We start from the raw sequence: 71,293 nt of genomic DNA, 5'->3' as shown, positions 1-71,293 counted from the left end.
AAGGTTAAGAGCTCTTGCCTAGATGGCACAGGTTCAGTAACATATAATACATTCATTATAACCACCAAAATAATGTGTTTTTAAAAATGCAAGCCAAGTACATGTGTACTAAAGTTCAATCTCCATCACATCTTCAACCCACTTGCCTAATTCTATGGGGTGGTGGATTCTTGTGCACAGTGGACCCAAGTCTGTCTGCTTTTGTTCCCAGAACTGCACTCCTACCCCACTCCCCGCATTCCAGTGCCTGGCAGAGCCTGGGCCCAGAAGGAATGTTCATTCAGCATTTGTTGACAATCTACTTGTGATAACTCTTTGATCGCCAACTTTTTAAGATTCCGAAGTTCTTATTATCAATCCTGACAATCATTGAACCCCTTAGTTCTCTTAATACAACATTTGTCATTTGCAGATGAACCACTAGATGGGAGCAGTGTCCCACAGAATGTCGTTTTCTAGGCCTTAGTATCCCATCCAGGGTTTTTACGTGTCACTTCTATTTCATTCCTGTAAAATCCAGGAATGACTGCTCTTCACCTCTCCCTGTATCAAATGGCCACCAGAAAAGCTCCACAACACACACACACACACACACACACACACACACACACACACACCCCAAAATCACTCGAAAATGAATAAGAATGTGAAAAGAATCAAAACGCTCACACTGACCTGCTTTGGGGAAAGGAATTATTAGCCTTTCCCCAAACAGAAGTGATGGCCAGAAATGGGAGAGGTGACGGTGGCGCTGTGGACCCTGTAAACCCTGAGCTGTCCAAGGCAGTTTGCGCCTAGACCTCGAAGAGGGAATCCACGTCCTGTCAGCTCCCAAGCCACTGTGCTTTCTTGCACCAATGCAAATGCTTCCTGAAAAATTCCAAACTGGTAACAGCTGAGCAGATGGGAAAAGGCATTTTCCCCACCCTTTCATGAGGATGGCTACCCAGGGGAGACGGCCACCCCAGGCGCTGCAGTGAGTGTGGGGATGAGCAGACAAGCGACATGGGATTCAATGGCACGCAAGCTGAATTTGGACAACTGGGTAGATTGAAAGGGCCAGACCCTGAGGGAGAGGGAGTGAGGCTCTGACTGCTTTGCTCCCTGGGGCTTCCATGGGAACACGAATCCTTAAGTTTTAGTTTCAGCAAGTCCTCCAGAAGTTACCAAAGTCGAGAAAACCCTCCTGCTACCATTCCTCTTCAAAAAGTCTGAGAAAGCTAAAAGTCCAACGGAGGTGAGAAAATAAGGTAACTTTGCTTTTTAAAATGTTAGCCATCCTCTTGCAACACAAGCACCAAAGAGAAATCAAACAGATTTATTTATTGTCAAGCCTTGAGAAACAGACTAAGATAGTAGTGCTGTACAATTCTATTTTGTGAACTTTTTTTTTTTTTTTTTTTGAGACGGAGTCTCACTCTGTCACCCAGGCTATAGTGCAGTGGTCTCAGGTCACTGTAGCTTTGACCTCCTGGGCTCAGGTGATTCTTCCACCTCAGCCTCTCAAGTAGCTGGGACTACAGGTGCATGCTACCATGCCTGGCTAAATTTGGTAATTTTTCTAGAGATGGGGTTTCACTATATTGCCCAGGCTGGTCTCGAACTCCTAGGCTCAAGCGATCCACCTGTCTTGGCCTCCCAAAGTGCCAAAATTATAGGCAGGAGCCACTGCACCTGGCCTGGTGAAAATATTTTAATATCTCCAAGGATCTCTCCATATTGTGAATGGTATCAAGAGCTTCCGACTTGGGATTCAAGTCCCAGGCAGGGTTCTTACTAGTTGCATGGCCTCTCTAAGCCCCAGTTACCTTTTCTGTAAAGCGGAGAAAGTCTGGCACTTACTTCATCGGATTGTTATGGAAATTAAATAGAAAGTGCTTGGTGCAAAACCTGGGGAATTTACTGATGACTAACTAATAAATTGTCTATTTTTATATTTTGCTAGGCGTGTATTCATTCAACCAAGCCTGCTGGATCTCTGAGGACATAAATTAAAATGAGTAAGACCCAACTTCAGCTTTCAAAGAATAGAGTATTTACTGTGCTATTATAAAACTGGGAGATAAAGGAGTGTATATACACCCACTGATATCATATTTCATGATTCTGAGATGTACTTTTTCATAGTTTAACATCTTTGACAACAGTTTTTAATTCTTGGTGGTAAAAAAAATAATAGTGTGACTTACAATCAGCGGAATCTTAGATTTGGTGAAAAGCAGCATAAGCGTAAAGAGAGTTTAATGATAGGAACAGAACAATCAGCTTACCACCATAATTCAGGCCATAGGCACCCAATCAGAATTCCAGTACAGGGGACAGCTACAGAATGCTGTCTTCTGTCTCCTGGGACATGTCTGCTCCTCCCTCCACTGCTTTTGGGAGACAGGAGTAGGAGAGGCCTTTGATCTCGGTGCTGAGGGCTGGGTGGTACCCAAATTACAGTGCATGTATAGGTCTTTTTCTAGAATGCAGATCCTCAGCCTCTGCCTCAAAGGATCTGGTTAGGTTGGTCTGAGGGTGGAGGCCTAAGTGATCCAACCAGCTCTGGGTCCTTCCAGGTGTGAGGGGATTCTTTGCTTGGGGAGGAGTGTCGCTGCCCTGGGCTTAGGAAATTATCTTTACCCAAAATCAGGAAACCTGAGCTTGCATTCAAATGCTGCTCCTCCAGTAGTGCCCGGAGGCTGGCTCATACCCGTGTGCCTGAAATCAGCCACAGTGGGAGCATTTACACCACAGTAATTGGCAAACTTTTTTTTCCTGTCTCTTTCTTTAGAGTCAGTTTACCAGCACAGAACTGCAACTTTTCTTCAGTTGGGTAACCTTGAAGATACTACTGAAAATCACTCCAAGCCTGTGTCTTTCCATCTGAAAGGGGATTATTATATTTCTCACCTCCTAGAGCTGTGGAATAAATGAGTCTTCAAGTATGAGAAAGCATCTAGCCCGGTGCTAGGCTCTAGTGATTAGCAGTTTATTCTTTTGCTCTAGAAGTTTCCTATAATGTTTTCTCCTTGGGAACTTACCGGGGAGAGAATGAAATGAAATGAACATCCTTCATGATGAAATTCAAATCTCAGTGTGGATGATTAGCATTTAGCAGGAAGGGTAATAGTAACTTTATGTAATCTTTTACAGTTTAACAAGCTGTATTTCATGTGGCATAACCTTACACCACAGACATTTTCCAGATGAGGAAACCAAGGTTCCTAGAAGTTGACTTGCTTAGAGTCATGTGGTGTTTAAGTGAGGCAGGAACAGAAACTTTTGATGTACTGTTGTCCCTCAGTATCCATAGAAGATTGGTTCCAGGACCCACACCCACGAGGACACTGTGGATACCAAAATCCATGGATGCTCAAGTCCCTGATAAAAATATTGTATTATTTGCATATAATCAACACATATCCTCCCGTGTACTTTAAATCATGTCTAGATGACTTATAATACCCAATACAATGTAAATACGATGTAAATAGTTGCTATGTTGTATTGTTTAGAGAACAATGATGAGAAAAAAAGTCTGTGCCTGTTCAGTACAAACACAGCAATCCATTTTTCCCCTGAATACTTTTGATGTGTGGTTAGCTGAAATCCACGGATGTAGAAAACACAGATACCGAGGGCCAACTGTGCTTCCCACCATCCCATCCCATGACAGCAGAGCCTGTGTACAGAGACCTGGGTGGATAGGTGGTGTTAAAACAAACCTAATACCCAAACCAACAAAATTCCTAACCAAAGCTTAAAGTTTAGTTGGAAAGCTTAAATACCCACGTGGGAATCTCCTGAGGATGATGACCAAGTCAAGCCCTGGAGGGCTTCGCCATTGGCAGATGGGCTAGTGAATTCCCTTGCACAGACACATTGACGGCCATGCAGGATAGTCTCACATCCTTCATACGAACCACCCGCACAGGCACCGTCTTCCTCGACCGGATTCCTTGCCTGCATTATGGTTCTCTGATCGTCACCCCCATCTTTGTAGGAAAAGCAGCACTCGGGCTGAAGCAGCGTTTCTTCCTCATTCCCTTGGCTGCACTTAGCCTCTCAGTTTTCTCCAAGACAAACATAAAATTCCTGAGAGCTGAGACTGTCCACCCTGGGTGTGAATGCAAATGGCGATTTAGCTTTTGGTTTCTCAAAGTCTGAACTTTACTGCCCAAGCTGCTTATTGACTTATGAGCTGATTAAAAGAAAGGAAAAAAAAAAAAAAAAAAAAAAAAAAAAAAACCTCTCCCAGCTGAAAACACGCCCCGGACATTTCCAAAGTTTAAGTGAAGTTGAAATTCAGCAGCAGTTGGGCTGCAGTTGAGACAAGGGGCTTTGAGCCAGATCCAGCCTTCATAGTAAGAAGGTATTAAAGGGTCCAGCCTTGTAGCTCCAGGAAAGACAGTGTCTTCCCTTTAAGAGAGAAAAAGTTAGCTTTCAAAGTGGGTTCTCTCAACCTTGGGCTTTGTGGAAAAGGTAGAAGCAGCTACCTTTCCTTTCTTTCTTCTTCGTTTTTTTTTTTTTTTTTTTTTTTAGAGTCGGTGTCTTGCTCTGTGGCTCAGGCTGGAGTGCGGTGGCACCATCTAGGCTCACCGCAACCTCCGCCTTCCAGGTTCAAGCAATTCTCCTGCCTCAGCCTCCCAAGTAGCTGGGACTACAGGCGCCCGCCACCACGCCCGGCTAATTTTTGTAGTTTAGTAGAGACAGGGTTTCACTGTGTTGCCTAGGCTGGTCTCAAACTCCTGAGCTCAGGCAGTCCACCCGCCTCAGCCTCCCAAAGTGCTGGGATTACAGGTGTGAGCCACCGTGCCCGGCCCCTGTCCTTTCTTAAAGGAGCATGCCACTACAATTCAAAGTTGCCACCATTTCCCAATTTTTCCTGCCACTTCACTCATCTGTAGAATAGACACCCATTAAAAAGTCTTTCAGCTTAAGATTCCATGATTAAGAGATTTAGGATTCATCCACATTTTGAAATACTAAAATCATTTTGTTAAAAAATGCTTGCTGATGTGGGAAAATGCTCACAATATAATGCTGTATACAGGGCTGGTACTGGAAAGTCATGCACTAAAATGTGAACCATGGTCATCTCTGGGCTTTGAGATCACCAGTGACTTGCGTTGTTTTCACTGTCTGCATTGCATGTCATTATAATGATTAGTTTCTCTCTGACACTCTACTCTCGGGGGGACTGTAAGCTCTCTGAGTACAGGGTCTTTGACTAATGTATTTCTTGATATATCCACATCCCTAAGAACCAGAAGGCACTTGATACATATTTATTGAATGAATGACTGAATGAAAGGCTTCTTGAATTCAATAAATCACGGCACAATGAGCATATATAACTGTTGAAGGGCAAGGGAAGCAGTAGATGCAAATATTAATTTAAAAAATTAGTGTGTTCTGATGAAAATTCATACCCTTAAATGCTTTTATTAGAAAACAACATCAGAAACGAAAACCCGCAGAAGTTTGAATATTGTGTAATTAACCAATTGTTAAACAGAGCTTATCCTGTCACGTCAGTTTCTAGGAGAAGTCGTCAAGTCAAGTCCAGGAAACTGTAGGCTGGCGTCTCCAGCCATTGGGAGTCTCCCAAGAACACACAGAATCTTTCCAAGGAGTCAGTGCTGAACACACCTGAGAATCCAGAGCACAAGCAGTTTAGGAGCCAACTCAGGCCTGATCGGGTGAGATTTGATCGGGTGAGTTTACATTGGGTGAGAGTTTGAGCCTTTGATATGAAATTGAACTAGACTTTTTTATTATAGAACTTGGAGGCTGGGTGCAGTGGCACACGCCTGTAATCTCAGTACTATGGGAGACTGAGGCAGAAGAATCACTTGAGGCCAGGGTTTAAGAGCAGTCTGAGCAACACAGTGAGACTCTGTCTCTACAAAAGCAACATATATATTTATATATGTATATATAAATTTTAGTATATACATATGTAAATATATATGTGTTTCTATATGTGTATATGAAATACATATATATATAGCTGGGCATGGTGGTGTGCCTGTAGTCCCAGCTACTAGGGAGGCTGAGTGTAGAGGATTGCTTGAGCACAGGAGGTCCAGGCTGCAGTGAGCTGTGAGGATGCCACTGTACTCTGGCCTGGATGACACAGGGAGACCCTGCCTCTTCCTGCATCCTCCCGTTCATCAAATGAATGGATTCGCCCCGTCATGTGATGAGAGTCACTGTGGCCTTGAGGGCACAGGCACAGCCTCCTTTACCTCTGTGTCACTAGCTCACATGGGCAGCACACTGCCCAGCACCATCCTGGTGCTCCTCACATGCCTGAGGTGGTCTGCGAATGTTTGTAAATGGAATGAATGGGGATTCTCAGGCAGGTGGGTCTGCTGCCTTTGGATATTTGATGAAAGGCAGAGGAAAAAGAGAGCAGGACCAAGAGGACGTGTGCACATGTGACGATGGCATTGAGGGGCAACGGTTGTGTGCAATGGTGGGAGCCCCCAAACAGATCCAAGTTCTATGAAGAAAAATAGAATTGGCGAATGAGGCCCAGCAAGAAACAAGTGAATGAGAAATGAATGCATATGAAACAGGCAAGGACAAAAGCTGGTTTGCTGGGCCAACAGGTATTGCCTCAATTTCCAAAGCTGAGAGTGGTGAGCAGAAAACTAGCACGATCCCCACGTGGCTCCCAAGTGCCCTCTGGGCCTCTGGGCTTGGATTGGATACAGCTGCTGCTCCCTAAGGTGCTATGTATGCCCTGCACTCTGGCCTCCTCCCAGGGTCTCTGTTGCCCATGGGGGCTGGGAGTCAGCAATCTGGCATCATGTACACAAGCCGCATGGTCAGCTTCTCCTGGGTAGAAACTCTGTCCTATTTCTGATTCCCTCCCCAGTTTGCTCTTGCTAGAAGCTTGCTGCTTGGTTGATTGGCCACATAGGGTAAGGTCCATTTAGCTTTCAACCTCAGCTGTGCATGAGAATCACCTGGGCAGCTTTTAAAGTCCAGGGCTCATGCTCCACCCAGAACAATGACATCAGACTCTCTGGGGTTGGGACCTGGGCAACAGGATGTTTGAAAGCCCTTCTGCCACCCTTTCCTTCAGTTGCTGCCAATGAGCAGCTGAGGTTGAGAGCCAGGGGTTTACCTGAACTTGGCTCTTTATGCTGCCTGCCCTGGCCTAATCCTGCTCTGGCCAACCCGGGGTGCTCCCTCCAAAGGCTTTCCTGGCAGTTGGGAGCTGGGGTGACCCTGCCGGCTGTCCAGGGCAGGCTGCCTCTGGCTGTAGAAGAGGTAACCATGGTCACCAGCCTGTGTGCACTGATTTCTCACAAGTGCAATTTATCAGGCAAAAATTTCTCTCTATATAGAAAAGTCCCATGCTTTGGTCATGAAGGGTAATTGAGGCTTTTAGCTTCTGTGTCACGGTCATTATCCATTTTCTCATGAGCCTAGTGACTATTGCCCACAGGGATTTAAGTTATATTCTCGGTCAATGAGTAACAGAGAGGATATGAAATGGGCATCCAGGCCAGGTGACTCAGCCAGGATCCCAGAGGCCCTGGCAAGCATCTCTTCCTAGACCCAACCCCTTGGTTGAAGTTTAGAATGGGCCTCTGCATCCTTGTTTGTAAAAGGGGGTGAGCGTTCACTTTTTGAGGTTGTGATGAGGGTTAAGTGAAGTAATAAACGGGTAAGTCTGGTGCATAGTGAGAGATGGCTCGTTTTAGCCACCTGACCACTGCTTTCCATTCCATTGCCTCCCCCATACTCCACGGGGCCCAAACACATGCACCAGCACACAGTTCATTTGCAGCAACGGCAGAGTAAATGTTTGGGAACCGAATTCCAAACAGCTGTGAGTTAGGGTTGGTGTTGCAGGACTTCCAGCCCATGCCCTGGTCCTGCCAAGGCTCCCTGTCCACCTGTCAGCATCAGCACACAGTCCAGACAAGGCCTGCCCCTCCTCCCACCTGAGGCTGAATGGCCCACAACTCCCAGCCTGCCTCCTCACCTCATCTGCAACCCTGTGTGGGGTTGAACCTGGGAATAAAATGTGTATTATTCTTCGTACTGACAGATAAGGAAACATGCATCAGCGGAAGTCAGCTATTTGGCCAGGTCACAGAGTCAGTTTCTCTTTTCCAAATGTTTTTCCAGGGCTGTCTGCACTCAGGAGCAGGGCGTCCCCTGGAGGATACTCCCCCTTTTCCCTGGGGGAATGGAGCCTGGGAGGGAGAGAGCTGGTGCTGGGTCAGGGTAGCAGCTGGAGATGGGGCGGCAGGGCACATGCGGAGACAGCGTGGTGCACGTACGAGCATCTGGAGTTGGTCCAGGCCAGGTCTACTGCTCCAATGCAGCACACCTACTCACCCAGAAAAAATGGTCAATTGCTGACAAATGAGTGGGGTTTGTTCCTGGAAAGAGCCCTAGAGTGGAACCAGAGACACCTGCATTATGATTTCAGGGCTGCTCCTGGCAATCTCAGGACACTGAAACAGTCATGTTTGGGAGAGAGCATGGGACAGGCATGGCAGGGGCGAGAGGTTGGACTAGGCACAGGTGGGAAGGGTTTCTAAACCTGGCTCTACCAGTTACCAGCTGAGCGATCTTGGGCAGAGTTAGCTAACTCTCTGTGCCTCAGTGTTCCCATCTGGAAAGTGACTATCTCTGGAAAGTGACAAATTTCCATCTAGAAATTGACTATCTCTGTCAATGAGTTGTTATGAGGATTAACTGAGTTAATACATAAAAAGCACTTGCAAAGTCCCTGGCCCAGAGCAAACCTCTGTAAACTTTTACTATCATTCTAATGTCCATGAAGGTGCTGGCACATAGAAGGTTCTTGTTTCTCAGTGATTCTGAATTCACTGGTTCTTTTCCAGGGAGCAGGAGACAGCAAAGCCCTCTGTCTCCAGTTGCCCCATCCCATGGCCCCATGGTCCATGTCCACGACCCAGTTCTGCCTGGTCAAGGTGGGCAACAAGGTTCAGGCAGCCCAACCTGGTTTCAGGTTTCAAGCATAGAGGACGTTCTCTGTGTGCTTTTTGTGTTTGTTTGTTTTGTGTTGTCTGGGTGAAATTATAATTTGTTATAATTTGCATTTTCCTGAATACCAGTTCTAACCCTCCCCCACTCCACCACTTTATTTATTGGGTTGCCTTCTAATTTCAACCCAGAGACATATGTAATTTTGCATAGCATGTGACTTGAACTTTACAGTTTACGAAGCACCCTCATACATAAGAGCTAACCCAGTCCTCACAACCAGGAGATGGAGGTTTTCTTATTGTTCCCATTTCACAGAGATGTGGAAAGCAAGGCTAAGACATTACAATGACTTGTCTGAGATGCAAGTGGCCTTAATACAGTTCTTCTAATATCCAAGCCTGTAGTATCCCCTGGTCTACCAAAATACCTGTCTCCTGGTTTTCTGCATAGCTCTACACACTTATGCATTTTAAACTCTTTTCTTACCTAATATTATTTTCAGAAATGTGGTTATCTTTGTCTATGCTACCACTCTAGTCATCATCTGAATGGCTGCACAATTTAACATTTTAACTTAATTTACTCAGCAGCCCAGGTCATGGCTCAGGCCACTCTGATTTTGCTGTATTAGAAGCAGTGCTACTGCAAACTTTTGGGACCAGAACAATTTTCTTCTCCTGAATAATTAAAAAATGACATTAAGGATTCAACAAGTATGAATTTATGCCTCTTGATTCACCTTAGTGTTACTGGCCTAAATAAAAAACCCTGGGCCTATTTACTGTTACCCTTACCCATAAATGCATGCATTCATTACTTCACTTAGCCATCCATCCATCCACCCATCCATCCATCCATCCACCCACTCACCCACCTACCCACCCACCTACCCAACCATATATCCATCCATCCACTCACCTACTCATCCACCCATCCATCCATCCATCCATCCATCCATCCATCCATCCATCCACCCACCCACCATCCATCCATTCATCTACCTACACATCCATCCATCCATCCATCCATCCATCCATCCATCCATCCATCCACCTACCTACTCACCCATCCATATATCCATCCATATATCCATCCATCCACCCATCCATCCATCTATCCACCCACCCATCTATTCATCCATCCATCCTTCCACCCATCCACCCACCCGCCCACCCACCTACCCGCCCACCCACCTACCCACCCATCTATCCATCCATCTACATATCCTCCCAATATATGCCAAATTTCCTCTAAGCCTTAAATATATTGCGGAAGTTCCAAAAAAGTGTACATTCTGGCATATGTGTGTGGATGTGGGATTACTGGGGGAGTTCCCTGCCCTCCATCCTATTCCCCAATGTCTACCCTTTGGCTGAGGGACTTTTCTTAGAGTAGCCCTGTCACTGCCCTGGCAACTCCTGCCAGCAACATGTTCCCAGGCTCTGCCTCCACCTCACTGCCCTCAGCAGACTCCCTCATTGATGCTGGCAGTCCTGGTTCCCTTGACTTTCCTTTGCTTATTTTGGAAGTCCTGGTCATTTAGCAGCAGGCACTGCAGTCATTTGGTTCCAGTTGTTTCCCTCAGGCCTGGCTGGTGGATGGTCTGTGCTGAAGACGGCTGGCCTGAGTTGGGGGAAGTCGGGGCCCTGCGGGTCAGAGACCAGCAGAACTCTGGGACATGCTCGAAGGCCAGTGGCCTGTTGTGGGAGAATTGACTGGGGTGGGCTTGGCTCCAGCTACCGCTTGTGGCCTTTGAGGGTCACAAGATATTTCTGAGGCGCTCTTTCTCCTGCCTATAGTCTGTAGCCCACCCAGCCCAGGCGGACACTGTGTGTGTGTGTGTGGTGTGGTGTGTGTGTATGTGTGTGGTGTGTATGTATATGTATGTGTGTGTGTGTATGTATGTGAATGTGTGTATGTGTGTATGTGTGGTGTGTGTGTGCTATGTGTATGTGTGTGGTGTGTATGTGTGTGTGGTGTGTCTGAGTGGTGTGTATTTGTGGTGTGTGTATATGTATGTGGTGTATGTGTGTGATGTGTGTGTGGTGTGTATGTGTGTGTGGTGTATGTGTGAGTGTGTGTATGTATGTGTGGTGTATACGTGTGTGGTGTGTGGTGTATGTGTGGTGTGTATGTGTGTGGTATGTGTGGTGTGTATGGCGTGTGGTGTGTATGGGTGTGGTGAGTATGGGTGTGGTGTGTATGTATGGTGTGTGTATGTGTGTGTGGGTGTGGTGTTGGCACAGGCGTGTGAATGTATGTGTGGTATGTCTGTGTATGTGTGTGTCTGTGAGTGTGTGTGTGTTGTGTGTGTGGCATGTGTATGTGTGTGGTGTGTATGTATGTAGTGTGTCTGTGTATGTGTGTGTGAGTGTGTATGTGGTGTGTATGTGGGTGGTGTCTATGTATGGTGTATGGTGTGTGGTGTGTATGTGTGTGTGCATGTGGTGTTGGCACAGGTGTGTGAATGTGTGTATGTGTGGTGTGTCTGTGTATGTGTGTGTCTGTGTGTGTGTGTGGCATGTGTATTGTGTGGCATGTGTATGTGTGTGGTGTGTATGTGTATGTGGTGAGTATGATGTATATATGTGTGTGGTGTGTGTGTGATGCACGTGGAGTGTGTGTGGTGTGTGTGTATGTGTGTGGTGTGTGTATATCTGTGTGATGTGTGTGTGTGTGTGCATCTATATGTGTATGTGTGTGGTGTATATGTGGTATGTGTGTGGTGGGTGTGGTGTATGTGTATGTGTATATGTATGTGGTGTGTGTGGTGTGTCTGGTATGTGTGTGATGTGTATGTGTGTATGCATGTAGTGTATGTGTGGTGTGTGTGGTGTGTGTGTAGTGTGTGTGGTGTGTGCATGTGTGTGGGTGCAGTGTGTGTGTACAGGTATGTGGTGTGTGTGTGGTGTGTGTGTAGTGTGTATGTGTATGTGTGGTGCGTGTGTGTGAGTGCTTGTGGTGTGTATGTGTTTGTGTCTGTGTGTGTGTGGTGTGGATGTGTGTGAGTGGGTGTGTGTGTGCGAGTGTGTGTGTGCGCGTGTCTGGGGGATATCAGGAAGCTCTCCAGGAGACTCTTTTCTCCAAGAGAATCTTGGCAATGGGTTTTTCTTTTTTAATTTAAAAAACCCTCCATTTGTTTATTAAATAGGTAAAATATTGCCGTGGTAGAAAATACTGATAAGGAATCTTTTAAAATCTCTCTGATTCTACCATCTAGCAGTGCCCGGGCTAACACAGGGCACAACCTCCTCTAAGGCATTAGTGTGGCTACCGCTTGGGGACTTGGCTGGGTGGAGGAAGGAGTGAGGCTAGAAGACGGGGGCTGGGGCCAGATGGTTCTGTGTCATAGATGGAGAGACAGAAGCCACATGGAGAAAGAGCATGAACCTTGTCTTCAGACGAGGTCACAGCCTGACTCTGGCCACTCCTTAGCTCTGTGACCTTGGACAAATTACCCAACCTCTCTAAGCGTTCACTCGCTCATCTTAATGAGAACAATCATGTCTACCTTGTAGGACTGAATGAGAGCAGACCTATCTTGTGCCTGACATGCGGTAGAATCTATTCAATAGCTTTCAGTCCCTCCCCAGGGAGTTCGGATTTTCTCCTGCGAAGCTGTATTTTAAGCAGCAGAGGGCAATGTTTATTTCTTATGACGGATGAACTGACTCCTTTAAAAGTATTTGTAGGATCATAGAGGCCAGTGTTGGTGAAGGTGTGAGGGAATGTGCACTTTCATAGGCTGCTGGAGAGGGAGCAGTTTCACTGGTACAGTCTTTTCTTGCAGAGTGGTTGGGTATTGTCAAATACATTTAGAAGAGCTCATTGGTTAGGACTGAGCTCCTGTGCTAGCATCGGACAGACCAAACCAAAATGGAGTCGCTGGTGCTGAAGCTCCACCCCAGAAAGCCGAAAATAAATTGTTTATCTGACCTTCCCAGAAATCAGGAGAGTGAGAGATAGTAGCCAGATTCCCAAACAAGCCAGTTCTAGCAGGCAGAATAAGGAAATCCCCTCTGTTTTAACCCTATAAGGAGAGTAACTTTAAAATGACCGATCCACTTTTTGTTCACTGTTCCTTTCCTCAGCCCTTTTCTGTCTATAAAGCCAGCCTCCTCTGTTCAGCTATTTTGAACACTCGTTCCAAAAGAGGTGTTGCCCGATTCATGATTGCAAATAAAAAACAATGAAATTCTTTAAACTAGATTTGGTGTAATTTTATCTTTTATTATTATTATTATTATTATTATTATTATTATTATTATTTATTTTGAGACAGAGTCTCACAGTGTCACCCAGGCTGGAGTTTAGTAGCATGTTCTAGGCTCACTGCAACCTCTGCCTCCCCAGTTCAAGTGATTCTCATGCTTCAGCCTCCTGAGTAGCTGAGATTACAGGGTCACACCACAGTGCCTGGCTAATTTTTAGTAGAGATGGGGTTTCACCATGTGGGCCAGGCTTGTCTCAAACTCCTGGCCTCGAGTAATCTGCCTGCCTTGGCCTCCCAAAGGGCTGGGATCACAGGCATGAGCCTCTGCACCTGGCCTAGTTTTGTCTTTTGACAGTGTTATGCATCAAAAAACTTTTTTAAAAAAGGTCTACCTTTTAGTCCAGCAATGCTACTGTAAATAACTTATCCAGTAGAGATGATCAGTCCAGATGCACTTACAACACTATTCATTCACAGCGTTTTTTCAATGTAAAAATAACAAATAAGATAAATATCCAACAACAGGGCACATGCATCCAGCTCTGACACAACCTTACCATGGAAACACAACCGGTCATAAATGTCTATGTACCAGTAACTAGTATATATCAGTAATGTACAGCTAGGTTTATTAACATGAAAAATGTAAAATGTTATTGAATGAAAATAGGTCACAAAAGAAAGGATGTACAGTATGATTTCATATTTGTAAAAAGTTGTATGTACCCGCATTGTATAAAAAATTTTTGGAAGGTTTCTAAGGCCCTCATCCCTGGTTTAAGAGACACCCTCGATTCCTTAAACTAAAGAATGTCAGCCATAGGGGACTTTAGTCACTGGTAGTCAAACGCATCACAAGCAATTCAGAAACTAGCCCCTCTGCCTGCAGCATTCGAGTTCTCCAGAAGGCACCCCTGGCAGCCACATCGTTAGAGTAGAAAGCAGATGCCTTCTGCCTCAGTTTCTCCAGGATAGGGTCAGGAAAGCATGTGAAGGAGACCAGCTATTCTTTACGTCATTAACTGAGGGGAATTCAGGCTTCCACAGAGACAGGAGAGACCAAGATTAAGCCTGGCTCTTTCCTCCTAAAAAGAACAGAAAGAGACAAGGTCAAAACTGGCTATAGGACACAGCAGTTTGGATTCATCAGTCCCAAGGCATTTATGAGCACCATTATGTGCGATGCATTTTGCTAAGTGTAGAAAGGTCACAGAGCCAGAGTTCTTGTTCTTAGGGAGCTCATTCTAGGGGGAAACAAAAATAACCTTGATGTGACTGGCAAGAAGAGAGGGAGGTGACCCAGAGGGGGAAGAGGTGTCCTGCATGGGGAAATAGAGAAAGGCCTCACTGAGGAGGTAAACCCTGAGCTGATCTTGAAGGATGCAGACAGGACAGGGGATTGATGTTAAAACAGGACAAGTGGCAAGGACAGAGGAAGAGGCTGCCCGCGCAGTTTCTCTGGGTGTCTGGGCATCTAGGCATTCATTGTCTCTCACAACAGCACCTCTCTGCTTCCAGATTGCAGAGTGGGGAAAACAGCCAACCAGAGCCCTCAATTTACATGGCTTCTGGCCAGTGCAGTTGGGCCAAAGCTGGAATTGTAGTCCCAATTCCAATTTTCCATGTCTAATGCCCACTCCTGGCCTTGTAAATTGTGTCCAGGTGAGGGGGACATTGTACGGACAAGATCCAGAAGTCTCTGTAGCTGTAACCAAGAGAACTGGTGGGTGGAGGGCATTTCCCAGGGAAGAGGAGTGGGGTGGGATGCTGAGTAGACAGCCCCTAAACCTCCATGTAACCTCAGAGGGATGATTCCAACCAGAAACTGATGCCCATACAGCCCACGTGCCCTGTTATCTTTGAGACACAAGCTTCTGATTGAAGGACAGTGATTGTTACCCCAAATGTGTTAGGAAATAGTAATCTCCCAGATATAAGCTGTCCCGTGCACTTTGGGCTGGGGGCCCAAGCACATGGGTGTATGTACACACACATATACACACACATACGTGCATACACATGTGCATGCACCAGTCCACACACCCAGAGCAAGAGGAGGAACTCAACTCCTCCTGCAGTCTGCCTGCATCTGCAAAGGATCACCAACACAAACAATGCAGGGTGACTCATCACCTGTGACTAATAGGCCTGCGGGTCTTAAGGTCCTCACGGCAAATTTCTCATTATTGTCCTTTCAAACCTTCCGTGATGGGGGTCTCCCTAACCTGGCCTCCACCTCCAACCCAGAGGAGCCTGGAGGGAGAGATCTCGTTCAGTTAGGAGGGGAGGGGAGAGCCTAGAGGAATTCACCAGATCTGTGCGAGGGGGTGCTGGTGGGGGTGTTACTTCATGAGATGATTTACTGAAGATGTGCTTCAACACAGTACTCTGCACTGGAAATTCAGAACAAGGGATAATTTCCCCGTAATCGATTTCATGGCATCTTTTCAGAAATCCACGGATGGTGCAAAGTGAGATTGGAGTGTTGAGCATGAGAAATGTCTCAGGGGGACCAGAAATTGCCAGTTTGAAAGCCATCATCAGCTGACGGCTGTAATACCGGCACTTTGTAATCCCAAAACCACTGCCCTGCCTGTGGTTTTGGTTAGCACGTCCACCAGCAGATGGGCCCGTCCAGGGTCCCGGTTGTGGAGTTGGGAAAGCATCTATTTATTCAACAAAGGAGGAACAGGAAGACCAATGTAACCGAGGATAAGAAGGAGGAATGGGAGACAGATTCAAATGATCCATGGAAGCCATCCTAGAGGTCTGCTATAGTTGGGATGTGATTTGTGCTCACCAAATCTTGTGTTGAAATTTGATCCCCAGTGTGGTGTTGGGAGGTAGGGCCTAGTGGGAGATGTTTGGGTCTTGAGGGTAGATCTCTCATGAATGGTTTGGTGCTGTTACCAAGGTAATAACTGAGTTCTCACTCTAGTGAGAGTAGATTGGTTCCTGCAAGAGTGGGCTATTATAAAACCAAGATGCCCCTTGGGCTTTGCCTTTTCAGATATGTCCACCTCCCCTTTGACCTTCCACCATGTGTGATGCAGGACAAATGCCCTCACAAGGACCTGAGCAGATGCTAGCACCATGCTTCTCAAACTTCCCAGCCTGCAGAACCAAGAGCCAAATAAACCTCTTTTCTTTGTAAATTATCCAGCCTCAGGTATTCCTTTATAGTAACACTAAGCAGTCCGGGAATGATTAGGAGTGAGAACTCCAGGAGAAAGACTACTTCCTACCAGTCTTAGCAGGTTGGGATCAAAAGCTTTTCTAATTTGAATGAAAATTAGGAGAAAATATGAACTTCTTCTGAACTTCAAGCTTGTCAAGGGACATCCTGATTGCTCACATAATGCATCACATAGGATAGGCCAGGTTATGCTAAGTCACAAACAGCTTTAGAAAATCTTAGTGATTCAAAACAACAAAGGTTTCTTTTTTGCTCACAATGACATGTTCACCACAGATCTTCAGGTGCTCAGCCTGTCCTAGTCAGCCAGAGGGCCAAGCAGCTATTATTTGGCACTTGGACAATTGTCATGGAAAAGAGTATGCTGACTTTAAAAGTTTCCACCTGAAAGCAACACTTATCCTTTCTGCTCATGTGGCAAGTCACATGGCGCCGCCTAACTTCAAGTGGACCGGGAGTAACCCCTTCCAAGAGTCCAGAGGAGGGAGGGCTGGAGTATTTGTGAACAGCCCTAATAACTTGCATGCTCAACCAGAGGACATGGCATGCAGTTTCCCGGTACAGACTCTATTGGCCTCAGGAATTCCAAGAAGGGAGACAGCATCATGGCTAGATTCAGGGAAATCTTCCTGGAGGAGGTGAAGTCTGAGGTTAACTTTGAAGGACAGTTCAGCTTTAGACCTATTAGATAAGGAAGATGGACCAGAGAGAATAGCCTGAGACTGTAGATTTGGAAGGTGACCAGGTCTGGAGGCCATAGTAGTTCTGTATTTACATCTTCTCCGAACCCTGGTCTCTTTCAAGCTCCAGAACGCATGCTGGGGAGGGCAGAAGGAAATGATTGGGCCGAGGCCAAGCAGAGATGAAAGTTCTAGTGGTTGTTTTCAAGGGTTAACCTGATCAGGAGAGGATAGTTGGTGGAGACCCCTCAACATCCTCGGCCGCAGGCCCTTCACACCCATACTCATCTCCAGAGGAGTTCCAGTTGAGAGAGGCAGGCTCTAGCCAGACTGGCAGCTGTGCTCTCTGTCCCTCACTGACTCTTTCCTCCAGCAGATGGGCCCCAGGGCCCCACTGTCAGGCTATCTCCAGAACGAAATAAAAGCATTTTTATGAAAGAAAGAGACAGAGGGGGAAGTGAGTCCTAGGTTGCACCGCTGGTCACTCACCCAGAAAAAGCACCAACTGAGGGTCTTCATATAGTCCTGTGGACTGAGTACCGTAGAGAGAAGGAAAGACAGGACCTTGCTTGGGGCTGTCCTGGTGTGGAGGAGATGTGGTCCTTCCTTTTGAGATATCCTCAGGAAATGCCTTCAGGGTATTCCTGGTCTTAAAGGGAAGATAGAACTTCTCTGCGTCCTGTTTCTCATCCTTCATAGCAATTAATTGAAATTGGCAACAGGAACCCAAGATGGTCTGGGAGCAGGTGTTGGGAGGACTTCACACTCCTCCCAGCTGGGGCTGCTCACAAGAGAAGACTTAGACTTGGCCTATCTAACTGCTGGGTTATTGCAAGGAGTAAATGAGCCCTTTGATAAGAGAGTGCTAAACAACAAAAACAACATTAGGAACAGATCATTCAAAAGCCAGGGCCTGCAGATTGGATGGCTTGATGTCAAGGCTCTGAGGATGGTTAAGGACTAGACTCCTCACTTTCCCTATAAGTGACTGCCCAATAGTGCCCTAGTGATGGGTAGTCTTCTGTGGGGCCAGCTCCTGGGGGATAAAACAGGAACCACAGGACAGGGGTGAGGAAAAAAGAATGGAGTGGGATGGCTGAGGTGGGCAGGATGGGGATGGGTAGGAAGCACAGAAACTGGAAGAGAATAGGGCAAAGTGCCTCCTGGGGTTGAGCATGGGAGAGGGCCCCACAGTTGGTTCTAGGGTGGGTAGGGGATGAATCACAGTTCTGGGATGAGGGGGTAGAAGCCTGGTATATTGACCAGGGGGGAGGACTTGTGGCAGGAGATGGAAATTGTGGTGAGCTGTGTGAGTTTCAGATACACAGGGACAGCCAAAGGCAAGAGTGAAGACGGTCACAGCCTGGAGCAGAAGGCTGGCCTTCCCCAGGCTCGGATTCTGATGCCCTCACGCCTCTGGCTCCGAGTCAGGCTCACAAGCCCTGTGGGAATGTATGGATGCTTCTGAGGCACCAGAGGGGCTGGGTACTGCTGAGGAGGGGAAGGTGGGGCTGGGGAGCAGACAGGGGCTTAGAGCAGGAACAGAGATGGGCTCCAGGGACTGGGCAGTGAGCTCCATGGTCTCTTTGTGGACCAATATCAGGGCCAGGTTTTCACCCTCCCTAGAGCTACGTGTCCAGGAGCAAAGAGCTGCTTGGATCTTCCTCGGAGCACTGCATACGCTAAGAGGAGGAATAGAATGGCGTCTGCCATCAAAACTGTCCCCCTTCATTCTCTCATTCAGTCAGCACTGGATGCACCATGGGTGGAGGCGTTTGGGGTGCTCACCTAGGATCCAGTCAGGAGATGGGGTGGTCTTCACCCCTGCACAGACCGCTAGGTGGCCAAAGATCGGGACTCTAGTGCTCAGACTTCAAAAGTGAGCACAAAGGCACATAATAACAAGAACAATAATAATAATAATAATAATAATAATAATAATAGCAACACATTCTTATCTTGTGCTTGGCACTGCTCAAAGGACTTTACAGCTGGAACCCCTACCATAACCCTGCTATTGGCACCCACGTTTTACGGATGGGGAACTGGGCACAGAGAGGTGAAGGAATTGCCCCAGGTCCCAGGGCAGGAAGGGGAGCAGTTGGATTCCAGTCCAGACAGCCCAGCTTGTGGGCCTGTGCTCCCACTGGACAGGTACTGATCTGCTGGAGGGTTTCTGTTACAGCCAGCAAGTCCTTCACTCAGAAGATCCTGCCAAACTCAGGGCTGGGCGCTGCTGGGGCTCTGGGATCAGTGCCCTGGAGTCCTGGGCTTAGGAGTTGGGTGAGGCCTGCCAGGCAAAGGGGCCCTGGGGGTCCGAGGCAGGCAGGTCAGCTGAGCAGGGCTTCAGGGTGCAGAGGGAGGGGCAAGACACGGGCCCAGGCAGGGAGTGGGGGCAAGAAAAGAGTAGGAGGGAAGAAAGGCGGGGGACTCTCCAGACAGCAGAGGAGTGAGTTGGGAGAGCTGGGAGTGAGGGTTAAAATGACAGCAAATGCAGGCCTCATCTGGTCTATAAACAAATAAAATTGGAGCCACAGGGGGACCCAAACAATGTCCTGGAGACAGAACAAGTTGCCACACGCCCTGAGTGAGGCTGGACGAGGGTGGGCTTGAGAGCTGCTCCTATTAGACGCCTCACTGGGCCACAGTGTCAGAGACTCAGAACATGTGGTCAGTTCAAAACTCATGGGCTGCCTGGAGTTAGGGATGCTGGAAACGGGAGATAAGGACCTCCTCAAACTTGGGCAGTCTCTGACCTTCAGTGAGGACTCGGGAGTCTGCGGGGACTCTGTCCAGGAGGCACACAGGGAGCTTGGCCTAGAAGGCCAGAAATGGGGGCTCCAAGTCTGGCCCTGCTCCTGCCCGTGAGGGACCTTGGGTAGTTCACAGCCTGTCTAAGCCTCATTGGTGACATGCGCACTATAACTATTGCTATTATCAGAATTATTCTCATCAGTGGAGAGCCTTCTGGGGAGCCCTGCTCAGGCATCTGGGCTCCTCCTGGCTTCTGTGGGCAGGACCACCCCTGACACCCCTGCCTACAGCAGGGCTTCTCAGCCTTGGCACTGGTGACATTTTGAGCTAGAGGCTTCTTTGTTTTGGAGGCTGTCCTGTGCATTTCAGGAAGCAGAATCCCCAGCTTCTACCCATTAGATGCCAGTAGCACCCCATCATGACAACCAAAATCCTCTCAAGACTTTGCCAAAGGTGCCCCTTGTTGAGAGCCATGGGTCTAAAGGGAAGACAGGTGAAGATGAGCCACAGGACAGATGAGCCAAGGGGCTGCACTGGCAGATCCTGGGGTGGGTCCCTTCATCTCTCCCAGGTCCTGTTTCCTGCTTCTTATCATGGGAAACAGAACTCTGAGCCTCCAAGACAGAAGGAGAGCTGCTGTTTGGAACCTGGAAGCTGTTTTAAGTCGGGTTGGGTGGGCTGGGGAAACACTGACTATCCCATCAGGAGAGCACTAGGAGGGAGGCGTGTGATCAGGGACACCTGCGTGCTTTGCCCCTACACGTAGCTCCACCTCATCCCTGGTGCTCCTCTCGTCTTCATTTCAGTTCAGATCCTTGCAGTTTTCCTCTGTACTATGCTGTTTCATAATGACATGCCTTTGTACATTCTATTTCCTCTGCCTAGAGAAATTTACGTGCCTTGTCAATCTGTTGATCTCTTACTCATTCTTCAAAATCCAACCTAGGAACCATCTCCTCTGTGAAACCATCCCTCACCTCCCTGATTGGGTGAATTGTTCCCTTCATGGACCTTGTCTCTTGCCCTTCTCTCTAGAACGCCTGGCCTCAAGCAATCTTCCCGCCTCAGTGTCTCAAAGTGCTGGAATTACAGGCATGAGCCATCATGCCCAGCCCTGCCCTTCTCTCAGTAAGGTTTTATTGCCTGTCTATTCTACTAGACTCAGAATTCCTGGAGGGAAGTTCCTTGAGTTCAGTGACACTTAGCACAGAGCCAGGCATGCCAATCGGCCCAATCAATATTTGTCGAGTTGAACATAATTCAGAGGCAGAAGGAGATTCAGCCCATTAGGAAGGCCAACGCCTCTGCCAAGGTAGGCTCTGAATGCCCTTTCTCACCGCAGGAACTTGTAGGACACCCCAATATAAACTAACGTAGAAACCACAACAAGCTGTTCATGGGGCACCAGCTGGTCCCAAAAGTGGAATTCTAGAACCTTAAAATTGCAAGGGGGCTCTGAGAGCCAACCTTCTTTACAGGCAAGGAATCTGAGGCCCAAAGAAGTGACAGACTCTGCTCTAGCACACCCAGGTAGTTAGTGACTCAACTGGAACAAGAACGTAGGTCCCTGCAATCCCAGCTTGGGGCTTAGGCTGCCTCAGAAAGCAAGCTGGGCCAGGAGCCGTGGCTCATGCGTGTAATCCCAGCACTTTGGGAGGCCGAGGTGGGTGGATCACCTGAGGTCAGGAATTCGAGATCAGCCTGGCCAACATAGTGAAACCCCATCTATACTAAAAATACAAAAATCAGCTAGGCATGGTGGTGGGCACCTGTAATCCCAGTTACTTGGGAGGCTGAGGTAGGAGAATCTCTGGAACCCGGGAGGTAGAGGTTGCAGTGAGCCAAGATCACGCCATTGCACTCCAGCCTGGGTGACAAGAGCAAAATTCCGTCTCAAAAACACAAAAAACAAAAAACAAAACAAAAAAACCCCTGACCCCTCCAAGGTGTAGCCCTGACTCTGAGGAGCTACGAGGTAGGAATCAGCCTCACACATGTGCACAGTGGGAACAACAGCACCTGCTTTGAAGGAGTCGGTAAATGTTACGAGGCACAATGGCAGCACACAGTAGGTCTTCATTAAGGCGAGGGCCCCCCGCCACCCCCAATTCCTGCTCCTCCTGGGAAGGTGCCAGCACTGAGGGCCGTTGTACAGTTCAGAATCAGGAAGTTTGTCACAGGCGAGGAGCCAGGGTTTACAACAGGAACTGCTGTTTCCTGAGAACTCAGTGTTCCCAGAGGCCAGCCCTCCCCTCCTCTCTCTGCTTAGAGCCCATCCACCCCCACTCCATCCCTACACAGAGTCACCCATTACTGTATGTTCAATGTGTGCTTTCAAATTTGCAGCCACAGCCGCAACTTCCCTCCCGAGGACCCGGCCCACATTCCTCCCGGCCAGCTGGACTTTGGCCTTGGCTACCACATCCTCACCCTAAAGACCGAAGGCCTGAAACCAGGCTCTGGTCTGCTATGGGACACATAGGCGGTTTGTCAGGAGCTGCTTCTAGCCCTTCCTTGCTACCCTGGGATCACTAGACTTGTCTATAGAACATGAAAGGATTGGATCTGAGTCTAGGGGTTTTGTTAGCTCCATGGGGCACAAGACGTAGCTGTCTCTCTGTGCTCCTCCTCCCCATAATCTGCCCTCCGACCTCCAGCTTCTTGTCTTTCTTGGACTTGTCACCCTTACAAAATTAAATGCTTTTAGGGTCAGTGACCACATGCCAGGGAAGTGGGTCTTTCAACTGCAAACTCCCAAGGGCCAAAGACACAACCTTTTTATCTCCAAAGGCTCAAGGACACCGCCCACTCTCCTGTTTCTTTCTTTCTCTTCTTTTAAAATTTCTTTTCTTTTTTCAGTCGCTGCCACTGTCCACTCCAGGGGTCATGGTGAGATGGAGATGGCTTTAGATGCATATTCCATCAGAGGACTCGGAAGAACTCAAATCTTTCCTAACCTCTCAATCCTTCACAGAAAAATGTAAAGCAAAGTAATAGGATACCCTGTTGCCAGCTGGGGCTTTGACCCCCCTGCCCCAACCTAGGAAGCAATGCTGGGGCCACCTTTCTCCTCAGCCTGTCAGGCCCCATAGCCTTGCACCAAAGAACCTCTTTCTCCTACGGCCACACCTGAGTCTTAGGTGAGCAAAGGCTAGCACCAAGAAGCAGCAGGTGCCTCGATGTGTGGGCCTTTGTGGTCCAGGTGGCCTGCCAGGGAACAGACTTAGGATCACACTGTCTGAATGGGAGTGGACTTGCAGCAAGCAAAGAGGAAGGTGCAAGGAAGAGATGTCTCGGGCTACTTGGAAGCAGGTGGGGGAGGAACTTCGACAGAGAAACACATGCTGTAAGGGAGAGCAGCCCCTGGGCTTTCCCTCCCTGCACTCTGCAAAGTGGATGAGGGCTGGGGAACCAGCCCCAGGCTCAGCAGTGCCCTGGCAGAGCCAGAAAGGGGCCATGCCCATGTACACTGGGGTTCTTAAACAGGCACAGTGACCCCACCCACTAGTGCAGTGACCCAGTTGACATCTGAGTTGGCCCAGGAAGACAGTGAGAAGGTACAGAGAGACATTTTTTTTTCCTGCAGAAGGCCACAGCAGTACTCCCTGCCCCAATGGGCCTGGCTTGCTTCCATGGGGTGGCTTTGAAGGCTGTTCTCCTTTACCAGGTTCCCCCAAATCTTGATGGAGAATCAGGTAGCAGACAAAATATGTCACAGATTAGGAGGTTGGGGGTTCTGCAGACCCCACCTTCTTTCCTTAGAGAAGGCCCAGGATGCCTGGTGACCTCTGAATCCTGGCATTGTGTCCTAATTTGTGATGCCCCCTTCCCACACCTCAGAGTATTCCTGATTCCCACAAATTCCTCAAAAAAATGACTTACATAAAACAAATTTGCAAGCAGTTGGCATAGTGAAAAAGTGTGGACTCTGGATTCAGATCTGGGTTGCAGTTTCCACTTTCCTGATATGTAGCAGTGAGACCCTGGACAGGTTCCTAGCTCCCACAGCCTGCGTTTGCTCATCCCAGGGGATGGGGATGTTATCTTCCTGGGGGTGTAAGGATCACTGTGGAGACAACCTGTAGAGTGTCCAGGTTGCTCTGTGAGATGCTCCGTAAGTGGTAATGAGCAGTTACTTCAGACTTAAAAAGGAACTCAGATAGTAGTAATAAAAACCAGCGCAGGGAAAGTACACATTTTATGCCAGACACTAAGCTAAGGACTTAAATCTAATCTTATTTAACACTCAGAATAGCTCTATGGGGTAGATACTATCTATTATGAACTGAGTGTTTCTGTTCCTGAAAATTCATGTTGAAGCCCTAACCCCCAACGTGGTGGTATGGGAGGCGGGGCCTCGGAAGGTGATTGGGTCATGAAGGTGGAGCCCTCGTGAACGGGATTAGTGCCCTTATAAATGGAGGCCAGAGGTCTAGCTAGTTCTTTTTCCACTGTGTGAAGACACAGAGAAGTTGGCAGTCTGCAACCTGGAAGAGGCCCTCGCCAGAACCTGCCCATGCATGAAACACCCTGATCTCGAACTTCTAGCCTCCTGAACTGTGAACAATAAATGCTTCTTGTATAAACCACCCAGCCGATGGTAGTCTGTTATGGCAACCTGAAATACTATTTCCATTTTACAAAAGGAATTTGGGACACAGAGAGGTAAGGAACTGGTTCAAGAGCAGAACCAAGACTTGAACCCAGAGATACTGACTCCAGAGTGGCCATTTTAGGAAGAGGTAGCAAGAAGGGGCAGAAATGAAGTTGGAGAACTAATCAAACATGGCCCAGAAGTTTGTCTGTTCTTAAGGATGGGATCCCCACTGAAACATCTGGTACAGATCTCATTTGGGAGGAAGCTCCAGGCAGGTAGCCCACCCCTATCCCCCGTGTTTGCAGACCTTGGTCTCTGAGCCATCCCAGGTGGGTTTTGGGTGGAGGGAGTGGTCTCTCCTGTCTTTTGGGGTCTCTGTTGAAAGAGATCATTAACCTCTCACCCAACTCTGATATATCCCAGGCAGCTCAGACCCAGCTAGTGTGGGAGGGGGTGTGGGCAGGGCCTGGCATCCCTCAGAATGTGGAAGGAAAGGTCTTCAGTAGCACACATGCTGGGAGTTTGAGCCAGCAGCTGTGATGGCAGCACTGCTGACTTGCAAAAGACATCTGTTGGCATGCAGGCGTTGTGAAGGAAAGCTTGTAATTGCAGCTATAAATCAAGTGCGGACAGAAGAAAAACTGTCAACCCCCTTGGAGTTATTTTGTAGAGAAGAGTAGAAAAATGCAGCTGTGATGTGATAGCTGGGCTGGCTGGATGTTGGCAGAGGAAGGACTCCTGGGGCCGTGGTGGAGGAGGGGGTCCCCTACCTCAGAAAGCATTGCTGTGCCCTTCACTTTCAGGATGACAAAGCAGCTGGACTCCCAGAGGAAGAGGCCTCTTCACCATGGGGGCTGTCCTGGGAACAGCTGTGAACTCAGCCCAGTTTATCTTTAGCATCCTTGTTCTCTTTCTGGATTTGAGTTCTGGCTCTGTCACTTATAGCTCTGTGCCCTTTGGCAAGTCACTTAAAGAAAATAACTCTATGTATTGAGTTCCTGCTATCTGTTAGCTCCTGGGGTTGGTCTTCTCAGCTGGAGTTTACCTTCTTCCTCACTAACAGAGACTGATTTTATTCGGGCTTCCACCTTCTCCCAGCCAGCCTCGGGCTTTAGCCCAGCTGGGGCCATCTCTAGCCCCTGAAGGTGGATCCCAATTGGTTCGAGCCAGTGAGAACCGTTCCACTTTTCTTACCTGTGACTGACTTAGGCATGGGCTTGTGACCCAATCCTGGCCAGTGAGAAGTCTGTAAGGGGTACTTTGGGAAGGTTTCTCATTTTATTCTCCTGAGATGCCCTGGATATTGTGCATGGAACCACTATAGGCATCCCGCCGCCAGCCTGAAGCTCACAGCAGCACTGAGGATAGCACCTGGGGCCTTGATGACGCCACTGAGCTTGCTCCTTTTCTGGAGCAAGGCTACCTGTGGTTTCTTGTTATAGGAGATAATAAATTTCTTATTGGTTAAGCCTCTTTGAGTTGGGTTTTCTGTTGATGGCAGTTAAAAACATCCCTACTGCTTCTTGCCTCACTGAAAAAGGGGCAGGAAAAACATGTTCTCTCTCCCACATTAGAAGATCCCATAGCTGGGTGGCTTGGTTTCTGAGGTGTCATTCTCTTATAGCTTTCACATAGCAAGCTGTCCCTGCCACCACTCAGGGTGCAAACACATCCCTTTGATGGCAAGATGGGTGGGCTCATGTAACAGCCATTTTGCCCTCCCAACACGCAGCCTGTTTTGCTGGGTAAGGCCCATTGTGGCAGGTCTGTTCTCTCAGGCAGATGAAATGATCTGAGGAAGTGTTTGTCGCATAAATGTCTCTCACTGCTTGTTTTATGAGTTACTGGGTATGATGAGATATGTTACATGCAAGCTTGTGTTGGACAACATCGATGAATTATTAAGTATCCACTATCTAGTTTTGCCTTGGAATGTCTTGTGCTCCCTGAATATAAGATGAGGACTACAAACTCCACTGATCCCTGCCGGATATCTCTGACTTACTCATAATGAATGATGGGGACACTGCCCCATCTGGGACTCTCCCAGCTCAGCTTTTGCCTGAGGGAGGAGCTGATTAATACGGGACTGATTAATGTGGGATACTTTCTGGTGTCAAAAAGAGGAAGATTAAAGGTCTATACCTTCTCCCTCTCCCCTCCACCCACTTCCAAGCCAGACAGCTGAGACCACTGAGATGCTTGTCCCATGTCCACCTCTGAGATGCTGAGTGGGAGGAGTGCAGCTGTGGTCAGAAAAAGTCCATTTCTGCCTAAGAGGACTCACAGCTTGCATCCCTTATTTGATAAACGCATCCTAAACAAGTAGGCTTTTGTTAAAACCCTGGAGGTCAAAGAATTCAAGCCAACAGCTCCCAGAGAGGATTAGGAAGACTGAAAATGGCCTGTCCCCACTGCTGTCCACAATTAATTCCTTCTAGGGAGCTCTATAAGTCCTAGGCTGAATATGGGAGTTGTGGATGCCCTGGGGAGGTCAGGGCTACAGGAGCTCTGAGTCCAGCTAAGCCCCAGTGGGGTAAGAAAAATCTGCTCACTTCAGGGCCAGCCTCATCAGCTTGCAGACAGAAGTGGACCTCAGCCAGGAGAAGTCAGGGAGCTCTTTTGGACTTCACATGACCAGTCCTGTCGTCCTCATGAGGGCTTCATGTTGCTTAAGAAAATCGATCTTGTTTTCCTACAGGCAGTAGGTTCTTTCCCTGCTACCTTTAGCTAGAAGGAAACTCAGACCAGCAACTCAGACAGCAGCCTCTGGAATCCGCCTAGGTTCAAATCCTGGCTGCACCGTGACTATCTGCGTGTCCCTGGACTTTATGTGGCCACTCTGCAACTCGGCTTCTTGTCTGTGCGATGTGGAGATCACAGCATCCCTCATGGAGTGGCCAGGAGGGTGAAAGAAGGTGGCACAGAAGCCCATTCGGATCTGGCGCATAGTTGTGAGCTCCCATGTGGGTCTCACAAAGCTGGGCTGTCTCCCAGGGCTTGGTGACCTAGTTGCTTTGAGGTTTATCTGCCCCCACCCCATCTGTGAAACACACCTGCGTGCCTTGTGCTCGGAGCCCATTCCTGACTCTCATTCCGCCCTCATATGGGCTTTGTGAGAGGGTGGTCCTGTGTTAATGTTTCCATTTGAGCAATTTCCAGAGGTTAAGAAGGTTTGGGAGCAGCTGAGCATGTGTCCCCATAGCAACCCTGTGAAAGGGGGATGGGTATGTATTTAGAACCCCCCATGTGGTCCTGCCTGCAGTCCCCATGAGAATAGAGAACAGGCAGCACCTCCTAGTCTGCAAAACTAAGGTGTGGAGGGCCAGGGGCTGAGCAGGGAGGGGCCGACAGGGAGGATGAGCTGGTGGACAGTCCTGGGGCACCAGAGCAAGGGCTCCAGCCACAGACAGGGAGAGGGAGAAGGACTGGGGCAGGCAGCTCACAGCCTCACCTGTCTCATCCAGTAGAGAGGAAACTCACATACCTGTGAACCTAAGGCAAGAATACCGGGCAACAGATGTCACAAATGATGTCTCCCCAGGACTCTGGAGAAGAAGCGAGGGGTGAGGGATATTAGGACAGCTCCCCAAGCTTTTATTCTTCTCAGAGCTGGGCCCTGGGTGCTTGGACCCATGTTGAGACGGAGTCCGGAGCTGGAGGAAGCACCCATCATACCCAGAAGGTCACGCTCTTGGTCTATCGTTTATCATGAGAGAACCTAGGGGTGAAGGGCACAGGAGACCCGGATATCTCTTCTCTGATGGAGCTTCAGCAGTTCAAAGGTGCTGCCTGCCCCCGTCTACCACCAGTCTGCCCCAACAGCCTCCCTGCCCCCAAGCTAGAGTAAGCTGTTTCGTTTGAAAAGTCTGCCTCTGGACTGGCTCTTTTTAGTCTAAAACAACACGACCATATCTGAAATAAATAAATAAATAAATAAAATAAAAGCTTGGGGAAAACAAATCAGCTGCAGTCCTACCAACCCTTGTCCTTGTTCCCTTTTTCTCCCAATCTTGGTCCAGGTGCTGGCCTGCCTTCACCATGCTGTTCTATGTCCTATTTGTGTCAGGAGCCTGGGTCACCCATCTGAAGATACGTTACCTCGGCTCCACATCCCTCCCAGGTGTGCGAACACCCCTGTCTCTCCACGTTCGTCACCCTGCTCTGGACCTGGGAGGCTGGCCTGTCTTGAATGTACCCACTCACACCCCTGCCCTCTGGCCTTGGTGGGGTTTGGCCAGAGGGGAGCCCCAGCCAGAGACAATAAGGAGGAAGGAAGGAGGTTTGGGGATTCACTGTATCTGCTCGCTAGGGCTGCCATAACAGCATACCACAGGCTCAGGGGCTTAAACAACAGAAATGGATTCCTTTCGGTTCTGCCTTCTCCCTGTGTCCTCACACAGTCTCTCCTCTGTGTGTGTGTGTGTGACCCCGGTGTCTCTTAATATGTCTGGATTACCTCTTCTTCCAATGACACCAGTCAGATTGGATGAGGGCCTCAAATTTTAACTTAATCATTTCTGTCTAAGCTCATTTTCAAACATGGTCACATTGTAAATTACTGGGGGCTACGGCTTCCACATATGGATTTTGGGGGAACAATTCAGCATAACATCACCTCCCTCCTTCCTCTTTGTGCGGTCACTGAGGGCCGGCTGTGTCCCATGACAGAAGGTCACAGCTTTGTCAGGCAGCACCCCAGCTCCCTTAACCCCACTGCTTTCTCTCTTTCCCCACCTGCCCCCAGCCAGGTGGAATTAACGGTGCTGAGCTTTACCACCTCTGAGGACTGCATGACCGACCGCATCTGGTTTCCCCCAAGCCCGCCCACACCATTGTAAAATGGTCCCTCTGTAACCCTGCTCACTCATCCACTCTGAGTGGTGCTGTCTCCTGCTGGCCCTGCCTGACACCTGGGTATGTTAGCCCTCCAGGCTGCTCTGAGGATTTCCATGAGGTGGGGCTGGGGGCCACTCCCAGTTCAGCTCTCCCTCACTAGGAGATTCTGCCCTGGTCGCTTACTAAAGGCATGAGGATCAAGAGGGGCACGACCTTATGTGATAATAGAGCAAATGACTAAAACACAACGTCCCGCACCTCCAAGACTCTGGCGTGAGGAATCCTCTGTGCACAGACACCCGCTCAATGCCTGGATGTCCTACTGGGCAGCTCCTGTCTCCTCCAGCAGCCAGCCCCAACTCTCTCAAATTCCTGCTATTTCTTTTAATTTAATAGCCATCCCCCCACCGTCCCCTTCACATTTTGTGTTTCCTTTTATCCCGTCAGGGCCATTCCCTGGGGGCTTCACATTTCACACCAAAGAGGCCTCCTGGTACTGGGCCAAACAGATGCTCTCTATGGCAGACTCCACACCATCTTGTAAACCAACGATTCTCCTCCTTCCACATTACGGCCTCTTTTTACCTCATATTCTACCATGACCCTCTTTCCATGTGTTGTGTAGTCTATGACATTTGGAAGAGGTAGCCTGCCTTTGTTTATCTGATCAGGCACCCTGTTGTTGGATATCTATGGCATTTATACTTTGTTAAACACATTTTTAGATCCGATTCCTCCTTTCTTCATTTCCCAGTTCTCAGGCATCGTGTATGGTTAAAATTAGGAGATGCTCAAAGTATGATTTCACAAATCACATGGTTTATTGCCCTACAAAGATGATATTTGTCCTAGGTTCACAATGCTTAAGGAGGGGGAGAGCAACATGAACAAATCTCACAGGGAATGCTCTGGGTAGACGGGGTGTATTAGTCACAGAGTGACTGAGTTCCAAAGTTACTAAAGTCTACTTGCTCAATTAGGATGCAAGCAGGCCTTGGTGGAGAGCGAAGGCTCATTAAAGTGTGGCGTGTCTCTTTTATAAGAGCAGCTCTTGGGAGAGAAGCCGTCCAACACAACGGAGATTCACAAAGACACATACGGTCTGTCAATGCTAGAGGGCGGCACCAGTGTTGGCAGGCGAGGCTTCCAAGTTCAAAGGCTAGCAGGGTGGGGCCCTGTTGAAGAGAGGCTGACAGAGTGTAGCTTGCCACAGCCCAAGCTCTCAAAGTGTCTGTCAAACCCTTAGGTTTTCACATAGTTTGAAGTTCAGTGGTTGAGGTTGGTAGCTCATGCATACAATCTGATAAGGTGTGATGTCACATTCTTGATGGGGGAAGGATTACACTCCAAGTTCTTGTCATAGAAAAACATGTTACTCACGTAGCAAGCTATGTTTGCATTTGGAATCATTTCCAAGCTCCATAATGTCAAGAATGCTGCAGTGGTCTGTGTATGTGGTTTCAGTCACCTTCCACATAGAAAGCTTTGACTTCCCCTGAGTTAATTTGAGCTGATGGTTATAGGTGGTTCTTGCTCAGGACCGTCGTTCAGAGGGACTCATGGAGACCAGAGATGCTCTCTTAAGACCTTGGAGCTCATCCGAAAGGGAACACCTCATGGGCCTGCTGAATGTGAAGTCCATGCTGAAGGAACCACGACAGGAGGAGCTGCGTCCCCAAACATTCTGATAGCTGCTCCTTGCTTTCCAGGCATTTCTGGGTAACATCCTACAACGTATGCAACAAGAAAATGAGCAATGAGAAGCCTTGTTGTGTTGAGCCTGACAAAGACCGAATTCCCCAAAGTCTGGCACAAACACCAATCACGTGGCATCCTCTCAAAAAAAAGTGTTGAGTGGTCAAGGAAGTTTGGAAAACACTTTACCCACCATTAACGCATTTAGTAAAGTCTCAGAATCATGCATAAACTTTTTTTTTTGAGACAGAGTCTCACTCTGTCACCCAGGCTGGAGTACAATGGTGTGATCTCGGCTCACTGCAACCTCTGCCTCCTGTTCAACCAATTCTCCCACCTCAGGCTCCTGAGTAGCTGGGATTACAGGCATGTGCTACCACACTCAGCTAATTTTTGTTTTTGTTTTTGTTTTTGAGACAGAGTCTTGTTCTGTTGCCCAGGCTGGAGTGCAGTGGTGCAGTCTCGGCTCACTGCAACATCTTCCTCTTGGGTTCAAGCGATTCTCCTGCCTCAGCCTTCTGAGTAGCTGGGATTACAGGTGTGCACTACTATGCCCAGCTAATTTTTGTATTTTTAGTAGAGACGGGGTTTCACTACGTTTTCCAGGCTGGTCTTGAACTCCTGACCTCATGTGATTCGCCTGCCTCAGCCTCCCAAAGTGCTGGGATGATAGGCGTGAGCCACTGAGCCCGGCCAATTTTTGTATTTTTAATAGAGATGGGGTTTTGCCATGTTGGCGAAGCTGGTCTCGAACTCCTGGCCTCAAGTGATCTGCCTGTTTTGGCCTCCCAAAGTTAAATATATTCATTTTAAAAATCCAATATTTCCCAAACTTATTAGACTTTTTAATGTATATAAAACACCAATTAACACCTCACAAAGCTCAAGATTCATGGAATAGACTTTAGCAAACATTGCCTTAAGACCCTAGAAGGCTCTTCTGAATAAAAAGAGAAAAACACGATTATCAAAGATGGTCCTTGCTTTATAATAATCCTTTGAAAATTGTTGATACAGATATGAGAGTTAACTAGAGTGTTGGATTAATGAGGCCACCCTCATCCTTCAGTTGGGCTAATCAGTGGTAGCCCTGCAGTATAGAGTAACACAGGAGAAAATACTAATTAGGTCAAGGAAGGCTTAAAGTCTTGAGCAACAGGTTTCATTTTTACTGCTACACAAATAAAGACGACATTGGGAATATTTGGGACCTACTGTGACTCTTTTGAGAGAAAGTCAACAAGAAAGACTCGTAGTCTTCTCCAGACTTTTCCTTACCACCGTTTTTGAAGGCTGGCTCCTGAACTGGGGACAGGACAGGGGCTATGTTCTTAGATTCCCATCTAATAGGTCACCTGGCACTGTCATGCTTAGGCAGTGCAGAGGCAGCCTGGAGTGCAGGCTCACCTTTCCAATTCTATTTATTTTTTTGTTTGTTTATTTATTTATTTATTTATTTTTGAGACAGAGTCTGGCTCTGTTGCCCAGGCTGGAGTGCAGTGGCAAGATCTCAGTTCACTGCAACCTCCACCTCTTGGGTTCAACCGATTCTCCTGCCTCAGCCTCCCAAGTAGCAGCTGGGACTACAGGCACCCACCATCATACCCAACTAATTTTTTGTATTTTCAGTAGAGATGTAGTTTCACCATGTTGGCCAGGCTGATCTCGAACTCCTGACCTCAAGTGATATACGCGCCTCGGCCTCCCAAAGTGCTGGGATTACAGGGTGAACCACCGCGTCTGGCTCCAATTTTCTTTTATTCTTTTTTTTTTGAGGGGGGTGGTGGGGGGACGGAGTCTCGCTCTGTCGCCCAGGCTGGAGTGCAGTGGCGCGATCTCGGCTCGCTGCAAGCTCTGCCTCCTGGGTTCACGCCATTCTCCTGCCTCAGCCTCCCGTGTAGCTGGGACTACCGGCACCCGCCACCATGCCCGGCTAATTTTTTGTATTTTTAGTAGAGACGGGTTTCACTGTGTTAGCCAGGGTGGTCTCAATCTCCTGACCTCGTGATCCGCCCGCCTCAGCCTCCCAAAGTGCTGGGATTACAGGCGTGAGCCACTGCGCCTGGCCTGGTTCCAATTTTCTTCAGAATGAAGGTGTGTGAAGCAGATTGTCCCAACTCTGTGCTATTTTAGTGCCTGCATTGCTTGAGATGGTTTTCCCAGGTGTGAAACAGGACACAGCAGGGTCACAAGCGCTGCAACCTACCTCCTTCCCTACCCTCCTACTCCCACCCTCATCCCTAGTTCCAGCCTTTCCCCGAGGTCAGGACCCTGTGGAGAGAGGCTGGTGAGGGTATTCAAGCTGTAGCTCCTGGAGGCAGAGGCTCAGGAACCACTAACTTCCCATCAACCCTGGAGCTGCAGCCGGGAGGTATTGACTGCTGCTAACAAGGGACTCACCTTAGAGAGACGGAGAGAAAAGGGAGGGGAGTAGGTGAGATACGAGGTCTGAAACAAAAAGGTCAAGAACTGGGGGTGTGTGGCTGGCCCGGGCACCCTGTTCATGCATTTCCAGGAGAGACCGACCTGAGGCGAGCACAGAACTTTCCCCAGATTCCCACTGCAGCAATCCCTCAGTCACGGGTGGAAAGGCTGCCTGGCCGTGGGTGCTCAAGGATAGGCTTTTGAGTCACCTAGTAGGACTCCTCGCCCATGGGGCTGACCCTGTGCACACGGGCTTCCTTGTGAAGATGCTCGTTTAGCTGCAGGGAGTCGCACGGATGTGCAGGTGTCTCCCGTTCACAGCTGCAGAGTGAGAGGCAGGGGACAGCAGCAGCCCCAAGGAGGAGGGTTGCAAAGAAATCAGAGGAGGAGAGAAGGTGCTCACAGCCAACAGGGTCTACACAGAGAGATAATGCGGCTTTTGGAGAGGGGCAGGGAGAGGGCACAATACTCTCAAGCCCGGTGGCATTATTCGAAGGACCTCATAAGAATAACAATAAAAACAATAATAAGAACCATGACAATGATAATGAGAACAATAACAAAATAATCATAATAGCTTCTGCCTCATTCATTTATTCAAGTAATATTTGTGGAATCCCTACTGGGTGCCAGGCACATGCTGGGCACCCAGCATACAGGGAGGCAAGGTCCCTACCCTCCTGGCACTTACAGTCCAATGTGGAATCCAGTGAGCTTGCAAGGATTATACATAATCATGCACCATAATGGTGGTGACATTTATGAGACAGCCTCCCTGAAAGGACTGTGCTCTTCACCCGCGCTGCCTCGCTGAATCCCCACAACGAATCTCTGTGGCTAGTGCTTTTACAATTCTGTTTTGTAGTGGAAGAAGTGGAGGCTCAGGGACATGAAACCCCTTTCCTTCAGACATAAAGCCAGTATGTGACAGTGTGGACAGATATGGCCCGGAGTTACCAGCCCCCTTTCGGCAGCTCTTGGAGGGGAGGCTAAGTTCTCACACAGAGGTGAGGAGAGCAGAACATGCCTGTGGAGGTCGGCAGGTCATGGGACAGGTAGTGCCAGGCATCAAGCGGCCACACACAGAAGCCAGGCCCAGGCTCTAGGAATCTGGGGGTGAGGCTAAGACCATGGGGATGAATTGTGTCCAGGATGCTTTCGGCCTCCTTCTCTCACCTCCCCTTGGTGCTCAGGACCTGTTCTCTGCACCTCCACCCAAACTCCAGTAGATCCCCCCTGAACTGTGGACTGACACGAGGGTTTTCCTGCCAGGGGGATTTGCATTCCACAGGAGATGCCTGAAGACCTTGTACACTGGTAAGCCAGAGAATGTTGGGTGTGACTGAAGTCTGGAAGTTGGAACCTGCTGGGCATTTGGGGTGGGGGGAGGGCAACCTGGTGGGGCAGGGTCCATGTGCATTGGGGAGAGAGAGAGGAAGATTGAAGGAAGATTGGGAATAACCTTAAGTGCCAGCATGAAGCCCTTGACTTTATCCTTTTGCCAGCGGAGCCATGGATGGCGTAGGCTGGATGTCCTGACAGCAGATCACTGGTACAATCCAGCTGGAGGCCTTGGGCCTCTAGGCCGGGCATGGCGTGGGAGAGTTGGGTTGGTGTTGGAGGGCTCTGGGCTGCCTGTAGGTGAATCCAAGGGCCTTCTCCTTGGAGGGGCCCACTCGCTCCCAAAGCCTGGCCCACTTCCCAAGCTGCCCCCTTGTCAGCTCTGTGTAGCCGCCAGGCTTCCCTGCAGGGATTTGCTTTTCGCAAATAACAGAAAAGGGAGAAAAAAATCTCAAGCTCCCGGGACAGCGAGAACTGGTTGTATCTGAAATTCAAGGGATTGACTAATAGCCCTCTAAGGATCAGGGTGACGTCAACACCTTGAATTACTCACCTGGTGTAAAATGGCCCCAGTCTCTCCAGCCCAGCAGCTGCTCATCATTGCTGCACAGTGGATTCATCTGAGGAACCAAAATACGTAGATAGATGATAGATAGATAGATAGATAGATAGATAGATAGATGCCTGGGCCCCATCTCCAGAGATCTCGATTGATTGGTCTGGGGTGCAGCTGGGATTGGGGTTTTAGCCTGTGCACAGGGCTGAGGACCATGGCCTCGCAGACTTCTGCAGCGTGGTAGTCGGAGATGCCACCGAGGTTGGTCACAGTTCTTTCAAATCAAGGTACTTCCTGGAGGCCTCAGGGGCTGATTCTTGCTATATGAAGTGATTGTATTATTATGGTTCCTGAAATGCCCTGAGGTCCTGGGAGGAGAGTTCTGGATTCTCACCAGAACATTCTGAGACCTGACCTGAAAGGGCCCTGTCCTCAGCCTCCTGCCCTCTCCTCTCCATCATGACTATTCTTTCCTGCCCTGACGTGGGATCCTTACTCCGTTTTGCCTCCCAAACCATTTATTTTGGACAATCATTAAAGATAAATGTTTAAAAAGTCATCTAAGAAAACATGTGTATCCCACTGGAAATTTCAAGGCAGTGAGTCATCACCCTCCTGGTCCCCCTCAAATTCCCATCTCTTATGTAAGGCTGAGTCATTTTTCTGTGAGGTCCGTGCATTACAGAAAAAAATTGGAAGGCTCTCAAGATGAGTGAGTGTGTGTGTGTGCGCGGGGGGGGGGGGGGGGGGGGGGCGGGGGGGGGGCAGGATTGATTCATGTTATTTGCAGCTTTAAGGGACTGGTGGTATCCCTGAGTTAATATCAGAGATTCCTCATCCCCTGCACTCATTCTTTTTCTCTCTACTTCAATTTCCATCCAGTGATGTTTTTGCTCCAGAGTGCAAATGCAAGCCTTTGTCATCCTGCTGTCCCAGCTCAGGACCACTGTCTGTCATGGGGCCTGAGGACAGGCAGGCCCATTGAGAGGGTGCTCCACTCCCCAGCGTGCACACCCTGAGCAGGCCCCAGAGCCTGAGAGGTGGATGAACTATGTCTTCGGGTCTAGCTTCCAGGTCTGGGTTCTGGTTATTTCTGATTTTCTCAGAAAAACACAGAGGCTATAGAGCAGGGTCCAGGAGAATAAAGAATTGCAGGTATTTCAAGGGAGCAAACTGAGGGAGCCCATTCTCTAGAGGAATGAGGTTGCTCTTTGGGAGTTTGACCATAAAATTGACACATAGAAATCAAAGCAGACAGAGGCCAAGCCATGCTAAAAAGAGACAGAATGGGACCCAGGCCAGTGGGACCCACATATCTAAAGGAAAAGATGCTGGTCAGAAGGGGTCAGGTCTGCAGCAGAGAAGTAGAAAAGAGCCAGTCCTAGGCACACGGCCACATCCACATCCCACACTGCCTGGGGACAGGGAGTCCAGTGTCCCCATTGGCAATGGCATGTCTCTGTTGGGGGGGTGCATGCCTCCCACTTTTGTAGCCTGAGATTTTCAATCATTTGCACTCAGTAAGGAAAGGTCCTGGTTCTGAGCCCAGAAGTCCAGGCCTGGTTCCTTAAGCACTGTGCCTACAGGAAAGGGAGGGACTGAATGTAGGGACGAGAGAGAGCAGCCAGCTGCTTGCCTCTTTTCTTGTGAATGAACAAATCCACTGTATTAGTCCGTTTTCATGCTGCTGATAAAGATGTACCTGATAATGGGTATTCACAAAGGAAATTCACAAAGGAAAGAGGTTTAATGGACTTAACAGTTCCACATGGCTGGGGAAGCCTCACAATCATGGTGGAAGGCGAGGAGGAGCAAGTCACATCTTATGTGGATGGCAGCAGGCAAAGAGAGCTTGTGCAGGGAAACTCCCATTTTTAAAACCACCAGATCTCGTGAGATTCATTCACTATCATGAGAACAGTGCAGGAAAGAACTGCCCCCATAATTCAATCACCTCCCACCGGGTTCCTCCCACGACACATGGGAATTGTGGAAGTTACAATTAAAGATGAGATTTGGGTAAGGACACAGCCAAACCGTATCATCCTTCTGGTTTGATACCGTGTGAGCTGATGTTGCATGAATTTCTCCCTCCGTCACCATGAGATCACCTCTCATGGATGAAACATAATCAGGAGAGAACCTGGAGGGGGTGAGGCCATCAGGTGAATACCATTCCATGGGATCCACTGGCCTCCCCAGAGGTGTCCTTGGCTTCGCCAGAGGCCTCACCCCTTTCTTCTAACTTCCTGAGCTGTGCTGTCCAATATGGGGGTGGCCACTGGCCCCATGTGGTTGTCAAGCACTTGAAATGTGGTCAGTCTAAATTGGCATGTGGTACACAGGTCAAATACATATAGAATTCTGAAGACTTGGTGTAAAAAAAAATGAAGAATATCTCATTAATAATTATCTATACTGATTGTACATTGAAATAATATTGTGAATATACTGGGTCAAATAAACAATATTATTAAAATTAATCTCACCTGTTTCTTTTTACCTTTGATCCTACCCAAAGGCCTGCCAGAATGAAAATAAAGAACAAAGACAACAAAAAAACAGCCGACAGTGACAGGATCTTGTGAGCCTGATCAGGTGGGTGAGTGGTCACTGCACTCAACATTGTACTGGGCGAATAGTGTCCCTCTAAAACTCATGTCCACCTGGAACCTCAGCATGCAACTTTATTTGGAAATAGGGTCTTTGCAGACGTAATTAGATAAGATTTTACTGGGTTTGGCTGATTATAAATCCAATATCTGTTCTCCAAGGCCACATAAAGACACAGAGACACACGCGGGAGGAAGAAGGCCATGTGGTAATGAAGGCAGAGGTGGGAATGATGCAGCTACAAGCCAGGGAAAGCCAGGGATTGCCAGCACCAACCCAAGCTGGGAGGAGGCATGGAGGGGTGCTTCCTGTAAACAAAAAAGTATCTGAGTCAGATATCAATCAATCAATGTAGAGGTTTATTTTGCCAAGGTTAAGGGCACACGCCCAGGAGACAGGTCTGTGCCTTTCTCCAAGGATGATTCTGAGGACCTCAGAAAAGGAGGTCCTCAGAGAAAAGCAGGCTCGAGGGGAAAGAGGTCACATAACTGAATCCATATGTTGCAAGAGAAAAGTAGGTAGGGGAATGGCCAATTATGTATTCCTTTCGAGTTCACTGTAAGATAAGGTGAACATTCAGTAGCTACTGTGGAGGTATTTTACTTTTTATCTGTCGCTATCTGCTCAGGAAAAAAAAAAAAAAAAAAAAAAAAAGAAGGCAGCCTCTTCTATGACTCAGCTTTCAGCTTAATATGTTTTTCTTTTGGCAGGGTGAATTAGAGTCCCAAGTTCGTTCCTTCCTTCCTTCCTTCCTTCCTTCCTTCCTTCCTTCCTTCCTTCCTTCCTTTCTTTCGTTCTTTCTTTCTTTCTTTCTTTCTTTCTTTCTTTCTTTCTTTCTTTCTTTCTTTCTTTCTTTCTTTCTTTCTTTCTTTCTTTCTTTCTTTCTCTCTCTTTCTTTCTTTCTTTCTCTTTCTTTCTTTCTTTCTCTTTTCTTTCTTTCTTTCTTTCTTTCTTTCTTTCTTTCTTTCTTTCTTTCTTTCTTTCTTTCTTTCTTTCATTCTTGCTTGCTTCCTTTTTTTTTTTTTTTCTTTTTCAGGGTCTCACTCTGTCACCCAGGCTAGAGTGCAGTGGTGCAATCTCAGCTCACTGCAGTCTCAACCTTCTGGGCTCAAGTGATCCTCCCACCTCAGACTCCTAAGTAACCGGGATCACAGGTGCATACCACCACACCCAGCTAAGTTTTGTATTTTTCATAGAGACAGGGTTTTGCTATGTTCCCCAGGCTGGTCTTGAACTCTTGAGCTCAAGCGATCCCCCTGCCTCGGCCTCCCAGAGTGTTGGGATTACATGCATGAGCCACCATGCCCGGCCTGGGCTCCCAAGTTTTTACTTTGCTTTCACATTCCCTGGAGTCTTCAGAGGGAGCATGGCTCTGTTGACACCATGATTTCTGACTTTTGGCCTCCAGAACTGTGGGACAATACATATCTGTTGTTTAAAGCCACCCAGTTTGTGATAATTACAGCAGCCCTAGGAAGCAATACATTTAGTATGGAAAAACAATGTGAAATTTCTCATTAGTAACTTTTTATATGAATTAAATGATTGATTTGATAATATTCATTTGGGTTAATATAAATATATTGGGTTAAATAAAATATAGTATTAAAACGAATCTCACTTTTTTTTTACTTCTTACGAAATTATGGTGACTAAAAAACACTAGGTTGCGTGGGTGACTCATTTATGGCTTGCCGTATATTTCTATTAGACAACGCTGTTCTAGAGTGTACCAAACAAGGGACTCTGAGGTCCCTGTGTGTGAGACCCTGTGCCTCTTCCTCTGGAGAAGAGATAGTGGAGAAGCTTTTAAAACAGAAGCCCCGGCAAGGCACAGTGGCTCACACCTGTAATCCTAGTACCCAGGCCAAGGTGGGTGGATCACTTGAAGTCAGGAGTTCAAGACCAGCCTGGCCAACATGGTGAAACCTCATCTCTACTATAAATACAAAAATTAGCTGGGCATGGTGGCAGGCGCCTGTAATCCAAGCTACTCGGGAGGCTGAGGCAGGAGAATCGCTTGAACCCAAAGGCAGAGGCTGCAGTGAGCTGAGATCACGCCACTGCACTCCAGCTTGGGTGACAGAGTGAGACTCTGTTTCAAAATAAATAAATAAATACATAAAAACATAAACAAACAAAACAGAAGCCACACAAAGGCAGGAAAGGTTTCTCCACAAAGTCCAGCAGCAGTGTCCCCAAACACGAGGAAATATCAACATTTCAGCCTGAGGTGAGACCTGCAGGAGAATGGAAGTCCCTGGATAGGCTGGGACGAGGAGTCAGGAAAAGTCTTCCATTATGAGTGGGATAAGCCATTATGAGCCGCATTATGTGCAGCTCCTGGCCAGGGTGGGCTCTGCCTTTGAGGACAATCACAGTGCCCCAAAAGGGAACCCTGTGCAGAGAAGGCTAGGGTAGGTGGAAGGCCAGACGGCCACAGGGAATGCTCCTGTCTCCTTTGAGGAGGGCTGGAGCTAGAGCCCCACACCTGCTACACTTTCAAAGTCAGCAACCCACAGCCAGGCCAAGGTTCTAGAATCCTGCCGGCATGCCTTTGCTGGCCGTAGGCTGTGTGGGAGTGGGGTCTTGGGGTTACCCAAAGAACTCATTGGCTGTGGAGTTGGGGGTGTGGGGATGGAAGGTGGAGAGAGGGAAGCCACCTGGCTTAGCCAGACCTGACTCATGTTTTCCTTGGCTAGAGCTGGGATGCCTTTCAAGGTTTCTGTCCCAAGATAGCATGACTGAGCTGGGCAGCGGCTGGATGCTGTATTTCACTGCTTGTCCAGGCTGAGAGGGGAACCAAAGATGGTCCCAGAATGTGCGTGGCATGAAGGTCTCCCTTGGCGCTCGAGATCCCGGCAGGAGCTATTAGATTGCCTTTGGAGGTGGGAGTTCAATGGGATAGGAGTTGGATGGGGATCTGACCCAGGACCCCCAAACAGCCCTCACTTTTATGAGGGCCCTGGGATGCAGAGAAGCAGGCCAGTCTGGTTCTTTTTCAGGGATCGGAGGAAGCCTGGAAGTGACCTTGAGACCACTCTCAGGAGGCCCTGTCAGAAGAGCCCCTCCCTCTCTGCATAGAGGTAGCACTGGTTTTACTGTTGTGGTTACTGTTATATGGCTTCCCTGAAAACACCCAGACAGGTTTAAGAGCACAGCTCACCCCAATTCCCCCATGCAAGTCATCTGTACCTAACCGAGCCACTCTGTGTTTGCTTTGAGGGATACCTGGTTGCTTTTTCTGAAATCCCTTCTCCAGGAAACTGGTCCCAGCTCAAATGCCAGCTCGTTCCAGGAAGACTAATACAGCAAGTTATTTTTTTCTATAGATATTTACTGAGTGCCGCAAAGCCACGTGCCAGACCTCATCTAGGGACCAGGGCGTAGCAGTGAACAGCGCTTCATGAAACTCCATCCCATTCTCCCTTTCTGGGTATAAATAAAGGAGTCCTCAGGGGGTGGGGTGGTACCTGCAAGGAGGCTGCTCAGGGAGCACGTGTTCTGACCAGTGAACAACTGGCTGGACCAAGGGGTCAGGCTCTGGTGGTGGCGTTGGACCCTGACTCAGCACTGTGTCAAAGCAACGGCGAGAGGTCCCTGCCTGCGTGTTCATCGGCGGCAGGGTCTGGATGCCTCAGCCTGCTCTCAGCAAGGAGCCCGCTTCCCTCCCTGGGCTCAGCTCCAGTTCTCAGACTTTTTCCGTCTGCTTCTTATCTCTGTCTCCAGTGTTTAGAAAATGTCATCTTGAGCAGTCAGGGCTGTGAACAGCCGTGGAAACAAGGAGAGGCTTGCAGCAAGGGAACAGGGGTCCTACCAGGGCCTGGCTTAGAGCACAAAGCTGGTCAGAGCTGGAGGGGCCCTTGGAGACCAGCCTCTCCTGCCAGACACCTGCCTGTTCCCTCCCCGACCCCCACCTCACCTTGGGGAATTGGAGATTTGCAGTTTTGAAAGGTGGGGGAGAGAATGAAACTTTTTCTCCATCCCCAAACTTCCTCCCACCAGCACTAACTCAAGGGATATCCACTCTGTTTTACTTGATCAGAACAAGAAGACCGATTGGATCTGCTTAGGAAGACAAACCTCCCACGCTGTCCAGTCCACTCCTGCTGGGGACAGAAGACCTGCGGGCAGCCCTGGCTCTGAGACTTGCCCTTTCTCGGGGCAGCACAGGTTTCAAAGACGGGGTGCCCTGGGGTGAGGGACAGAGACCCCCAACCTGCTTTCCCTAACATTCCAGGAGAACCCAAATCACTGGCTCTTCCAGTCTCTTGGCCACTTTCCAGTTCCATGAGGATTAAAAGGAAGAAGTGGACTTTAACTCCAGCGATGGGACTGTGGATAGACTGAGGGTGGGAGTGCCCTGAGACCCACGGAGTCCGCCAGCCGGTTAGTCATAGACAAACACCTCCCCCTTGACTTAGGTGTGTACCTAGTGGGGGCAGAGCCGAGAGATAGATGTTTTCTCCAAATCTTTCCAGCCTTATGACTCTTATAATTAGACCTGGAAAAACATCTTTTCCTTTCTTCATTTTTTTTTTTTTTAAGACCAGATTGTCTCAAACACAAAGTGATCATTTGGGCCTTTGAAAAGCAAAAGAAAGAGAGAGATGACCTTTTGGAAACAATGCTTTATTTCCACATTCTGCTCCCCTACCCGCTGCCTTCATGCCCTTCTCCTCCTCTCCCCCACGGCCCCCGAAAATGCCCTGCTGCTGTGGCTCTGACTCAAGAGGAGATGGAAGATGACACCCCTGGGTTTCAAAGGCGTTTCCAACAAGGGCTCAGTTTCTTGCAAAGCCTCTGAGAAAACCTTGGCCAATCTCCTGGCTCCCTGCTGCTAGCCTCGAAACTGAGGCTGCTCTGCCTGTCAGGAAGCCTATAAATCCCCAAGTCCGCAGGAAGCTGCACTCTGGAGCTCTCCCCATTGCCATTGCTCAGATACCTGGCTGCAGGCCCTGGGCCGACTTCAACCAGTCTAGAAGCTGGTGTAAATAAGCACATTTATCTCAGACAGACCTCATTTTCTGACGAAGTGGATCCCCTCGGGGACACTAGCAATCAAAAAGTCAGTTGTTCCCTATGGGACCACAGCTCTTCCCCACTTGACAGCTGATATTTAATTGATGGCTGCTGTCCTCCATAAGAATATCACATGCTGTTCTTAGAGTTCCAGCAAAATGATAACTCCTTTGTCCCCAAGGCAGGGGAGCAGTGGCTCTCCTCATATCTATCTAACCTGGGGTAAATATATATTAGGGTAACTGCCTATGTATCATTGATCAAAAATTCCAATATGCTGCTGCCCTTCTTGAAACTAGAACCAAGCACAGTTTGCAGACAGGAGTTCCTGGGAGTTGAGCAATCTGGGAGAGTTGTATTACTCAGAAATGTTTCAAGTCTGGGAGAAAAAAACAGGAATCTTAGTCTTAGAGAGAAAGATCTGGAAAAACATCAGCCTGGAAGCCTCAAAGATGTGAGACGTCAGCATTAGAAGGACAGAAGTCAGCAGTCAGGGTGGAATTCAGAGCCTCACCAAGGCCATCATGCAGCAAGATGTGGGGCAGACAGAGCTAGGTAGCTCCTCGGACGCTGAGCAGAGTGGCAGGCAGAAGGGAGCAGGAACATCCTAGGAAGGCCCAGGCTGCTCTGGGGAGCTCTGACAGAGAGGGGCTGTCCGACAGCCTGGCTGCCCAGATGCCTATGTTTCAGCCTAGTCCCACTCCTCAGTGGCTATCTGACCTCAGGCGAGTCCCTTGGTCTCTGTGCTTACTTCCTTACCTGTGGCAGGAGATGGAGATGCTCAAGTAAATGACAGAAACACGAAGGTCATGAACAATACACAAGGCAGGAGCCAACCGAGAAGGGCCGGGACCACCAGCCAAGTCTCACCAGCTGAGTTCCATCTCAGGCCCTGGAGGCAGCAGAATTTACAACCACAAAGCAGCATAAATGTGGCCAGCCAGAGGCCTTCTGCCCCTGGGGTGGGTCTCAGGAGCTCTTGCTGTACTGATGTTGCCCTAAGAGATCCTGGCTGGGCCTCTCCCCCTCACCCCACTCCTTCCTGCTCGTGTGTTTGGGATTAACATTCATCCCTTGAACCTTTTCATTTTTCTACTGAGATGGAAACTTGGCCAGTGACCAGGCCTGGTTGTGCTCGCAGTACGGCTGGGCTCAAGCCAAACTCACAGTAATTGTAATCATATGCAAGGTGCCAGCTCACTGGGCGCCAGGGCTGGGGGAGGCGCAGGGTTGCCAGGCAGTGAGAAGGTGAGGGAAGGGCGCTGGGCTGGGCGCCAGGCCCTGAGCCAGTGTGCAGACGGTATGGCCTTGGACTCCTGCCCTCACCTCTGTGAGCCTTGATTTCCTTGTTAATAAAATAAAGGGATTGGCTTATAGGAACTCTAAGGCCCCTGTCCATGCTGTGGGAATTCAGGATATTGTGGGATTTGGACCAGATCTCATGTACTGCCTTTAATCCCTACAACTCCGGCCTGGCCTTTCCTATCCACATAGAGGGACTGTGACCAGAGTGTCACGTAGGAGGGTTCCAGGTTCCCACCCCTGCCCTCCCTCATCAACCTACCTGCTTTCTCACAGGACACAGAGCAAGGAGGGGCACTCCGAGTCACAGGAACTACAAGTGTCACTGTCCCAGGAAGGCAAGCACGGGAGTAGCAGAAGGACTAGGATACCAAGGTGAGATGGGGATGCTTTGAGAAGAGTCTGGAAGGGAGAGGCCGAAGATTATCCAAGACAGCCTTCACCAGCTACCCTGGGGTTCAAGGGCAAACCTAATTCCCATTCCCCATGAGCCCAGGGCTGGGGCTGCCCTTCTGCTTGAGTCCACCCACTCTCCAGGGGACCACTGCTCTGCATTGCTGGGGCAGCCCAAAGAATTCTTCACTCCGTGGGTTTCTATGTCTTCTGTTCACACTGCAATCTCAAAAGCCTGAGAATAAAGAACAGGCAAAGGGCTGTGAATGGTTGTTACCTGGCTAATTACTGTTGCCCAAGAGCAAGGGTAACCTTGTAAAGCACCGTCTGAGGAGAGGTTATGAGAAGTTTCTCCAACTTTCCAGAACCCTTGGAGTTTCTCTCTCCTCTCTCCCTTTCTACTTCAAATAAGTCTGCTCGCCTCTTCCTTTGTCCATCTCCATCATGTCCTCCCCTGCTGCTTTTCTCTTTCCTCTTATGCCTGCTTCTCCCTATCTATTAAGAGAAGCAGAGTAGAATGATCTAGCAGAAAGAGAATGGCTTGGGAGTCAGGCAACCTTGACCTCTTTAGCCTCAGGCTTCTAATCTATGAAACTGGGAAAATGACAGTCTAACATCAGCACTGCCGAGAAGACTGAACAGGATGTTTCCCCCACATCATTTTACGTAGCTTCTTTATCTGTGCCAGTGTGTCAGTCAGAGTTTGGTTATAATACTGGAAGCTGCTCTAGATATTCCAAATACACAGAGTTTTCATACAAGGGATTTAGAGGCATTCATAATGGACGGAAGGGCTGAATTAGGGAAGATCAGGGAAGCCACTGTCAGACCTCACAGAATCAGGAAGTGCCAGATTGCAGAGAAGGCATGGAGATCATCTCAATTGCCTGTAGCACCAAAGCAGAAAGCAGACAGCGTGCAGGAGCTTGTCTGAAAGCTGCCGTCTACCACGCATCTGCCCAGGCCAATTCAGAGAAGGACTTTCTCTCGCCTTCAGCTTCTGACGCTTGTGCAAGTGCATCTTACTGCCAGAATCTAACTTAGAACCATGCTGGAAAGGAATGCTGGGGAATAGAGATCCCTGGATTTCCCTACTCCGGGAGACAGAGGACAGGCAGAGGGGAAGTAGAGGCCTGCCGAGCCTGGCAGCATCCCCCGTCATCAGGGCATAGTCTCCTGGTCCACTCAACCCAATGGCCCTTCCCACTTCCTCGGCTGCATTTGGCAGGAACAAAGGGTTCATATGCCATTGTGTTCTGGGAAGACGGGTAAGGGCATAGGAACAGAGAAGAAATAGAAGAGTTATTTTACAACTTGTGGAGATGTGAAAAAAGGCAGTTAAAAATAGTTGTCTTTCCAGAGGGCACACCATGAAGTCCTAGACATATGGGATGTCAGGAGCAAGCAGCTGGCTGCAGAAGTACCCCGGGCAGGTCCTCTTCTGTGCCCGCTCTCTCTATATCTGCAAAATGAAGGAGCTAAACTCTAAGGTCCCTTTCGTGGCTAAGCTCCCGTGACTCTGACCAGTGAGACAGAAAGATGATGTGCTTGGCATCCAGATGTGATGTTTCAGGTCCCCTCTCCCTCTCCCCTGGGTTCTTCTCTCAGCCTATACAAATACTCAGGTTTTCGCATCCTTTCAAGACAAACAACCAAACACAGCAACGCCTCCTGATGAGAGAGGGGATCTTATAATCCTCTCCTCAACTGCTGCTCCATCCTGCTCCTTCTTTTTACTTCCAAACCTCTTGAAAGAGTTGTGCATGCGCACATTCAAGAGGAGACTGGTGTTCGAGCCCTCTTGGCTTGCAGGTCTCAGGCCTTGGAAGGGAAGAGCTGAAGAATTCGTCCACTGGCAGGTGAATAAAGTCAGTGCTGATGTCACCTGTATGGCTACTCAGCCTTCTGGAAGAAATTGCCTGACCGTGGGGTCCTGCGACCCAAGAGGCTGGATTTTGAGCAACGTATTCGTTTTCTAGGGCTCGTGTCACAAATTACCACAAACTTGTTGGCTTCAAGCAACAAAAGTTAACAACAAAGAAAACAAACAACCTAATTCAAAAATGGACAAAGGAACTTGAATAGACATTTCTTCAAGGAAGATACACAAATGGCCAATAAGCGCATGAAAATAGGCTCAGTATCATCAGTCATCAGAGAAATGAAAATCAGAAGCACAATGAGATACCACCTTCCACCTCCTAAGATGGCCATAAAAACAAAAACAATGCAAAACAAAAAATTGAGAAATAACAGGTGTCGGCAAGAATGTGCAGAAACTGGATCCCTTGCACATTGCTGGTGGGAATGTAAAATGGTGCTGCTGCTTGGAAAATGGTTGGGCGGTTCTTCAAAATGTTAAACATACAATTACCATAAGATCCGGCAATTCCATTCCTAGGTATATAAGCAAAAGAACTGAGAGTTGGGACTCAAACAGATATCTGTAAACCAATGTTTATAGCAGCATTATTCACAGCAGCCAAAAGGTAGAAACAATCCAAGTGCTCATCACCAGATGAATGGATAACCCAAATGTGGTATATATATACAGTGGAATACTATTGACCAATTTAAAGGGATGGAATTTTGATATATGCCATGACATGGATGGATCTCGAAAACATTATGCTTAGTGAAATGAACCAGACACAGAAGAACAAGTATTGTATGATTCCACTTACATGAGGTAGCTAGAGTAGTCAAATTCATAGAGACACAGAACAGAATAAAGTTTGCCAGGAGACAGGGAGAAGACAGAAGGGAGAGTGTTGTTTAATGGCTAAAATTTATGTTGGTCATGATTAAAAAAAAAATAATAATGGTGGCCGGGAGCAGTGGCTCACATCTGTAATCCCAGCAATTTGGGAGGCTGAGGCAGGTAAATCACTTGAGGCCAGGAGTTCGAGACCATCTTGGCCAACATAGCAAAATCCTGTCTCTACCAAAAATACAAAAATTAGCCTGGCATGGCGGCACATGCCTGTAATCCCAGCTACTCAGGAAGCTGAGACATGACAATCTTGAACCCGGGAGGTAGAGGTTGCAGTGAGCCGAGATGGTGCCACTGCACTCCAGCCTGAGCGACAGAGCAAGACTCTGTCTCAAAATAATAATAATAATGTAATAAAAATAAAAAGAATAAAGAAAAAGATAATGGTGATAACATAGCCTTGTTCATGTAATTAATGTTACCGAATTTTGCACTTACAAATGGTAAATATGATATAATGTTGTGTATTTTTCACTACAAAAAATGTTAAAGCAAAACAAAACAAACATAAATGTATCCTGTCACAGTTCTGGAAGCCAGAAGTCTGAAATGGCAGGATTGGCCGGGCAGTGCTCCTCTGAAGGCTGTGGGGGAGAATCCTTCCTCGCCTCTTCCGGTCTCCCGTGGTTCCAGGCATTCTTCAGCTTGCGGCTGCATCATTCCAACCTCTGCCTCCGATGACATGGCCTTCTTCTGTGTCTGTCTTCTCTGTGTGTCTCTCATAAGGACACTTGCTGTTAGAATTAGGGTCCACCCTAATAATCCAGGATGATGCCATTTCAAGATTCTTAATTATATCTGCAAAGACCTTTTCCCCCAAAAAGGCCACATTCACAGGTTTTGAGGATTCGTATGTGGACATATCTTTTGGGAGGATCATTATTCAACCTACTGCAGTTCCCCCTCCACACACACACCTCTCCGGGTGACTGGATGGGATGTGAGCCTCTAAGCTCAGGGCAGCTCATCCATAGCATGGCCAGCCTCCTGTGATGTGGTGTAGACTGAGTGCAGGAGCTGGGTTGATCAAGCTCATTCTTTCTGGAACGGGAGGTGGGAAACATGGAGAGCCTGAGCAAGTTGGAAGCAGGGCCAGAAGGTGAAATGTGCTTTCCATGTGTGTCCAGTGCAAGCAGAAATTGCGAGGGAGCCGGTGCTGGACGTAAATAGAGGAAACCAATGAGCAGAGAGGAGAGTGAGGAGACACACAGTGAGGAAAGAGATGCCACAAGGGAGATCTTGAAGCCCACCGGAGAGACAGGCTGCTCCCAGGGATGGCTTTGGTTGCTGGCAGCCCTTCAGGTACATGGGAGGGCCACGTGTACCTTCAAAAGTTCCCTGAGACTTTTGATTCCACTTTTGAGTGATTGACTTTTGAGACACTCGCAAAGTCTTTTCGTTGGGGCCACTAGATCCTGATCAGAACAAGGGCAGACAGACATGCCTTGTTCTATATAAAGGTGCCTCAGCCTGAGGTTACCGTGGAAGACCCTTTATGAAGGTGGCCTCAATAATTCCTCCTGTATAATGTGCCCCTTTCAATGTGACTTTGCTGCTCTTCCCATCTAGCAGTGAAGTTATTTGTCCTGCCCTTGAATACGAACTTGGCAAGGCGACTTATTTTGGCCGAGGGAATATTAGCAAATGTGATGCAAATAGAGGTTTGAAAGTACTTATTCATGGGGTTTGTCCTCTCCTTGGCTGTGGTTAGAATGTAGAGACCATGATGTGAATGAGCCTGAGCTAGCCTGTTGGAGAGACCACATGGAGAACTGAGGCCTTAAGCTGGTCAACTGCCAGAAATGTGAAGACATCTTTGACCAGGCAGCCCTAGTCAAACCACCAGATAACTACAGCTGCATGAATGACCCCAGGCAAGACCAGCAGGAGACCCACCAGCTGAGCCCAGCCAAATTGCCGACCTACAAAACTGCAAGCCAGTAAAATTGTTGCTTCAATCCACTACATTTTGGGATGGTTTGCTGTAGGGTGGTAGAGTGGTAGATGTGCTCTATAGTTCTCACCTAGCCAAGCCCCCAGCACCCCTAAGTGCAAAGCCAGGCTGTAGAGGCAGCTAGCAGGGGTGTGTGGCAGAAGCTATAGTCTGCCGTGAGTCGTCTCTCGTTTGTCTTTTTAGTAATAACACAAGTCCACCCAGCTAGAGACTATATTTTCTAGACTTCCTTCAGCTAAGTGTGACCACATTTTTACCAGTGGAATAGAATGAAAGTGATATATGCAACTTCTGTGCTGCTTATTTATTTATTTATTTATTTAGACAGAGTCTCGCTCTGGCCTGTGTTGCTTCTTTAAAAGGAACTTGCTTGCCCTAGACTTCCTCTTCCTGCAGGCTGGAATGCAGAGCTGGTGCCAGCAAGGGTGGAGCTCTGTGACAACCTCTATGATAGGGCTACTCAAAGTCTGGTTCACGGAACTGGCGACTTGATACAGTCAATGAGAAGGTGAGTACAGAAATCAAGATGAAGTGTTTACAAACTTTCATAACAAATTGACAAACTAATATTAGGCCTATTGACTATAACAGTAGGAAAAAAAAATGGGATTTTAAAACCGTGTTTGGGCTGGGCGTGGTGGCTCACACCTGTAATCCCAGCACTTTAGGAGGCCAAGGCAGGTGGGTTGCTTGAGCTCGGGAGTTTGAGACTAACCTGGGCAACATGCTGAAACCCCGTTTCTACAAAAAAAACAAAAACAAAAAACGAAAACATTAACCGGGCATGGTGGTGTATGCCTGTAGTCCCAGCTACTCGAGAGGCTGAGGTGGGAGGATCACTTGAGCCCAGGAAGTTGAGGCTGCAATGAGCTGTGATGGTGCCACTACACTCCCTGGGTGACAGAGTGAGGCCCCGTCTCAAAAAATAAACAAATAAGTAAATAAATAAACTGTGTTGGGTTTTTTTTTTTTTAAGTTTTAAGTGTATTCCACAGAAGTACTATTACTTTATAGCAAATTGGGCAAAAAAAAATCTGGCTTTTCCTCTAGATAGACTGAAAAGCACTGCTCTAGGGGACGGTGAAGTAACAAGTCACCCTGGAACTTAGAAGTGACTTGAGCCTTGTCAGGATACCGTCTTTTGGTCTGTCATTTTCAGTACACCACCTTTCCGTATACCACCTTTTTCCACAAGGCAGGACGTCTAGCAGCATGAAGGTCTACAGTCTGTCCTTTCAGCCTTACACCCGAAAAGGAAAGCGGCCTTCTCTCCTTAGCTCTATTTAGAACAATTTCTGGGAAGTCTGTGGCTAGTCTGGCTCAGGTCAGATTGCCAACCTCACAACCCATCACTGGGACAGGAAGGAAGGATCATGAAAGATCAGGTCTCCCCAGGAGTTCAAGACCAGCCTGGGCAACATGGTGAGCACCTGCCTCCATTAAAAAAAAAAAAAAAAAAAAGACGGAGGCTCCCATTGGACCACACAGCTGAGGGTAGGAGCAGCTCCACAAGGGGGTGGTGACTGCTCCCAGGAGAAGGAAAGTGCAGGGCAGATGAGAGATAAGTGTCCACCACAGGGAGTTCCCTGCTTTCTCCCAACTTCTTTATCTTGTTCCCCAGCCTCCTAAAAAACCTTTCCACCAGGAACAGCCTTCCAGCTCCTAAACCAGGGGATGGGGAAAAGAGAGGGCAGCAGAGGCAACAGCACATGCAAAGGGCCAGAGGGGAGACGGGTCACACTACTTTTGTGAATGGAAAGCAGCTCAGGATGGCTGGTGTGTTCCAAATCCGGGAGCAGGAAGATGTGGGGCTAAAGACCAATTCTGAAGGGGGGTGGCAGGGAGTCCCCAACTGGCTATAACTTAAACAGAGGACCCTGCCTGCTATGTAGAGGACTGATGGGGGGCCAGGCTGGAAGCGAGAGACCAGTTAGGAGGCTGTTGGAGTCATCCAAGTGACGGATGATGGTGGCTGAAGCGTAAGTGATGTGGAGGAACAAGACAAGTGCATTCAAGAAACATCTGGAAGGAATAATCGGCAGGATTTGGAGATGAGCTTGCAGTGGGGGATATGGGAGAGGGAAGAGTCCTGAGTGACTCTTGGGGACGCCCATGCCGCTCACAAGGAGAGGGGAAACAGGCAGACAGGTATGGATGGGGAAAAATGAGGCCGGCTTCCATTGTGGACAAGCTGGGTTGGAGGTGCCAATGGAACGTTCAGATTATCTTTGTTTTTTGCATACACCATTCCAGGAGCCTCTTGCCTGGTTGTGCTTCATTTATTTTTTTCTTTTTAAGTTAAATTAATCTGACCTTCAGTGGTTTTCTACTTTCTATACACTGCCATCTAAGATCTTTATCCTGGCACCTGCTCTGAGATCTGATCCCCACCTCCTTCTTCTACCACATAGACTACTGCTTCTCTTGCCAGGCCTGTGTTCTGGCTGCATGGAACCACTGACTTTTCCCCGTTTATAGTTCACTCCTCCACACCTTTGGTCATATAGTTTTCCCATCTTGGAGTGCCCTCCTCTCACGGATGCACACACAAAATTCCATTCTTCCTTGAAAGTCCAGTTCATAAGCTACTTCCTCCATGAGGCAGTCCCTGACTCTTTATATGGGAAAAACCCATGTATTTTAAATTATCACAGTATTTTATCTAAACCTTTGCCATCTCTCTCATGTCCTATCTGCATTATATATGTAAGCTTAGATGGTGATTGATGGGCTTGGTACTGGGGACATGGGTTATTTTGCTTGTTTAAGTGGCAGCTCTTCTGCTTCTGGTAATAGCACCTCAGTTTTCCTTTGGGGAGTTACCCTTTCTCCTGTGCTGAGCTCCTGTGCTTTAGACAGGGCTGACCCCACCGGCTTCCGGCACAGCAAATCAGCACATTTCACTCCCTGGCTGCAGTGAGCAGTTCAAGGCTGGGCTCAGGACTCTTCAATCCAAGGTGAGCCCCGGCAGGACTTTGGAGGAAAAGGGCAGACGGAGGCTGTCAGCGGGGCTGTGCTAGGCAGGGATCCTTCCTTCCTCTTCCTAGCTTCTGTTGGCTGCTAGCAATCCTTGGCCTTCCCTGGCCTGTCCCCACATCACTCGGGTCTCTGCCTCTGTCATCACATGGCCTTCTCTCCTATCTCTTTGTGTCCCTTTGTCTCTATGTCTTCAAGTCTCCCTCTCCATATAAGGACACTAGTCATTGGATACTGGGCCACCCTAATCCAATATGACTTCATCTGAACTTGATTTCATCTCTGTAAAGACTCTGTTTCCAAATAAGGTCCCATTCACAGGTACTGGGAATTAGGACTTGAACATCTCCTTTTCGGAAGGACAATTCAACCCACAACAGACCCTGTCTACCCTGGGGCTCTCATCGGTCCCATGGGACACCTCCAGGCCTCCTCTCTCTCAGAAGACTCAACTTTCGGCTAAGCTCAGCACAGCCACCTCCCCTTCAGCTCATCCCTGAGCAGCTGGTCAGCCACGCCATCCCCAGCCCTTCCTATTTCTCAGGTGGAGGCCAGGTGCAGTGGTTCACACCTGTAATCCCAGCACTTTGGGAGGCTAAAGCGGGTGGATCACTTGAGGTCAGGAGTTCGAGACCAGCCTGACCAATATAGTGAAACCCCGTCTCCACTAAAAATACAAAAATTAGCCAGGCCGTGGTGGCGCGCACCTGTAGTCCCAGCTACTCAGGAGGCTAAGACAGGAGAATTGCTTGAACCTGGGAGGCAGAGGTTGCAGTGAGTCGAGATCACGCCACTGCACTCCAGTTTGGGCGACAGAGTGAGACTCTGTCTCAAAAAAAAAAAAAAAAAAAATTTCTCAGGTGGAGGCCAGTCCACTGGGGCCCCAGAGTACAGGCATCCTGGCTCCTCTTTCAGAGACATTCTGATGAAGCCACCCTCATAGACTTACTGTGAGAGGCAGGTGCTTTCCACTGTCTTTCCTGCAAGAAGAGGAACATGGCATTCAGTAGGCAATTCCTTTCCCCCTTAATCTCCAACAACCTGACCCTCAGCCATAAGTAGGGCTGCAAGAGTTGTAAAAACCTAGGTTTTAAATATTTCCTTATAAAATTTGCATTTTGCTTCAATGGCTCTGGGAGCTGATACCCAGCATCTTAACATCTCCGTGGAAACTTCCGTTTTAACGTGATATTACACCCTCTCATAAGGCCTGAGGAACTGGAGACCAAGCAGCCTTCACAGATGGCCTCCCCAGCTGGTCAGACCAGACCTTCCCCGGGAGAGAGAGGCCTCCGGAGCTCGCCCTAAGCCCAGCTCTGCCTGCTCTGCGGACTCCCCTATAGCAGTAGAATGCTGTGTGGTGGGGAAGGAACCTCAGTGGACCCAGTGGATTGCTACTTCCTCATTTTGTGACCTTATACAAACCACTTATTTGGTTGAGCTTTGTTTTCCTCAGCATAGAATGGACATTAAAAAAAAAATACAGTCCCAATCTCCCAGAGCCATTTTCAGCATTAAATGTGTACTTGTGACTCAAGTGGATGCAGCGAATATATTCAGCTCCCCGATAACAAGTCTTAGTTGAAGCCTTCTGGCCAGCCCAGGGTGGGGGAAGGTATGGGGGTCTAGTCCTTAGAGAGCTCACATTGAGTTGGGTGGATGACATGCGCAAGACTGAAAACAAAAATAACAACCAACATTGTGTAACAGCCACCGGGGAGATTCACAGGCTGGCCACGGAGCCCTAGGTACATTGGTGGCCCAATCTGACCTCTGTAGGGATTTAGAGGACGGGAATAATCCTGGTTTGGAATGGAGGTGGGCCTTAGGCAGGGCCCTGAGGAGAGTAAGATAAGCCGGGCAGAGGAGAGAGAAGGGCACCATCTCTCCCTGTGGCCTCCCTGTGAAGAAGGCCTGGACAAGTGTGAGTGGCGAATGGAATTACGCATTTGCTCCAGTTTAGGTTCATAAGTCAGCCGGCAAAATGATCCAGGGGCTGGTAGCACTTGGCCTTGGCTGCTCATTAGAATCAGCCGGGGAGTTTTAAGAACCACTGATGCCCAGGTCCTGCCCCATAGACTCCCGTGTAATTGGCAAGGGGTTTGGAAGAGCACCCCAGTGGATTCTAATGTGCAGCCAGGGTTGAGAACCGTTGTTACCACTCACACCTCAGCAGTATGGCTTCTGTTTTTTAAAAAAAACAGTGCTAAGAGAGAAGGCAACTTTAATTTTAAATGTTAAATTGCCAGGGTGGGTTGGTGATGTCAGATTTCCCTGCCACCTTTGCCTGCGTCTAGCCGCTGCCCCCACATTTTCCCAGCTGCTCCAAAAAAGCCAAGCTCCTGCTCAAAACACTTTTTTCCCTTCTCTGAAAAGTCCTGTTCCCAGGAAATTCCTTCCTGACTCCCTCATGTCTCCTGTGGGAACACCTCGTTCTTAATGCTTCATTCTGCTTCTCAGGAGTGCCCTGATCCTCCAACATCATGCAGTTTTACTCAAATGTCATCACGTTGCAGAGAATTTTCTAGAAGGATCAGAGGGAGCCTTCTAAAGAGGCCACTGCAGCAGCAGAGACCAAGTGGAAAGTATGCCGGACGGGGAGCCAGGATCCCCAGCCCAAGTGCTGACGCCGCCACTCATGGGCTCTCCACTCTGTGCCTTAACTTCCACATCTGTGAAATGGAGTGGCCCAGTGACCTCTGAGGTTCCTCCTCACCCTTGCTCTCTGAGACTTCAGAAACTGCTCCAAGCTGAACACAGCTGGGCCTGAGGCACGGTTCACCTCCCAGACTCTGCTTCCTGGGGCCTCAGCCAAGCCCCAGGCTTCCTGCCTGGTGAGCCACAGGCACAAGGGGCCTTCACAGAGTCTCTGCAGGGCTGTCCTGGGGAGCTGGGGGTGGGGAGGCAAAAAGCCTGTCAGAGCTAACACAGAGGCTTCGTCTGTGTCCAGAGCTGCGGAAGGAGTACACTGAGCAGCGCATAGGGACTCTACCTTGCCTCTCGATTTTTCCATGGCTTTTTCAGAACCTTTCATTTGCTCAAGTAACCCCTCAGCAGTAGAGACCACTAAGGGCCATTAGCTCAATTTGACATATGAGGAGGCTGAGGTGCCGTGAGGAAAGCGATGCTGGAGGAGGCAGCATGTCAGCGCAGGTAAGAGCATCTGCTGCTCTACCACTTAGCCTTTCCCAGCCTCAGTTTCCTCATCTAAAGTTGCCGATACTCTGGACTGCTCTGGCAGGCCTGCCCATGCTCCTTGGAGAGGACAAGGAGGCCCAGGAACACCTTTGATCTTGGGGTGGGACCCAGGAGCCAAGTCAGTGCACAGGCAGGGCCCCGAGGGATCCATGATGGGTCAGGTACTTTTCTAGAACATTCCATACATCGTCTTGTATTATCTTCACAGCAGTCCTGTCAGTCAGGCATCCTTTGCACCATTCTGCAGAGGGACAACTGGAGTCTGAGTGTTCACACACAGCCAGGGTCCAAACTCGGTTTCCAAGTCATGTTCTTTCCACTACTCTGGGCCATTCTCCTTGGAGGTGGGTCCAGCGCTGGAGAGTTGAGGCAAGCTCTGATTCTGTGTTGTCTCCTTGTAGACAGATGGACAGCAGGTCTCAAACTCTTGCCCTCAAGTGACCCTCCCACCTTAACCTCTCAAAATTCTGGGATTTCAGGCTCAGGGCCCAGTCCAATGCAGGCAAGGAAACCAGAGAAGAGAAACTACTGAGTTTGAGCAACTTCTGCTTTGAGATCCTCTTCTTTCTTCAACCAGAAGGAATTTTTACCCAGAAATTTTACATGGATCAAAGTTATTAATACATACTTTTTAAAAACCAAGGCAAACTAAAAGAGAGACTTGAACAGTTACCAAATCTCTGGAGGGAGAATGTCTTTTATTAAACTTAGAAATGATTGAAGAAATCACAAAGAAAAATTAGCAGGTTTGACTACAGAGAAATGTAAATTTTCTGTATTAGAAAAAGACTGAAAAGGGGCAAGTGGGAAAAATATTTGCAGCATTTAAGGTAGATACATTTAAAAATTATCTGCTTTTATTGATATTCTATTTCTTTCCTAAAATGTTTTGAGGAGGATATATTACATAAAGAGTCCATACAAACTGATAGTTACAAACAAAAAGCCTTATATGTATACAAATAAGCAAGGAGCATAATGAAGCAATTTACATAAAACAAGTTATAACTAGTAAATGGATTTACAGAAAAATGTGCAGCCTTCCTAATCACCAAAGAAATGCAAAGTTAAGTGGAAAGCTTAACTTGACACCCAGAACTCGTGAAGATGTGATAAAATAGCTAGCCCCATACATTGCTGACCTGAGAAAATTGTTACAATTCTCAAGGAAAGTAATATGGTGAAAGATATCAAGAACTATGAAAGTCTTTTTTATATTCAACAGTCATTTTAGAACTGGGAATTTATGCCAAAAATTCAACAATGTGAAAAGAGTTATGTGTACAAAAATCCTCACTGCAGTGATTTTTTGGGGTTTTTTTGTCTTTTTTTGTTTTTGAGATGGGGTCTCCCTCTGTTACCCAGGCTGGAGTGCAGAGGCGCCAACTCGGCTCACTGCAACCTCTGTCTCCCAGGTTCAAACGATCCTCCCACCTCAGCCCCCTTGCCTCCGAAGTAGCTGGGACTACAGGCACATGCCACCACGCCTGCTTAATTTTTTGTATTTTTAGTAGAGATGGGGTTTTGCCATGTTGGCCAGGCTGGTCTCAAACTCCTGAGCTCAAGAGATCTGCCCACCTTGGCCTCCCAAAATGCTGGGATTACAAGCATGAGCCACCATGCCCAGACTTCATTGCAGCATTTTATTTTTTTTAAAGGGAAAAATTTTAAATGACCTAAATGTTCTTTTTTTTTTTTTTTTTTTTTTTTATTATTTTTTTTTTGAGACGGAGTCTCACGCTGTTGCCCAGGCTGGAGTGCAGTGGCGCGATCTCGGCTCACTGCAAGCTCCGCCTCCCGGGTTCCCGCCATTCTCCTGCCTCAGCATCCTGAGTAGCTGGGACTACAGGCGCCCGCCACCGCGCCCGGCTAATTTTTTGTATTTTTAGTAGAGACGGGGTTTCACTGTGTAAATGACCTAAATGTTCTAAAGAGCGAAATGATTAACTGAAGTTTGCCCCATGCATTCAGTGGAATACAATATAGCCTTTTAAAAAGTGTATAAAAATGTATGGCAAATAAAAATGCCTGTGACAAAATGTTAACTTTAAAAAGCAGAATATGTAACTGCAATATTCAGAATATATAATTCATAGTATGAATATAATTATGTGAAAAAACACATGCATACAAATATGTGAAAGGCAGGCCTTCCGCCAATGTGTGCAAGGCCTGGGGTGGGGTATAAATGGAGACAACATGCCAAATGCCTAAATATTAAAAAGTAATAATTCAAGCTAACAAGCTGTCAAATCAAATATTTCACCTTCCTACCTTGTGATACATTAAGATATATATTGTAATCCCTAGGGTAGCCAGTAAGAAAATAACTCAACAATTATAGGGTAAAAATGAACAACAAAATTAAAATGGTTTACTAGAAGAATATAAGTTTAACATAAAAGAAAGCAATAAAGGAGCAACATAGAAACAAAACAGACATGAGACATGTAAAGAATAAAGAGCAAAATGATAGATATAAATCCAATAATATCAATAATTACTGTTATTGAGTGAATGTTTGTGTCCTCCACTGTAAATGTATATGTTAAAGCCCTAATTCCCAATATGATGGTATTTGGTGGTAGGGCCTTTGGAAGGTATTAGGTTTAGATAAGGTCACGGTGGTGGGGATGTGATGGGATTAGTATCCTTATAAGAATTGGAAAAGAGACCAGAGGTCTACATTTGAAGACACAGCAAGAAGGCAGCCTTCTGCAAGCCAGGACAAGAGCCCTCACCGGGAATTGAAATTTCTAGCACCTTGATCTTGGACTTCCCAGCCTCCAGAACTGTGAGAAATAAATGTCTATTGTTTAAGCCACTCAGTCTGTGGTGTTTTGTTATAGCAGCCCAAGCTAATCAAGACAACTACATTAAATTATAACAGCATTATTTATAATTACCCCAAACGCGAAATAACCTAAATGTCTGTCAAATAGTGAATGGATAAACGATGGAATACTAGTCAGCAATTTAAAAGGAACAAACTACTGATAGTTACTTCCATGTGAACAAACTTCAAAAACACTATGCTGAGTGAAGGAAGCCAGATGCAAAAGATGACATGTTATGTGATTTCACTGACACAACATGTCCAAAACAGACAAATCTACAGTGGTTGGTGGGGACTGGCAGTGTAACAGGGATTGACTGCAAATGGCCACAAGGGGTTATTGGGAGGAGATGGAAGTGTTCTATCTAAAATTGGATTATGGTGATTGTTATGGTGATGAACAACCCTGTACATTTACTAAAAATCATTGCACATTTAAAATGGATGAAATGTATGGTACATGAATTATGCCTCAATAAAACTGTTTTTAAATGCTAAAGTTAAAAAATATTGTGAGCTTATGATAACATCAAGAAATGAAAAGACAGCTCATTAACTCTTTAAAGTACACGCATGTTTTTTCTGTGATATGTGGTTCAGCTAGGTGCATTTTCTGGCTTCCCATAACACAGGGCTTCACAAACTTTTCCTTAAAAATCCGGATAATAAATACCTTCAACTCTGCAGAGGTATCTGTTGCAATGACTCAACTCTGCTGCTGTTGTTCAGTGAATGAGTGTTGCTGTGTTCCAATAAATCTTTATTTACAAAAACAGACCACTGGCCGGAGAGCTGTAGTTTATCAACCCCTGACAGTGTTTCCCACTGACAAAATCACACAAGAGCAAATGCAAGATCTACATTATGCTTATATTGTTCCCTGATATACCAGTCATGTTGGAACAGGTTCTCATTTCCAAAACAAGCATCATGGCAGAACAGACTGAATTTGATTGCAGTTATGAGAGGGAAATGACCTAGTGCCTGTAAAGTCCCAAGTCACTGAGAGATTGGTGGCCCATGGATGTTTGTGATTATTATTAGCTATGTTTTATGGTTGTTGTTGGCATTACATTTGACTATTTATGTGATACACTTAGAACAGTGCTTGTGGCCAGGTGTGGTGGCTCACCCCTGTAATCTCAGCACTTTGGGAAGCTGAGGCGGGTGGATCACCTGAGGTCAGGAGTTCAAGACCCGCCTGACCAACATGGTGAAATCCCATCTCTACTAAAAATACAAAATTAGCTGGGCATGGTGGCACATGCCTGTAATCCAAGCTACTTGGGAGGCTGAGGCAGGAGAGTCACTTGAACCTGGGAGGTGGAGGTTGCAGGAGCGAAACGCCATCTCAACAACAACAACAATGAAAAGGACAGTGCTTGCAATTTAGTTATTTTTTAAAGACTCCTTTTTGGAGTAATTTTAGGTTCACGGCAAAATTGCAAGGAAGGTGCAGAGCTTTCCCATATACCCCCTGCCCTCACACTTGCATAGCCTCCCGTACTACCACTATCCCACTCCCACCCCCAGAGTGGTGCATTTGTTATAATTGATGAACCTACAATGACGAATCATCACGCAAAGTCTGTATGTTACATTAGGGTGCACTCTTGGTGCTGCACATTCAATGGTTTTGCACTAATGCATACTGACATGTATCCATCATTATAGTATCATACGGAATAGTTTCACTGCCCTAAATATCCTCTAGCCTCCACCTATTCATCTTTCCCATCCCGCTAACTTCTGATAACCACTGATGTTTTTACTGTTTCCATAGTTTTGCCCTTTCCAGAATGTCATATAGTTGGAATCATTCAGTAAGGAGCCTTTCAGATTGGTTTCTTTCACTTAAAACCTAGCAATTTAAAAATAAAAGCAGCCACCATTTTCATCAAATCTAAGACCTATAGCTTATAAAATTATGGTAAAATACACATAAAATTTACCGTCTTAATCATTTTACAGTGCACAATTTGGCAGCAGTTAGTACATCCACAGTGTTGTGCAGCCATCACAGCTGTATCGTTTCAGAACATTTTTATTATCCCCAAAGGAAACCCCATTCTTATCAGGTAGTCATCCCCCTCCTCCGTCTCCTAGTCTCTGGAAGATACTTAAAAAAAAAAAATCACTTCTTCAAACATTTGAGATTACACAGTACTTACAATCAAAAACGTCTTTTTCTTTTTCTTTCTTTTTTTTTTTTTTCAGGGCAGGGTCTCACTCTGTTGGCCAGGCTGGTGTGCAGTGGCACATTCACAGCTCATTACAGCCTCGACTTCCTGGACTCAAGTGAGCCTCCCACCTCAACCTCCCTGGTAGCTGGGACCACAGGCATGTACCACCACACCTTGCTAATTTTTGTATTTTTTATAGAGATGGGGTTTCTTCATGTTGCCCAGGCTGGTCTCAGGCGATCCGCCCACCTTAGCCTCCCGAAGTGTTGGGCTTACAGGTGGTATGAGCCACCACACCCAGCCCCCAAAAAATCTTATAATTGTTGTTTATCCTATGGCGTTCCCACATAGTTGTCATTGCCTGAATAAGCGTAAATTTGGTCTTTGCTCTTTAGAGCTATGAGTTCTAACTGAATGCATAATTTTGTCATTCCTACATATTTTATGTGTTGAGTTTAACTGCCTCTAAACTGCCTTCAAGAATGCTATGGCTCAACAAAGAAATGAAGATTCGTTGAATGTGAAGAAGAACGTGAAACCAAGCGGCAGGGCATAAACTCGATATTAATGGGCAAATATTCACCAACAGAGGCACTGCCAGAGTCTGTGCCTCTTCCAGAATCACAACCAGGTACTTTATGGGACAGGAAAGGAAGATATAAACAGATGAAGTTGTGCTATGTTTTGTTACTGAGATATGTCTGAAAAGACGGCATGTCACATATCAAGCAAGGCAACCAAGGGCCAGAGGAATTGTGAAATCCCTTGGAATAGCTAATAAACAATTTCAAAGTAAAGGGAGGTTGGTGTATCTGGTTCATGTATCACGTGAGACTATCGTTAAGGTATTATGATTCAGTTTAATGGCAGTATATTTTTTCTTGAGAGTACATAAAATAACAGTACATATTACAATTGATAGCACCTTAAAATGATAATATAACATTATTATCATCATCACATGCATTGTTATTTCCACTTACTTGTCTGTTCCTCCCACTGAACTGTCAATGTTTTGAAGAAAAGGAATTTCTCTTATTTGCTACTGTATCCTCAATGCCTTGACAAATGTCTGGTATGTAGCAGGAGCCAACAAATGAACAAACACAATTCATTTGGGAGATGAAGCTCACAAATTTAATTAGTCTTAACACCTGGTTTTAAGGTTGCTGTGAAAATTAAATGAAAAACAGCTTTTAAAACCTCGCCTATTACAGGGCTTGGCACAAGGTAACTACTCAATAAAGACTCATTGGTTGGTTGTTGTTTTTGTACCAGTTAGGATAGTATTTGGCTAAAGTGACAGAAGACCCAAAATATAATGGTGTAAACGAGAGAGAAGTTGATTATCCCTTCAGATAAGCAAAGTGTAGAAGTAAACATCCCAGGTATGGGAAGATCCATGACCACCAGCATCTCAAGTTCCTTAGTTGTATTATTGTGCCATTCTCACACACAGCATCCACCTTATGGCCCAAAATGGCTGTTTGAGCTCCAGCCATCATGTTCACATTTCAGTTGGAAGGAAGTAGAAAAGGACGGCAGAAGAATGGTACCTCACCATTTATCAATACTTTCTCAGAGTTGTAATGACACTCTGTTTAGCTCCCATTGATCAGAACTTGACTACATCTAACATATGGTGTCTAGAAAATTCAGGCTTTTGTTCCTACACACTTTAGATGTTCAAAAAACAAGCAACTGTTACCAGGACAGACCCCAAAGCTTGGAAGGGGAGGGCTTGGAGTTTGCACTTCCTCATGCCTGCTCCAGGTGGCTCACCACTTGTGGATCCCCTTGGGTGGGCATGGGATGTGGGGGGTGAAGGCACACAGATAGTCCTAGGATGTGAGACAGTGACAGGAAAAATTGGGGGAGGGCAGACCTGGATTGACCCAGTGCCTGTTCCCCTCCCACCCCCACCAGGAAGCACCCTGTGTCAGTGTCCTGTGCTAGCCAGGGGCCACTCCTGGGACCTCTGAGCCTACTATAGTCAAGTCAGCAGGTTGCTAGGCTGACTCTGGAACAGGTCAAGCCCTCGGGGGCATATGCCTTCTTCACATTGCTGCGGGAGTCTCTGTGGCAGAAGCCAGAGGCCACAATAGGTGAGGGTGTAGAGGGATGCAGAGTGCAGGGCAGGGTTGACCTTGGTCCAGGTCAGGCCTGGAGTCTCACCAGGCTGCTGCCTCTCCTACAGAGGGGCCAACAAGGTTGAAATACCATCTGAGTCATCTTGGGCTGCCACAACAAAATATGGTAGACCAGGTGGCTTTAAACAATCAGGGTTTATTCCTCACAGGGTTCTGGAGACTGGAAAGTCCAAGATCATGGTGCTGTCTGATTCAGTTTCTGGTGAGGGCTCTCTGTCTGGCTTGCAGTTGGCTGTCTTCTTGTTGTGTCCTCACATGGCAAGGCAGACAGCACTCTGGCTTCTCTTCCTCTTCTCATAAGGGCACTAATCCCATCATGGGGGCCCCACCCTCATGATCTCATCTAAACCTAATTGCCTCCCAAAGGCCCCATCTTCAAATACCATCACCTTGGGGGTTAGGGCTTCACCTAATCTCCAACATGCATTCCATAGCAGACATCTAATTCCATCTGGACCCCTGCTTTGGCCCTGGGTTCCTGCTTTGTCCCTATACTTGGCTGTCCCTTCAGGACATGCCCCATGGCTGGTGGACTTCTGCTCTAGAAGTGTCGGGCAGGGGAGCTGCACCAGGCTGGTGCCTCTGCTGAATGCACAGAGACTGCCCTGGAGGCGGGAGGGTGGCAGCTGCGAGGGTAGGCAGACCCTGCAGCCACATGTCAAGCCCACCAGGTTTTATTGTGATGATAAAACCACATAGTGCCTTCTCTTTCCGTTTTTTTCATGAGATTGCTGCAAAGTGGGTTGTTAAGAGGAGAACTCTGGAGGGGAAGGAGAGTCCGAGAACTGGTCAGAGAGAGACAGGACAAAGAGGCACAGAGTGAGAGGGAGGCAGAGAGTGGCATGAGGACCTGGAGAGAGTGGGGGACACAGGCATAGACACAGAGAAAGAAGGAGCCAGAGATAGAAAACAGAGTGACAAGGTGGCAGAGATCCAGAGACACATGGAGAGGTGAGGTCAGCAACGCCATGCAGAGAGCACTTGAGGCAAGTGAGGCAGAACAAGGAGGATGGGGAGGATGGGGCATTGGGTGAGGGGAGGCAAAGGGCATGGGGGCCCCATCCTTCTCAGAGGCCCCTTCCCCAACCCAACCCATCCCAAGAGAGGCAGAAACAGCAGCACCCAGGGCAGAGCTGCCCACTGGGCATCCGTGTCTCCCCACACTCTTACCTGGCTGCCTGTCTCCTCTAGCCCAACACCTCACCTCGAAGTTAGGGGACCAGGGCTTGAGTGAGGAGGGCTGTAGGACCCCGAGGTCCCAGCTCACAGGGTGGCTGATCTCATGGGTCCAGTATGGCCAGGCCTACAGGCTGGGGATGAGGACCTCTGAAGCCCCTCGTAGCCCCCAGGCTGCCTGGACTGCAGTGAGGACTCACTCACACTTATGTGCTGTTGGCAAGGAGATAAGATGAAGGCTCAGGGCTGACGGGGTGGTGAAGAGAGTGCTCAGATCACCCTCAGACATCAGCGATGAGTCACCTTCCCTTGGGAGAATGTGGGCTTCCTGACCCAGGTGGCTGTGAAACATGCCCACCGTGAAGTGGATCAGTGGCCAGGCTGTTCCCTGAGAGCAGTCCCTGCAGGGCAGGGCAGGACCCAGGGTCCAGGCCTGGCAGGGGCAGGGAGGTGGCTTCCCTAGGACAGAAGTTCTGCTGGGGAGCCCCAGACGGCAGGAGCTTGGTTCTGGACCCAGGATTGGACGTGACCAGAAGCGACCAGGCAGGGCAGGAGACTAGTGTGTGTGCGTGCATGTGTGTGTGTGCACACATGTATGTGTGTTTGCATGTGTGAGTGTATGAGTGTGTGTGCATGTGTGTGAGTGTAAGCGTGTATGAGTGTGTGTTAGTGTGTGTCAGAGTGTATATGTGTGTTTGTGCCTGTGAAAGTGTGTGAATGTGCATGACTGTGTGTATGTGAGTGTCTGAGTGTATGTGTGTGTATGTGAGCATGTATGAGTCAGTCTAGCGCCAGCACTGTGCACACATACACTGTGTGTGTTTGTGTGTGTGTGGTGTGTGTAGGGGTGCTGGCTGTCAGGGGATCACAGAAAATAGGACAGGAAAACCCACCATAAGCCAGAGGGTGAGGACGGAGGAGAAGCAAGTTCACCTGCAGAAGCGGGCGGGGCCACCTCCTCCCTCTGCCTGCTTCCCCACGCGTCCTCAAGTGAGTGTCGGAGCGAGGCCCTTGGCACTGGCTCTGAGCCATCATGGGGAGTGGCTGGAGCTGCTGTGGCACCTCCTCAGGAAGTTCCCTGGAGCAAGGAAAGATAACAGTGTTGTTCATAAACGAAGATGGTGGTGAGGGAGGCTGGGGCTGACAGGTCCTCCGAGATCGGCTGGTCTGACCCTTGCAGTGTATAGAGAGGGGCAGGCACTCGCCCAGGTCCATCTCCTGAAGCCCTGTTGGCTACCCTTCCACTGCCTCATAGCGTCTCTCCTCCGACTTGCCAATGTCTTTCCTGTCTCGTCTCAATGGCTCTCACAACAGCCCTGAGATGTGGGTAGGGTTGTTCCCATTTTACCAGTAGGAAAACTGAGGCCCAGTAGGTGACCTGCACACACTCGGGCCATCTGAGGCAGAGCTGGGCTAGCACTGACAGGGGTCTGGGCTCCCTGCTCAGCGCTCTCTCCACCTCGGCTGTGATGAGGCGGCTCATCTTCCACGGTGGGTGGCCCTCACTAAGCTCACATCCCCAGGCTTCCCTCCCCACCTCTCAGCCCCAGGCAGAACCTCCCTGTTGTGGCAGAGAAGGCGATCAACTCTGAGTGGAGCCCCCACTCTGTCTCTCTGACTGGACCACTCCTTCATCTGAGAGATTCATTCCTTTGGCAGAAGTCTTCTTTTCCATGAGCCACTCTTAAATCTGCCCCCGCTTCCTCACCGTCTGCCCCAAGCCATCCTCAGTTCCTGACACCTCAGTGTGGGTGAGTGTGTCAGCCACTAGCCTTCCGTGGCAGGAGGCTTTGGGGGAGCCATAGCACGGTGACGCACGGGCTAATGTGCAATGAGAATATTTTAGATCTGAGTTATCCTTCCAAGACTGGAACGTGTGGCTGCCAGAGGCCAGAGGGCACTGGTTCCCGAAGAGGGGAAAGGAAAGGGAGAAGAGTATTGAAAGGGCAGAGAAGATGGCAGGGTGGGGCAAGGACAACCTAGCAGAACTCGAGACATCCTAAGGGCTGGCCTTAGCAGGCCACTGCCCTCTGATGCACAGGGTCAGTCCCTCCCAGGCCCTGGAAGCCCACTTTTGCCCTCTCAGAGCCCCCGCCCCCAGCACGTTTCTGCAGCACCAGTAACACGTTTCTATTTACCCCTGGTTCCCCTGTGTGGCCCATTCCACCCCACCAAAGTGGGCCTGCGCACCAGATGTGTCCCTCACTCCACTAGGAGATGTGTGGGAGGCAGGGGCAGTCCCATTACCTCATCCCCTAGATGCCAGGCTAGGGGATCCCGGAAACAGGATGGCAGGGCCCTGAATTCATCAACCACCTGCAAGCCTGCCCGTCTGGGTTGGGTGCCCAAATCCTGTTTGGGGCCAGCTGGGCCAGGGCCCTTGCATAGACAGCACTCAAGAAGGAAGGGCAGCCCAGAGGAGAGGCCCAAGGGTGGCCGGTGAGCAGCCAGAGGGTGACACCGTGGGTAGCTGCCCTCCCCTGCAAGGCAGCCTTTTTAGTTTGTCAAGTAGAGTCAGATGGGTGGGGGAATGGCGGGGGCGGCGCTCAGTTCTGAGGCCTGGAGAGGCTGAAACGGCTCTGCCTTTAGGGCTTTTGCAGAAGCGCATCCTTCCCAGAGCAACCAGATGAAACTCAGTGGCCCTTAGGACAACCGCTTCCCTCAATGAACCTCCTCCCAAGAAGCTAGCTGTTGTGCCGGTTAGCCACCACCCCAGACACAGTCCCTGCATGGGGCAGAGTTTCTGAGCAAGCCATCCAGGAGGAGGCCAGCCCCCTCCTGCCCGCTATCTGGTTGCCTCCCAATTCCCGGTCTAAGCCCTTGGAGCAGGTCGTAGATGTGGTTTTGCAAATCACCTGGCACCAGTCATAATAGCTTTATGCGGAAAGAACTGCCTGGACCCTTTCTTTCCTCCAAGGAGCTCTGAGAGAGGCAGGTGCCAGAGCTCCTCGGGATGACACCTGCCTCTCTCAGAGCTCCTTTGGTATCCTGGATCTCAAGGCAGGATTTCTTCATTCATTCAGTAAACATTTATTGAGTGCCTGCTGTGTACCAGGCGTTGATAATGCAGGGGATATACAGTCCCAACCCTTGCAGAGCCTTAGGAGTAACCCATGATTACAATCAAATTGGCGAGAACAGGGAGTTCTGGGAGCTCTTGGGGATCCTGATTCAGTACTAGGGGTCAGGGAAGATCGCCTTAGAACATGGACACCTAAGACAACGGCCGAATGATGTTCGTTAAGCAAGAGGGGAGCAGGGAAGAGCCTTCCAGGTAGAGAGGATGGCCTTGCAAAAGTGGGTATGGTGCTTTCCAGAAACTGCTCCCAGAGCAGGCGCTGGAGAGAGAGGGACGCGGAGATACCCAAGAGCCACTCACAGAGGGCCTTGCAAGCCCGGCGTGTTTACACCTGTCTCCAGTCTTCAGCCAGAATTTTTCTGGGCCTCCAACTCCAGCAGGAAATCCAGTGGGAAAGAGTTATTTCCTGCCCTCAGAGAGAAGAAGAAAACAAAAACCCCAGCAATTTCTGCCTAACCCCAGAATGTGAAAGTTGACTCCTGCTGGCTGGGGTGACAGAGGATGAGAGACTTTTCTCTTTCAAAAACAGCGCTTATGCTTTTCTGTTTAGAAAGGTAACACGCGCCCTATGTAGAAAAGTGTACAGAGGAAGGTAAAATCACTTAGAATCTTCATGTGGAGATAACCAATAAAATATTTTGTTTTTCCTTCCAGTCTTTTTTTCTTTTTAATGCACTTTTGCATTTGTTACATAGCTGTGGCAAAACTATATATGCAATTTATTACCTGTCTTGTTCCCTTAATGTCTGTTTTAACGTTATTACAAATTCTTCGTGGTGTTTTTTTTTCAAACGGAGTCTTGCTCTGTTGCCTAGGCTGGAGTGCAGTGGCGCAATCTCAGCTTACTGCAACCTCTGCCTCCCGGGTTCAAGCGATTTTCCTGCCTCAGCCTCCTGAGTAGCTGGGACTACAGACGTGCGCCACCACCCCTGACTAATTTTTGCATTTTTAGTAGAGATGGGATTTCACCATGTTGGTCAGGCTGGTCTTGAACTCTTGACCTCAGGTGCTCCACCCGTCTCAGCCTCCCAAAGTGTTGGGATTACAGGGGCATGAGCCACTGTGCCCAGCCAAATTCTTCATTTTTAAGGGCTGTATAGTATGCTGCCATATGGCTGTATCATAGTTTACTGACGTTCCCTCCTGGGCACCCTTCCCATTGTGGTTTTCCTGGACTTTTCTAGGGTTCCCCCTCAGCCCACAAGACCCCAGCCCTCAGCAGCCCCAGAACAGCAGTGCCAGAGCCAGCCAGGCTTTGGAGTCACCTGCGGGGGCTGGGGAAGGCTCACAGGCTTCGAATAAGAATTGAGAATGTGGGGCTGGGCGTCTACATTTTTAAAAAGCCCCTCAGGATGCTGTGAAGCCACTCCCAGATCAGCATTTGGAAGATGCCGTTTTAAAACCTTCTAGGCTGCATAGCACCTGCATAGCCACATGGATTTGATATAGCTCATTTTAAATTAGACAAATCACACCTATTTTGCAGAATTGCTGGGAAAAATAGAGATATGGCTTGTGAAGCTCAGGGTCTGGCATACCTTAGGTGCTCAAAAAAATTGTAACTGCAGTTGTCATAATTCCAGGCAGAAGTCTTTGCATTGTGTCCCACTCAGAAGGACACTCTTGGTTCCTATGCCCATCCCAGGAAGGGATTGCCTGCCTTAGGACCCAGTTCTCCTCATTCTCTTTTGCATCAAATACAGAATCTATGCTCACCTTTTCACGAACACATCTACTGTAGGGCAGTCAATAGAAAAAATCAAGCTGGGAGCAGTGCCTCATGCCTGCGTAAATGGGTGGCTCATCCCAGCACTTTGGGAGGCTGAGGCGGGAGGATTGCTTGAGGTCAGGAGTTCGAGACCAGCCTGGGCAACATAGTGAGACCTCATCTCTACAAATAATAAAAGTAAAAAAAAAAAAATTAGCTATTGTGGTGGTTCACACCTGTAGTCCTAGCTACGAGGGAGGTTGAGGCCAGAGGATCGCTTGAGCCCAGGAGTTGGAGGCTGCAGCATGAGCTATGATCACACCATCACGCTCCAGCCCGAGTGACAGAGACTCTGTCTCAAAAAAAAAAAAAAAGTGACCCAAATCAGAACACATTGCCCATGAGCCAGAATATGTATAGTCAGGACTGTTCCGTATGGCATATGGTATTAGATGACCAGGAAGGACCTGCAATGGGTGGAGAGGTTCTAAACAGACGGTGAGGGGCTGTCGGAATCCCTCCTCCTATCTAATCAAGGAGGAGGTCAAACGTGAGGAAGGAAAAGAGGGAAATTAACCTTTATGAAAGTGTCAGCTCCAAGTGTAGTGTGGTTGTCGTGGTACAAACCAGCGGTACAAACTGTTACTGGTTGCTGATGAGCTGAGCACAGACATTGAGAGTGAGCACCTAGAACAATTTTATAGCAATTTTACATTGACATTACCACGGTACCCAAGTGTGTGATCGTTTTTTTGGAAAATAACTTTTATTGCATTTTACAAAAGCATTGATCTGTGACTGATTATATATTTTAAAAATTGATTCTTCACCACAGAGAGCTTGAGAGGCACTGACTTAGAGACTGATATTATGAGATCTCACACCACCTCTGCAGGGTCTTGAATTAGGGATTCCGTCACTTCTCCTATTGCCCCTCTCAGGAAGACAGCACCCATCCCATGCTTGCTTGCCAGGCTTTGGCCAGAGGAAGGCAGCCCTGTTCCCGGGTCCCCCATCCCACATCAACCACAAGGCAGGGGTCAAGACTCCCCAGGAAGAACCCAGGCAGAGTTTGGAGGATCTAGATTTCCCTAGGAGGACAGGGGTGTGAGACCCCCAGGACAGACCGATGTAGGGGGACTGGCATGTTCCTGAAGCTTTACGGGAAGGAAATTCCCTAGATAACTTCTGCCCTTCGGTTTAGAATCACCCCTCCTCATCAGGGAGCTTTCTCTTGTGTCTGATCTCAGTCCCTGCTGCTGGAGCTGAAGTCCATGCTGAGGCTGGTGCTAGCTGCTCTGGGGGCACGTGCAATGGAGATATTTTTGTTAAGCACTTACTCTCATTAACTCATTTACTTTTCCTATGATCTCATGAGATAGGTCCTATTTTTATCCTTATTGCACAGGAGAATCTCAAGGAGGTTAAAGGACTGGCTTAAAATCACACAGCTAATAAGTAGGTCGGCCGCCAGCCTGCCCAACTCCAGGACCTGAGCCCCGAACCACAGTCTGACACTGTGACCTGCTTTCAAGAAGCTTACAGTGTAGTTGGGTCTATGAGACCCTTGAAGAATCCCAGCAGAAGCAGGTAGTCCAGAGTGTGTGGCCCAGGAACCTAGAGGAAGGAGTGACTCTGGGAGGAGGCAGCCAGCCCCAGGCCTTGCTCCTGGCTCCCCGTGCTCCCTCGGGAGGATGCTCATATCCTGTGTTTCTGCCTCCTCCCTCCCCAGATGTGATCTCACTCCTCCTCTCCCTGGAGGCCTCAGAAAAGTGGCTATTGTCTCCTCCCACACAGAGAGCTTGGGGACCCATGAGACCCCTCTCACTCTTTCAGGGGCAGCTCAGGTTCCCAGCAGTGATAGGGTTGGGTGGTGCCCCTCAGCCTTCCAACTGCACCTTTTATATGGGTTTTTCCTTCCAGAAGGGTCTGCATTAGGAATCTAGAGGAAGGAGCCCTGCTGGAGTCCTTCCTCTTTCCCATTCTCCTGTTCCCTACCCCCTACTTCTGGTATTCCCTGCTCTTTGGATGGGGCAGAACAGGGCAGAGCAAGTGATATCAGGAGAGCCCAGCCAGTGTCCTGCTGTCTTAAGCTCTCAGTGGCAAGTCACTGAAACTCTCAATGTGCTCATCTAGTAAAGGGGAGTTTGATGATCCAATAGGAAATGGCTGTGGAAGCTCTGCTAGCTCTAAGTGGCTCTGTCTGGTTTGGCTTCCCTCTCATTCTAGGCTTATTCAATTCTTTTTTTTTTTTTTTTTAGACGGAGTTTTGCTCTTTTGCCCAGGCTGGAGTGAAGTGGCACGATCTCGGCTCACAGAAACTTCCACCCCCTGGGTTCAAGCGATTCTCCTGCCTCAGTCTCCCGAGTAGCTGGGATTATAGGTGCCTGTCACCATGCCCAGCTAATTTTTTTATTTTTTTTATTTTTAGTAAAGACGGGGTTTCACCATGTTGGCCAGGTTAGTCTTGAACTCCTGACCTCAGGTGATCTACCTGCCTCGGCCTCCCAAAGTACTAGAATTATAGGCGTGAGCCACTGCGCCTGGCCGACTTACTCAATTCTTCCAGCCTCCAAAGCTCGGCTCAAGTCCACTGCCTCCAGGAAGGTGTCTCTGACTACACAAGTCTGGACCCAGTCCTCAGCCTGGAGGGGTTATTGTCCACACT

At 48.3% G+C, this 71,293-nt stretch overlaps 1 protein-coding gene across 1 annotated transcript; it reads right to left on the bottom strand.

Annotated features, from left to right (window-relative positions):
* Positions 1 to 30,045: 30,045 nt before the first annotated feature.
* LOC139355398 (uncharacterized) lies at positions 30,046 to 66,740 on the bottom strand. Its single transcript, XM_071076658.1, has 3 exons — positions 64,772 to 66,740; positions 35,260 to 35,326; positions 30,046 to 30,973 (listed from the first exon to the last, which is right to left on the bottom strand). The coding sequence occupies exons 1-3, from the start codon at positions 65,051 to 65,053 to the stop codon at positions 30,861 to 30,863; spliced, it is 462 nt and encodes a 153-aa protein (XP_070932759.1). The 5' UTR covers positions 65,054 to 66,740; the 3' UTR covers positions 30,046 to 30,860.
* Between the last annotated feature and the right edge of the window lie 4,553 nt (positions 66,741 to 71,293).

This window comes from Macaca nemestrina, chromosome 13, assembly GCF_043159975.1.
Source record: "Macaca nemestrina isolate mMacNem1 chromosome 13, mMacNem.hap1, whole genome shotgun sequence".
Taxonomy (NCBI): Eukaryota; Metazoa; Chordata; class Mammalia; order Primates; family Cercopithecidae; genus Macaca; species Macaca nemestrina.
This window is presented reverse-complemented; position numbering and strand designations above follow the sequence as displayed.

What these genes read in the sequence shown, in the direction of transcription:
- LOC139355398 (XM_071076658.1), bottom strand. Translation starts at nt 65,053, where the DNA reads ATGGACCTGGGCGAGTGCCTGCCCCTCTCTATACACTGCAAGGGTCAG. An exon ending in GGCCCCGCCCGCTTCTGCAG is followed by an intron (nt 35,327 to 64,771) that starts GTGAACTTGCTT and finishes TTGGTTCCTCAG; the next exon opens with ATGAATCCACTGTGCAGCAA. An exon ending in CTGGGGCCATTTTACACCAG is followed by an intron (nt 30,974 to 35,259) that starts GTGAGTAATTCA and finishes CATACGTTGTAG; the next exon opens with GATGTTACCCAGAAATGCCT.